Here is a 72,089-nt window from a genome sequence, read left to right as displayed (position 1 = left end):
AAGGGTACTTACAAAGCTGGCAGCGATGTCTATTTTTGTTGTAGCAAGCCGGGCTACAGATTCAGAGACTACCCTCAATCAGGTTATCAGAGTTATCTTCGCTCCTCATCTCAGTCCGATCGCCTAAATTAGAAGGGTTCCACCCCCAATGCTCCTAGTGGGCAATTTCCAAATAGAATATATGCTCTTTAGACCCAATAAGATCAAGAAAATTCTCCTGATATAGCTACCAGTACGTTACAGATCTTTCATATTCTTGTTTATGCTTTGCTAGATCCAGGAGCTTCTTTGTCTTTTGCTACTCCTTATATAGCAGTTGATTTAGGAATCAGTCTCAAAATTCTAGAAAATCCCTTCTCAGTCTCTACCCCAGTGGGCAAAACCATCATAGCCCGACGGGATATAGGAACTGCCCGATTATGATATTTCAGAAAGTCACTTTAGTAGACTTAGTTGAATTAGAGATAATTGAGTTTGATTTCATTCTCGATAGGATCAGATTCATTCCTACTACACCACCATTAACTGCAGAAACAAAATAGTCCAATTTCAGTTTCCAAATAAACCCATCCTTGAGTAGAAGAGTAGTGTATCTGCTTTCAGGGGTCAGCTTGTATCCTACCTTCGGTCAAGGAAAATGATATCTAAGGGATGTGTTTACCATTTTGTTCGTGTTAGACATTCTAGTTCTGAGACTCCTAGTCTTGAATCTATTCCAGTTGTAAATGAATATTCAGATGTCTTTCCTGAAGATCTTCTAGGAATTCTCCCAAAAAGGGAAATAGACTTTGGTATTGATTTTCGTCCATGCACTTAGCCTATATCCATTTCGCCATATAGAATGGCACCAGTAGAACTCAAAAAATTTAAAGAACAGTTAAAAGATCTCTTAGGTAAGGGATTTATCAGACCCAGCATTTCCCTATAGGGTGCACCAGTCTTATTCGTGCACAAGAAAGATGGTTCACTCAGAATATGCATTGATTATCGTTAACTCAATAAGGTCACAATCAAGAACAATTATCCTCTTCCCAAAATTGATGACTTATTTAAATAGCCTCAGGGTGCCAGCTATTTCTAAGATAGACCTCAGATTTGGCTATCATTAGCTCAGCGTTAGAGAAAGTGATGTTCCAAAAATAGATTTCTGTACTCGGTATGGTCACTTGAATTCTTAGTCATGTCATTTGGTCTTACCAATGCCCCAACAGCTTTCATACACTTAATGAACCGCGTGTTCAAGCAGTACTTGGATATGTTCATCATAGTCTTCGTAGATGATATTCTGGTCTATTCCTGCACTGAGCACGATCAGACAAACCATCTCAAAATAGTACTTCAGACTCTCAGAAATTATCTGTTATTCGCTAAATTCAGTAAGTGCAAATTTTGGCTATGGTTAGTAGCATTCCTTGGTCATATCATTTTCAGTGATGGCATTAGAGTAGATCCTCAAAAAACCAAAGCAGTAAAAAACTGGCCTCACCCTATTTTTCCATTAGCTATTAGGAGTTTCTTGGGTTTGGTAGGCTATTAGAGATGGTTTGTTGAGGTATTTTCTTCTATTGCATCCCCTATGTCCTGATTGACTTAGAATAAAGTCAAGTTTCAGTGGTCAAATCCTTACAAGAAGAGTTTTTAGGAGTTGAAGACTCGACTAACCTCAACTCTAGTTTTAGCTTTTCTAGATAGTCCAGACGGGATCATAGTGTATTATGTTGCATCCGAAGTAGGTTTGGTTTGTGTCCTCATGTAGCATGGTAAGTTCATAGCCTATGCCTCCAGACAGCTTAAGCCCCATGAGAAGAATTACCCTACTCATTATCTTGAGTTAGCAGCCATAGTATTTTCCTTATAAATTTGAGGCATTATTTATACGGTGTTTATGTAGATGTGTTTGCAGATCATAAGAGTCTTCAGTTTGTCTTTTCTCAAAAAGATCTCAATCTTCCTCAGAGAAGGTGGTTAAAGCTTTTGAATGATTATGACATGAGTATGTTCTATCATACAGGCAAGGCCAGCATACTGGCCAACACTCTCAGTAGGCTATCCATGGGTTGTGTTTCTCATGTGGAGAATAGTAAGAAGAAGTTAGCAGAAGAAGTCCATTAGCTTGCCAGACTAGGAGTTCACTTAGTTGATTCTTCAGAGGGTGGTGTATGTATTCAGAGTAGTTTAGAATCATCTCTAGTTTTTGAGGTGAAAGAAAAGCAAAATAGAGATCCCAACCTAGTCAAGTTAAAAAGAATCAGTTTAGGATCAAAAATAGAGGTTTTCTCCAAAGGGGGAGATGGTGTTCTATATTATCAGGGTCGTCTCTGTGTTCCAGGTGTAGATTACTTAAGGTAGTGAATTCTTGAGGAAGTTCATGGTGTGCACTACTCTATTCATCCAGGGGCTACAAAGATGTACCACAACTTTTGAGAAATTTATTGGTGGAGTGGGATAAAGAACTACATTGCAGAGTTTGTGGCTAAGTTCTCCATATGTCAGCAGGTTAAGATAGAGCATTAGAAGCCTAGTGGGTCCATGTAGGAGTTAAGAATTCCTACTTAGAAGTGGGAAGTTGTGAACATGGACTTCATGAGAGGTTTGCCTCGAACTCGTCATCAACATGATTCAGTCTTGGTCATTGTAGATAGAATGATCAAATAAGCTCATTTTCTTCTAGTTCATACCTCTTATTTAGATGAGGATTACACTAAACTCTACATCAAGGAGTTGGTTTAGACAAAGGTACCCAGTTCACCTTTTATTTCTGGAAAGTATTCCAAAAGGGTCTCGATATCCAATTTCATCTTAGTACAACCTTCCATCCTTAAACAAATGGTCAAGAAGAAAGGACCATTCAGACTTTAGAAGAAATGCTAAGGGCGTGGGTAAGAAGAAAAAGCTCAGTCACCGATATGTCTCTCCCTTCAAGATTCTCAGTCGTTTTGGCAAGGTAGCTTATGAGCTCAAATTGCCTTTAGATCAAGCCTCAATTTATCCAGTCTTCCAAGTATCTTTTCTCAAGAAGTGTATAGGTGAACCACCAGTCATAGTCCTTATTCAGAGCATTGATGTTTAGAACAATCTCTCTTATGAAGAGATTTTAGTCGAAATCTTAGATTATCAGACTCACAAATTGAGGAACAAAGAAGTCCCTCTAGTTAAAGTTCTTTGACAAAATCAGTCCATCGAGGGACCTGCTTTGGAACCAAGTATCCTCATCTCTTCTCCGCCAACTCAGATCAAGATCAAGGTAACAGTTCTCCTTAAGCTTACTTAGTTTAATGATTAGTGTTCATCACAAACTTGGTATTCTGTATCATGTTCATGTTCCCAGTATAAACTTGGTATCAAGTACCATTGCATATTCATTCATGCACACATGTATCAGTTCAGTTATTTAATTATGCATTATAAATGCATTCTCATTGTGATAAACTTAGTTCTTTGGAACATTGAGTCATGCATTCATGAATCAGTTACACATGCATCGGATATGCATGTTCAGTATGTTATGTTCAGCTTGTCAGTTGTGAGATCATGTTCCAGTTATTCATGTTCAATTCATGTTCAGCTTATTGTTTCCCCTCTCAGTCAGTCTCATTCGAGGGTGAATGTTCATAAGGGGGAGATATTGTAATACCCCGAAGTTTTCTAGCAAATTTCATCCTAAGAATGCCTAGTATTAGATTTTAAAGTGAATGATAATTATTCCATGATGAATAATTTTCAAGATTTTCACTTTTTGTCATATAGAAAACTCAATAAGCTTTCCATAGATATATGATTCGCTTAAATCTGATAATCGGGTAAAAAGTTATGACTATTTCAAGTTTCCATCATAAAATAGCACCGTATTAGTCTGTGATGTGCCGCACCACAAGAGAAAATGGCATTTGGCAATTTCCAGTAGGTGTCCGCGATTATGGCGCATTGCACCATCACTCAAATTCAGAATTGTCCTTTTTCCAGTGTCTCAATGCGATTTCCCCATGTTGTACCAAAGTTATAGGTCACAAAGGAAGGAGCAACGTGATGGATCAGTGTCGTGCCATCCCTTAATTTTCCAATTGTCAATTTCCAGTGGCACGACGTAATAATGTCACGTCGCACTAAGGGCCTAGTTTTAGAAAATTTAACTAAAATTAAATTACGAGTCCAGGGTTAAAAGGGTCAATTTTCTACCTATACTTAAACCCAATAACACATGATTTATTCATTATTCACCCAAAACATACTATTTTCTCTCAAGTTTCTCTCAAGAACAAGCTAGGTTTTCTATTGGGGATTCAAATTCAAGAAGGTTTCACCGTCTATCTTCACAAAATCGCAAATCAAGGTATGCATTGTGTTCATTCATGGATTCCTTCTATTCATGAATCTCAAGAACCTTGTTTTATCTATAAATCATGGTATTTATGTTGTGGGTTATTTGTAATCATGTTGTTGACGTTGATTGATTTCAAAGTTTGAATCTTTGTGTGTTTTTTCATGCTTTTATGTTAACATGCAAGATAAAGTCCATGAATTTAGTTGCTTATAATGTGTGACTTGATGATTTAACTTATTCCCTAAATTGTGCATGCAAGTGGTTGATGAAACACATGAAAAAGTAGAAATCATGCTTTATAGCTCAAAACATAAACTAAATGTGACATGCTCGTCATCCTCCTATGTTTAAATGGTTTCTAAACTATCATTGTGAAATGTGTATGTTGTTGGAATGCCCATGATATTAGAACATGAGATTATGATATGATTATCAGCATTCTCATCCCTGTTAGATATTATGATAACCATGTACTTCGTGAAACCCATAACTTATTAACTTATGTATTGTTGATGTGGGTCTTATACTCAATAAAGTCATGCTTCATTAGTTTCCTTCTATCGAGTCATAGGGGTACTTGTACCCAAAAAATATAGTTGTGTGCCTAGAATTAGTGCCATGTTTCAAGATATTATTAGTCAAGATATGTTCAGTAGATTTCAATCAATCAAAGGACTCATGAAAAACTCAGTTATATCAGTAATCTCAGTCTATTATCAGATCTCAGTAATATTCCGTCATTCAATGAAATTTAGCTAATTCAGTTAATTTAGTTCAGTTTAGTAATCCATGTTATGTGTCTATTCAGATGGGAGTAGGAATTAGCACCGAGCGAACCCAAGGATAGGAACACACCTGTCAGATGAGCACATGATTCTTAGAAGTCATCCTTGCATTCCAGAACTATGTAGCCAGCATAGGTTGAGATATCAACAAAGTTAGATGAGGATTGATGAGGTGGATAAATACTATGATATGGGGGGTCCTACCATTCTCTTTTAGGCGATACTATCGGATGAGAGTCACCCCTAGCTTGTCCTTACCGGTGGCGCGATAGTGACACCCTTCCAATTAGTGTTACAAATTGGATCCTAACTCAGCCAAAAGGGCGTATCAGGGGTCTATCGGTTAAATACTACCTCCCACAATTTCAGTACCAGTCTCAGTAAAAGAACTCCGATAGTTCTTTAGATTTTAGACTATCAGATATAGTCGACTCAGATACAGTAAGGAACTTAGATAGTTCCATTAGATTCAAGACTGTCAAATACAGTCACCCATTTTATCAGTTACATTCAGATACATCTATTTATGCTATTATTTATATCGGTTATTAGTATGTCATGTCATCAGTATTCAGATTCAGTAATCATGATATCAAAGTGTCAGTTACAGTTATGTATTTATGTATGCATTCTCACGTCTATGTTAGATAGTCCGCTAGCATTTTTCATGCATGTTAACCCTTGCATATAGCTTACCTCACATGTCTACTCAGTATATTCCATTGTACTAATGCATTTGCAATATGGTTCTTTCTTTTTATGTTACACCATAGATTAAGAGACACGAGTTTCAGATCAGCAGTAGATTCTAGTCCCAGCAGTCAGAATAGAAGTGAGTACTTATTCTTTGAGGACATGATTATTTCTCCACTATTTCATTGATTAGTTATTAGTTGGAGTTAGTTTGGGATATATCCCATCAACTTCTTATTCAGATTATCCAGACAGTAGAGGTTTTCAGACTAGATACAGACTATTATGTTTCAGACTTCAGTGTTTACATTTTTGTTTTGGGTATTGTATTACACCACAGATGTTATCTCATCCATGTTATGGTTTGTATTGAACCTTATGGTCTTTCATTGCATGTTTTTGCATTATTATGTTATATTATGAAGTATACAGGTATATATATCAGTCATGGGTTAGCTTGTGGTCCTACAGGGTTATGATCAACTATAGCATTCCCGTTCAGCAAATCGGGGTGTTACATCTATTTGTTTTGGTTTTGTTATCGTACTTATATTTGGTATATTTGTATATTTTAGTATTGTTAGTGGAGACAGTATGGGCTACCATTTAGGATATTTTCTGAGTACCGGTGATGTGCCCATAGTCTGTAGTTACATTCTTTTATTGTCTACTTTGCTCAGTCGACCAATGATAACTACTGCGTACAAGTAGACCGTACTCATCCCTACTACGCTATTATAGCGCAAATCCAGATATGAGTATGCTACATATTAGATGATTTCGGGTGGTACTTGGAGTATTTTCAAGGTAGTAATCGGTCTATGCTTCCAGAGAAGATCTACTGCCTCTTTTTTTAAATATATGTCTTATTTTAACTTTCATATAAAGATTATGTTCCATTTTGGACTATAAGTTGTATATTTTGTCTTTGAGATGTACTTAGTTGGTTGTTACACTAGTTCTTACACTATGACACTGTATTTTGAGGGATTTATGGTATCTTTGTTATGTATTTTTTCACTATTATTGTATATTTATGGTTTGACTTTGTTTTAGAAGTCTTACCTTAGGTTTTGGTGTTGTTTTTCTCATTTCATATCAGGTTGGCTATTTGGTTTACTTGTCAATACTTATGCTACAAGTGCATCATGACCATTAGTTTTGGGGTAGTGAAAAATGGTATTTGAACTGCCAGGTTCATTGGTTTCATCAATGTAAGAATAGGTATGGTAGAGTTTTGTGGATCGGTACGTCTACATTCATATCTATCTTCGAGAGGCTATAAGATATCTTTAGGAAACTTTCCTTGTTTTGTTCCTTATCGTGTAGATTCTTTCATACCTTGTATTCAAATATTGAGTTTCTCTCTTTTTCATAAATGGTGAGGATTAAATCCCATGAGGCTAGAGATATGGAGCTGTTATACAAGGAGAAATCCTAGACTAGGGGGCGAGTTGCGGGTCATGGATATATGTGAGGTAGAGAAAAGGCATGGGGATCTTCCTAGTCTAGAGGTAGTACGAGGGGACTCTCCCTTGATCCATAGGATGTGCTTGTTGGAAATATAGGGTCTACTTAGGTTCCACAAAGTTCTTCTACCCCTATCTTGGGCTGACTCATTTAGAGGGTGTTCTTTTAACTTTAGCAAGCGTTTCTCCAGCTATGAGTATTGTGGCAGAGTTAGACTTGATAAGTTAATCCCATGTAGAAATCAATATCATAAATATTGCAAACTTACTATAGTTAATGGAAATCTTACAATAATATAGAGGGTATACACCAACAAGGGTTGTAGTTGGATAGATAGGATGCTCAACCCCTTAACTTGCATCCATAGGTATGAAAAAAAATTGATAGTGTTTTCCATTAAATTATCCATGCATGATTCATATTAGATTTGCTCCAATGTGGATTCCTTCCATTTTGTTTGAAGACCCCCAAAAAAGAGAGAAAACTATATATGTATATCATAATCCAATAAATAAATGTAGGTCCACTCAAAAATCTCAAGTGCCCTTTAAGTTTTAGAATCTTTAGTTAGTATAGAGGCTATATATTATAAATATTTTTATTTAATTAGTATAAATATTTCACAGTAGTAGGGTAATATCAGTTTAAAAGTTGTTTTGATATGAACCACACCAGAACTACTTAATGTAATATTTAAAAGAAGTATTTCTTTTTATTTTTTTTCCCTATTTATCTCCAGTTATTGCATTCTGACAAAAATAAAATTCTTTTTTTTTGAAAAAATTACATAAATACACAACTTATCATATGTACACAAATCGCCACCCTCACAAAGTAATTACAGATATTCCAAAAAGTATTTCTCTCTCTAAGAATCTAATTTATAACACACACACAACCCTCTTTCATGAAAGTGACCTACAAATGCAATTGACAAAGCGGCATCTATTGGCGATTTCCCCAATTTTAGAAGATATTGAATCTAAGTCATCTTTTTCTCCATTTCATCTTCAATTTACAAGCTTCTACAATTTTTCAATAACATCTAAACTTATTATCCAAATAATTAAAGAGGTTAGTTTGTTTTTAAATTCTTTTAAGCTCAATACATCTTAATTTAATATTCTTAACCATGTTGTTGTCAGTTAATGAAATCAACACCATCATTTAGTCTTCGTAGAATGTAACTAGATGAGTAAGCTTCAATGGAGGAATTAGATGTAAAAAGATCAATGCCTCCTTTAGATGATAATAATCTACTGGCAAATTTTATTCTTGGCGATTATAATTCAAAAGAAAAACATTTTCTTAAAAATAGAACCAAGCATTGCAATGATCCTGCGATGATGAAGAATTTATGAGAGAAATTATCTATAAAATCAAAAAGTCAGCTGTGTCATCTTTAACAAGAAAAGCTAAAGAGGATACATCATGATGGCCTCTACCAATGGTATGCAAAAATGTATCATAAATGTTATCCTTCAGATGCTTTGGAAAAATAGAACTTCTTTAAAATCTCTAATTATTATGTATCAACATCTGATTTGTTCAATCTGATGTATAACATTTATGTATCAGGTCACATCATCATCTTAAAGATAGATAAATGATATATATCAGTGCGCGTTTTGTTTGAAAGCTATATGTGCTATGTTATGCGTGTTATACATTATGCGTTACAATTTTTTATATTATGAATATCTAGATAATAATTAAATATATATACTTTTATGGAATCAAACATGTTGTGCAAGATATTCCATCTCATCCTTTGAGGTTCAATATCTCATACAAGCGGTATATTCTAATTGATTTTATTGAGATTTTGAGAAGAAGGTCATTGGTTTTTTCTGAGAAAAGTGTTTTGGTAATTATCATAATATACCAAGTTGTAAGTTCTCAGGTCAGACAACCAAATACATGTTGATGCTCGAGTTAGAATAGGAAAACCCTGATGAAGTTCATGTATGGTTCAATAATAATGTCCTTTGATTTTTTTTATCTGAATTTGCTATTATTATCGATTTGAAATACACTGGAAAAATAGAAGATTTTGAGTACCCAGATTCGCCTTCCACCATATTGATGGAAAAGAATTTTACTGAAAAAGTTAATATGAGTAATCTAGATTTGGTTGAATGTATCAAGTTTGGTAATTTTGACAATGATTAGGATGCCCTCCAAATGCATATCTTATACTTCATTCATACTTTTATTCTCATGTAAATGCGTGATTCACCTGTGAGCGTTGCATATTTAAGATGGTCAATGATGGGAGATATATAGATTTTTCATGAGGAAAGATTATTTTTTTCAAATTGATGCATACTCTTAGACATGATATAGATGTTGTAAAGCAGTTTTATATTAGGAGGCATGTCACATTCACTAAATATATGGATGCACAAATATTATTCTATAGTTGAGAAAAAGGTTGTTGTCCGTCAGGATAGTATAATTCAAAGGATACTGAAATAGAAAGTTATTAGAGTCCATTCGCAATTTGAATATTTTCTTGGAGGATTTCTTAGCAAGGTATATCTTTTATTCAATTCTAGTTTCTAATGATTTAAAGTGAATTTTTTGTTATGTTTAATAGATTATGCAAACTTTGAAGAAGCATTTCATAATACATTTATACTTATCTATCTCAAGAAAAGTAACTATTATACATATAATATTAAACTAAGACTTAAGTATCTTTGATCAGAAAAAGATACATCCACTTTCATAAAGCGTAAAAAACATATAACTAATACATGTAATCAATTGAATTAATATTTAGTTGGAAATTTAGTTAATATATAGGTGTTCTTTTGTTATCAAAATAGATTTTTGATGATGCTTTTCTTAAAACATCCTTTTTATTCTATGCACGCCAAGCTAATTCCACAAAAGAGGAAATGGACAAACTTGAAATGCCAACCCCTATTGCTATTGAGTTATCGGATAAGGCGACATCGTTTATACCTACAATAAGGACGTTACTTTGGATGTTTGTCAGAATTATTATTTTTAAGGTTTCATTATTTGGAATGAGGCTCTGACATAGATAATCAATATTTACTTAGAATGGATTATGGATGGAGTGTTAAAGTATCACACAATCATGCATAAAATCAAAGAACTACTACTACATATTGAAATCCTCGAGTCTTGGATTTGGTATGGTTGAATTTATTATTCCACATATCAAAAAAAGCATCGGTTCTATTTGATGTCCTAGTCCAAAACTTATGGAATGATATGGTATAAATATCATGTTCTAAATGCATTATAAATAACTCTCATTTTAACTGACATATTTATGTGTAAATGTATCTGCTAAATATTTTTCTAACTTATTAATAATGGTTGATACTATGTCCAGTTCAAGTTGCAAACATAACAATAATATAGATACATAATCGTAAATTATTTGTTCAAAGTCTACATAGATATGACCTACAAAAGATATTATCCAATAAGGGGCTTATGTTTTTTCATCGCAGCAAGATTATCATTAATATATCTAAGTTGCACAAAATAAGGAATCTTTAAGTAATATTATCAAATATTTGAGCATCCCAGCTGGCCTACTTTGTCATTTGGTTGACGAAGTGTACATTCCAAAAAAATAGTGATGGTAAGCTCTGTTTGGTGTTGGCTATTGTTATTCAAAAATATAGACGCACCCGCATTTATGATTTGATGTTTGCAAAGAGACATACTGAGCCTTCATCTAAAATAAAAAGTTTACCATAATGTTTCCTACTTACCTTTAACTTAGTGATTTTTTGGATTAAGAAATTTGTACTAACTAGTCGATGATTGAAGCATACAAGTATAAGAAAGGTGATATCCAGTTCTTACAGGTTTGTCCATTTGATGTTGAATATGTGGAAGATATTCTCAGCAATCAAGTGGTAGCCTGTATGTATCATGATTAGTTTTCAAATACTTTGTAACTTTACACTACTTACATATATATATTAATGTTAGCTAATTTTTTATTGATACAGGGATTGTTGTATTTTTGTTGCCGCTTACTTGAGTATTTGAACGATGTACTACAAGTACCAAATGATGGACTTAATGTTAAATTACTCCATAACAGATATGCATCACTTTTGTGGAACTAAAAAAATTGTGAAGGCCAAAAATTATTATGTCTTTGACCATGAAAATCCACCAAGACAAAAGACAAATTTTATACCACCTGATGAATCACAATTGGTTAACATTAAGTAGATGTGTATCAGTTGGGTCTGTCCAATTAACCTGAGGAAAAAACTATATGTTTTTGTGAACAATATTTTGGATATGATGTTAGTAGCTACGGATCAAGGCATCTTTTATTTTTTATGTTTCATATAAATTCTTTTTGGAAATGATATTTATCGGGCATTAAGTAATTAGTTTTCATTATAGACCTGGTTATATATTTCTTGTTTATTTAGTGACAATGATTTTTCAGCATTTTATGCTTAGCACTGTATCATTTATAAAGTTTTTCGGGAATGTAACTTTGGAATTATCAGTAATACATTATTCTAAACTTTTGTCAGTAATGTGTCTTTATAGTTAGTTTATTTCTCCAACAACCAACTTATTTACCATTATACATTTTTTTGTTAGACAAAAGTTCTAAGGTGAGAATATGTCTTCAATCATATTTGGGTAAATGTATCTTCAACATCAATATTCAAAAATCATATTTATACATTTTTAGGCAATGTATCTTTACAAAACTGAATTATGTATCTTTCGACATTTTTACATTTGATTAATGTTATAAGGTAATTGAAACACCCCAAAATTTAGCCCTTGCAAAATTTCATGAGTTTTGAACATTCTGGACATCAGTCGACTTAAGGTTACAAGTCATATGCTTGGATACAGTTTAGGGTCTCCTACTTGTATGCTAGTCACTGATTTTTGGTTGGTTTCTATCTAAGGTATGAGTAGGCATCTTACTTCTCATATGTTAGGGTACGAGCTGTAGATGGCTAAGTCTATGATACCCTAAGCATAGCCTAGTAGATTCTATTTAGGTTTGGGTTAAGGGGTAATTCTCATATGCTAGGGTATGATTTAACCCTAGGTGGACTTATGTTGGTCAGTATAAAGGTCCAAGATGGAGCAAGGATATGATATAAGGGTACTACAATTTAGGGGGTGTGGTCGTACCCTCCTATAGTCAAGTTTTAACCTTTTAAGCTGAGGGTAGTCCAGACATTACCTACCCCAAAACCCTTAAGTCCCTACATTATATAAAACATTGTTGCCTCTCAAAACTTACTTGGACAAATCAAAACACTCCCAAAATCCTCTCTAAACTCTCTCTTGATGATTGGAATAGGGTTTCCTCAAGGTGTCCATCTAGAGGATTAAAGATTGAGATCTCTCCATGAATCTTTGTAAACAAGGCATGTTACTCCTCCCTCATTGTTAGTTCAACTAAAGGCAAGATTTAATGTATGGTTTTCATGGCATAATTTTGGTATGGTTTGGGGTTTTGAATTAAATGTTGAGGTTTTTTGTTAAAAATTGTTTGATTATTGTTTTCCAATGTTTTTACTTATGATTTTATGTTATAAAGGTGGTTTGAATATGTGTTTACATGAGAATGGTTAATTGGTACTTGGTTTGGTTTTGGAAGCAATATGTTCTCAACAAGTTTCATAAAATACCTATGAGAATGCTTTTGTTACATTGTTGAGCTTTTATTGAAAACTTTGCATGGTATAAAGTGGTAATGAAACCTGAATTTTGGATGGTTTTAAATGTTTAAATGGTAAGTTCTTAGTGGTCATGGTTATGGTTTATTGGAAAGCCTTGAGTGGTACATGGGAATCCCCCAAGCAAGCATAATAATGAACTACTTGTGGTATACTTGGGAATCCCCCAAGTAAACTTAATTATTATGCGATGTATGGGTATATGGGAATCCCTTCTTTAAAAAGATTGACTAAGGACATTGCTTGCAAGCTATAGTCATTAAGACGATACCACTTCTTATAGCCTTGGTTAATAATAAATTAAATTGGTGGTTTGGTTGTGTGACAATTGTTTTAATTGGGCAATAATGGTTGGTTTTGATAGCTTATCTAAAGGTGCGAGTCCAATGGACAGACATTGGAAAATTATGTTTTCCGATATGAGAATTGGTCATGGCGACCAAATACTTGTGGGGTACATGAGAATCACCTAAGTTATACTTGTATATTTGAATCATGGAGGGAGAAGGGTACACGAGAATCCCCTACCCCAATGGTATCTTTCGTTTATGCGACTATATACACGGGGACCCATCTAGGGGTTACATTGGAGATATATAGCCCATGGGTGGATTTAGGATTCTTAAGCTACATATACCCAGGTTAATGGTTTTAAAGGCAAGCTAAACATAGTTTTCTTTCCCGACATAAATTATATATATATGTATATATGGTTGTGTATGGATATGGTTGCTTACTTGGTTTTAACGGTTGGTATTATTCTATTCTTATCCTGAGTGCATGCTAGCATTCATCCTCTAACCCATCTTTGGGTCTGTATCACTAAGAGATATAGGAATTGGCCATATTACTCCTCCTACACATTGATAAGATTATAGGAGAACCAATGTTGGATTGAAGTTGTGAGATTCCATAGTTCAGAAGGCATTCATTTCATTTTATGGATTACTTTTCATACTTTTGGTATTTCATAGAGTTTGGGTTTTAGCTATGGTCGAGGGCATGTCACGGCTAAATATACTTTGATTTGATTTAGAGGCTATTTATGGAGTACTTTAGACTTGGGTATGGAATGATTATGATATCGAATTGGATTACTATTTTGGTCTGACTGTTTATTGGATGGATTGACTAGATTAGGTTGGTCTAGGAAGTAGACCTATCATAAAGTCATTATATCTTCAAATACTCTATCTAGTTATATTTTCGAAATTCATCCAATTTAGGGTACATATTGGTTAGTTAGGTTAGGTATCGAGGATGGTGTCTAATTCTTATAGGACTTGAGATGCCTATTACGACAATGCCCTAGTTTGGGCCACGTGAAGTTGGTATCATAGACTAGGTTTCAATAACATGGTGTATCCACAAAGCTATGTCAAGTAGAGTCTTTCTCATGGGTGTGTTGTGCACTCCACTTATAATTAAAAGGCTATGAGATATGTAGGAATATTTCACTTTCTTGTTGTTCTATATTGGGGCTTAGAGTCTAAGGTCTTGGATTTTTCCCTAAATATTCTTTTGTTCACCTTTTAGATCATGCCGTCCCAATGATCTAAAGTTTTTGAAAACTTACTTGTCCCACTCAAGGACGACATGGATGGATCTCATCCAATTCATGGGCGCAGACCCGATCAAGGGTCACAGTTGCCGATTTTACCAGTGGAGTTCCACTAATTTCCACTGACCCCACTATGCTAGGTGACACTCATGATCGGTTACCTCAAGGGGATGATACTAATACTGATTTTTGACATTTTATTCATCTATTGACCGAAATAGTGGCATCTTTGTCACACTAGTCCGGTCCTATTGGTTTGGAAAGGAATAAGGTAAATTTAGAAAATAGGTAGAGTAGGAAGTCCCGTTATCTAGACTAGGGGAGATGTTAGAGAAACAGTGGTAATGATGGTGGATAGTAGTATGGGCAGAGAAATTTAGGAAGTCCTCATATAGTTGTCAATATTCCTTATCCTCAGAATTCTGGTGAATGTCATTATATGGCTAGTGGAGATCGGTCAACCCCACTCTATTCTCCTTGCTAGTTTTATGGTCGGTTGTACAGCGGTTATTACCATGACGGGAGGAATCAGTATTTTAATTATGGATCATTGGGTCATATGTAGTGGGAGTGTCCCATAAGGATTGCCACTAGGGAGAATATGATACTGGTCTCCACTTCTCTATCTCTCACATTGAGGTATTCTTCTTTTGAATTCAGCACTGGTCGGGACTATCTCAATGCCCTCACTATCCTTCGAGAGTTTGAGGCATCTTCTTATGGTGACACTAGTAAGATGAAACTCTATGCCTGTTATCTGTACTATTTACTTAATCTAGGGTCCACTCTCACTTATGTGACCTCATTAGTGGTTGCCTATTTTGGTTTTGTCCTGAGGTTATTTTGGACCCTTTTTCTATTTCCACCCTAGCAGGTAACTCGCTGATTACCGAAAGAGCCTTTAGGGGGGTGTGGTATCTATTTGTAGTAAAAAAAACTCTGGTGGATTTGTTTGAATTAAATATGGTGGATTTTGATGTTATCATAGGGATGGGTTGATTTCACTTGTACTATGCTTTCTTACATTTTCGAACCCATAAGGTTGTCCTTAAGTTCCCTAGTGAGCCAGTTATTTAATGGACGGATGGTTCCCTATCTCTTGAGGTGAAGTTTATATCATATCTTAGATCTTGAAGATTAATCTCCATGGAGTGTCTCTATCATTTGCTCTGGGTTATAGATCCGATCTCAGAAGGTGCTTCTTTATATTCAGTTTTGATGGAGAATGAATTTCCTAAGGTTTTCCCTAATTTCCTTCCTAGTGTCCTCCTAATACGGAGATTTTTGGGATTTATCTTGTCTAAACTTATGTCCAATTTCTATTCCTTCTTTATAGAACGACTCTAGTTGAGTTAAAGAAGTTTAAGGATTAAAGGATTTATTAGATAAAGGTTTCATTTGTCGTAGTATTTCTCTATAGAATGCTTCCATTTTTGTAAGCATAAGAGGAATGGTTTTAATTCAGAATGAATGGGTTGTGGGTGGGTGAATAAGGGATTTATAGTCCCATCCTTGTGGGGTACTTTGTTAGTAGTGTGTGATGGATGATAGACACTAAGTATGAACCTTAGATATTGACATGGATAAAAGAAGTATGTTAGTTTGAGGATAGTAATATGAATTTGTGGAGGTAGATTGGTAGTTTGGATTAAGAGTGCGAAAAAGGTAAGGTTGATGAATTGGGGAATACAAAAGTGGGAAAGTTGTGACATATAGGCCAGTGGTTCAGGTTGAACTGGTAGATTGGGGGTTAAATCATTGGATGGGTTAGAGAATAGAGTTTGCATAGCTATGCTGGACTCTAGGTAGAATTTGGTCAGATAAGGTTTTAGATATAGGAGAACCAAATGTCCCTAGTGTACGCCCTTGGTATTACCCATTAGAGCAGAATGTTGTGAATATAGGTGTAATAAGATAAAGGTCAAGGATTAATCTTAAATTTTCTTCTAGCGGTTGACTTCAAGGGATGGTTGGGGTGAATTTACTCCTATTCTAGTGATTCCCTCCTATCTTGGTTAAGAGGGCACTTTTCTAGTGTTGCATGCATTCTAATTGCGCTTATGCCTATGGTTCACACTCTGCATTTGCCTTATTCCGTGGATATTAATCCTGACCTTACAGTATATTACCCATGATGTATGCAGTTGTGTTTCTTTTGGTGTCTAATCCTAAGGACTCCTACTATGGTGTTTTAAGTCAGGATAATTCTTCATTTATGACCTAGGTAGTGTCTATAAGGTACCTCATGCTAATTTTGTCATGCCTCATTTTGCATGTCTCACCTTGGGTAGTACAACAAATAGGAGTTGTGATTGGAAAGTTACCTCTCATTCTTAATGCTTGTTCTCTAGTTCCTTCAGTGACCCTTTCATGTTAAGGCGATTGTGACATGGGAGCATAGTGATGTTTTGGAGTGGGAGAAGTAGAAGTCCCTTATGGGGAAGGTTTCGGGGTGACTACTAGAACTAAGGTTATGTAGAAGGAATGGAGGGTGAGGTAAGGTTGTTTTCATAGGGGATATCTAGGAGTGGAGTAGGTGGTGAAGATACTTGTGAAAATGATAAGGGTTACAAAATCCTTGGAAGAATTGGCAGTACTGTAGGTATAAAAGAGGTAAATTCGAATGTTATGATTGATGGATATGCCAAATCGTTGTGTTAAGTGGTTGAGAATCTTTATGGATTCTTGACTATAATGATGAAAGCGAAATAGTATTTCGGGATGGATGTAAGGAATAGAAACCCGTTCTGTAAGTTAACTTCTTTTACCTTTGAATAGGATTAAACATGGAAGTACTGTGTAGATAAACTCAAGCTCTCGCAATGGTGTGTCTCTGGGAAATTGAAAGTTGAATTGGACTTGTCCTCTAGCATGTGTTCTATTCATTTGGTATTACATATGTCTGCATTGCAGAAAGGTGTGGTAGTCCTTTATTGGTTATTTCTCTTGAAGGGTATTGGTATCTCAGACTCTTTGTCCTTTAAGCAGGTCCCGGTGAAGACGAAGACCTTGGGTCGACAAGTTCGCCCATTGTGAAAAAACGGTGTGGCATTGGTGAGGGTTCTATGGTAAAACCAAAAATCAAGGAAGCCATTCGGACGGCCGAGTGTTACGACCCAAATTGGGGCCCTGTCCGTGACAAGCATTCCCGAACCCGAAGGCCCGAAATGCCCTCTGTTTATCTGGTAATCATGCACACAATTCATATGATCAAAGTAATACGGAATAGACACAATAATACGGAAACATGGTCAACAATTTAAAATAATTAAAGGCCTGAAAACATGCCCAATAATATTTAATAAACATCTGCAACAGTCTGCGAAATCTCCAATGACATACTATCTAAATAACTGGGACAAGGCCCCCAGCAGACCAAAAACCATACTGAAATAAATACCTAAATGACTAGGCCTTCTGAAGTAAAGAAGGCTCACCAACTGAACTCTGAGACAACCCTTTCTGTAGATTCTACTGAGGATATGGACCCCTAGACTGCGCCTCAGTACCTGGGAAGAAGGGGGTTAGCACAATTGTACTGCCACGTGAAGCAATCCAAATAGAGTAATTGAACATATATATAATACGTGAGAGCAAATGTTCATCAAACATTATGCATAAAATAGTTTCTGAAAAACACATGGGCACCTTCTGAAAACATGTAACCTGTTGTAAATCTCAAACTCCGATTTGTGTACTACTTCTGAGTTAGGTGGTATACCCTACAAGTCAGATATTCGACGGGCTATATGGAATCCATCATTGACTCGGCGTTGAACCCTCCAACCCGAGTATGCCGCAAGGGTTGGAGTTCCTGAACCTGATATGTCATACGACACTTAAGTAAGCGTATAATAATATACCCGTGTCGTCAAACCACGATTTTAGGCAATGAGTTGCTTGAACTCAAGCCCTCTTCAGTGAACCACCTAACATCTCTGTATGCCCATTTTTAACCTTTTCTGTACATGCAATATTTTGAATATATAAAATCATGATAGTCTGAAATGTCTATTAGTCTGAGTTTGATATGGCATTGGTCTGAATTGGTATCGTCATACCAAGACTTGCAAGTCATGATTTCTAAGACATAATACTTTAAGCTAAATCTTTCATTCAAACCATAATTTAGACCACCAAAAACATGCAACTGATATACAAGATTTCGTGTTCCAAAACTCAAGTCAAAATCATACAAAAACTTCATCTACATATGGTGGTCTAGTGCCTTTAGCAAATCCATGCACTCTTTCATTACATGCATTATGAACAATAAACATTCATGCTAGATTCCCTCTTTAGTGATTTAAAAACACCTTTAAATCATAACAAGAGTTCAATCATTTCATATAGTGCTTTTCAAGGATGCATTGCAAAACAATTCATATGCTATGAGAAATCTAAAAAATTCATAATAGGAGGGAATTCACCGAAAATCATGCCCTCAACAAGAATTCATTCTTAAATACATGGTTACATACATTCATATTCTCAAATTACTTTGGGAAAGGTCAAAAGACCAAAACAATGATGTTAAAACATTTAATACATGAATATATACATAGATTCAAAACCCCCATTCTAAAACATGATTTTTCTATGCCCATGAGAATTTAGAAAAACCCCGCATACCTCTATTTCGGAAAATAATGGGTGCTTCTTGAAGCCTGTGGATTGGGGATTCTGAGTCTCTAATCAATTTTGAAAACCCACGGTTAAATCTTGATTTATTTGAGTTTTTAGTTTGAAACCCTTGGGAGTGTTCTTGAGAATTTTTAGATAAATGTGGATGTATTTTGGAGAATTGGGGACTGAATTTCATGTTTATGGATGAATAATGGTGGGAAACATGACTATATTATTGGAACTACTAATGTTTTAAATGCTTATGCCAGACATGCATATCTGAGGCATAGAATACACAACTGAAGCTACTCATAGGCTGAATTCTCATAATGAATCATGCATATCTAATGCATGGATCTGTGACCGAGTTGTTCTCATGAATGCAGGACTGAATACACTGATAAGCTGAACTTTTCTATTGAACATGCATTTCTAATGCATACATATTTGACTGAACTGACGTATGAACATATGGCTATATACGCAATAATAGCTGATGCGAAGTTTGTAATAAGAATCTATGCATGCAACTGAATGGGCTATCTTCCCCTTGGTACCATATGTCCATCTATGAATGCTTAATTTACTAAGATACTCAAAAAACAAAAGCGATGCACAGGGCACCTACGAATTGAATCATAACTGAACATCTGGAATCTGAATTTAATGCATGATGCATGAAATGGGATATACTCATAACTGCTGGTATACTCTATCTTGGAATAGTAGCATTCCTGAGATTTCAAGTAGCATGAATAAGTGCAAAGACGAGAAAACCAGCCATGCGAATCTTACTACTAAACTGACTTATTGGCCATATAAACTGAATTATACTACACCCTCATACTTAACTTGAGTATCTCTTCATCACAATTCTCTAAAGAAATTCTAGCAGTAATAGGGAGCCATGAATCTTGGGTATGGATTACACAAGACATCCAACTGAGGAATCACCACATTGACACTACTCTGCAGTCTGGAACATAGGCATATAACTCCTGAATTAGGATAGAATTACTAGGCCTTTGGCATTAAAACTTCTTACTTCTTAACTCATGCCATCATCTTAAGTTTTTGGGAGATACCTTACTAGACTTTAAACTTAACTGCACTTACTGCACTCCGGGTTCTGAAATATGACAATACACAAAATTAATAAAACTTAACCCAAAAGACCACATATGAGAGTGGAATGCCCGCTACTAGTACTACCTCCTGAGGTACACTCTATCATTCTGTAACCCCAATAGTCATCATCTATTACTCGAACACTTACTAACTTTAAATCTTCATGAGTATCCCCAAAGTTGAAGTGCACACCCTCTAGTTCCTCTACTCTTATTTCTATTGGCACAACTTTCAAGGACTCCAGCTTAGATTATAACACCTAACATGGGTATCACAAGTCTTCAATGAACCACTCTATTTCTATCATAGTCTACCAACACAGCAACTTCACACTTATTTTCCTCTACCATGAGAATCAAGCACATATCAAAAGGTTCAATGTTATCAATCAAAGGTCCTTAACTTGGCTATTTAGAACACCATATACCATCTAGCTAGTCTTTTTCCACCTAACAACTCAACGGTACCAGTAGCCACACACAACACGTAATAACCTTAGAAAAAATACTACAGCTTCATACTACCTTGGGCATACTTCTACATCACATATACAACATCACACTTCATTACGAATCAAATAAACTTAGGTACTTGCATACACTGTTCAAGCCTATAGATCACTTCCATATAACTACTATCATTAACCAAAGAATCATCACTTCGACCTCCATGTCCATCAATTGTTTCAAACTTAATGTCTAGTGATAAATATGATTTACAACCAACCTTACTCATAATCCTCACTTAGAAACTATGAAATAAACATCAAGAAACACTAGTACACTAGAACTTCATAACCACAATAATTGATCATGACCTTACGGTTTTCCTTGTCATAATCCATTAGCACGTACTATTTCAACACATCACGCTTACAAATCTAATCTCACAAAACATGAATAATCAATCTCTTGCTGCTATTCACCACCACACCATTTAAATTCAAGCCTATAGTCTAGTATCAATCGTTTACAACCAATGAAGAGTGAAACATAATATAAATATACTAATCCTTCAAATTAGGATATTCTACCCAAATACTTCAAAAATTTACTACATACTTTCTCACAGGTAGTATTAGTTTACAACTACCAATTAGAAGAAGGTTAAGGGGTAAGGTCACATAATAGACATGATCAACCTTAAGCTTATATTATAACCATACAATCTTATCTACTTATACGGATTTCTCACATCACACGTACTTACTCCAATGGGCATTTAGATTACCTTCAAATACCCCATATGATAATAAATTTATACTTACAACCTACTGGCTAATCTATCCATTTTCATTCATAGCCTATAAGGGGTTTCTATAACTACCTTAAGTATCCACTCTGGGCTCTTTCTCTATTTTGAAAGGAAGAAAACAAATAATATTCTGAGTCAACACTTCCTCCATGGACTACCATACAATCCATAAATGGTACCACCACATTAGTCTACCACCATGAAAGAGTAAATCATTCTCAATCAACGGTTATTCAACTATAAATATTTAATCACAAAAGTCACCCTCACTCTGACCTCTAACCTTATGACTTCATATCACAAACTTCTTTGTCTAATTTCACTACCAATAGGTCATGACATTGACACTTTAACTTACACTACTACTCGAGTGGAAATACAGTTCTAACAAACATAAGAACAACAAGATGAACAGCAAGTTGCTAGTGAATCAAAATAGGCCTCACACGGCTTTACTAGACTTTTGTTTTCAACAACACAATGATATCAAGATTACAAGAGATAGAAGCTTGATACACAATATTCAATGACTAAAGAATACACATCTTACTCTTGTCTTAACTGAATGCCTCATAAGAACGAGGACACAATTTTACACTAGGGAACTCCTCTCCCGTCCTTTGTGGTACTTCTGAAATTTATACTAGATACTCAGAGTATATCTGAAAACACCATAGTGAGTAAGAAATTAGGATAACTTTTTCTCTTATATGGGTGACACCATAGCACGAATTACAGTATAAAGGAGGAACATTCTAACTTTATAGCATGAACTAGAACATGAAGAAAGAGAGACATTCCTAAATGCCTAGTAGCCTCCCGCTTATAAGTGTGGTGCACTACACACCCATAAACAAGACTCTACCTAATGCGATTTTGCAGATACCCTGGGACCATGAACCGTGCTTTGATACCAATTTTGTCATGACCCAAATTAGGGCCTTGGCCGTGATGAGAATTCCCAAACTCAAAGGCCCAGAATGCCCTCTGTCTATCTGGTAATCATGCACATAATTCATATGATCAAAGTAATAAGGAATAGACATAATAATGCAGAAACATGGTCAATAATTTCAAATAGTTAAAGGCCTAAAAACAAGCCCAACAATATTTAATAAACATCTGCAATAGTTTGTGAAATCTCTGCTGACATACTATCTGAATAACTGGGACAAGGCCCCCAGTAGACCAAAAACCATACTAAAATAAATACCTAAATAACTAGGCCTTCCAAAACAAAGAAGGCTCACCAACTAAACTCTGAGACAACCCTGCCTATAGACTCTACTGAGGATCTGGACCCTTAGACTGCACCTCAGTACCTAGGAGGAAAGAGGGGCAGCTCAATAATACTGGCATGCAAAGAAATCCAAAATAGAGTAATTGAACATATATATATATATATAATACGTGAGAGTAAATGTTCACCAAAATTTATGCATAAAACTATTTCTGAAAAACATATGGGCACCTTCTGAAAATATGTAACCTGTCTTAAATCTCAAACTCTGATCTGTGTGTTATTTCTAAGTTAGGTGGTATCTCCTACAAGTCTTATATTCCATGATCGATATGGAATCCTTCATTGACTCGGTGGGGAAGCCTTTAACCCAAGTATGCTGCAAGGGTTGGAGTCCCTAAATCTGATACGCCACACGAGACTTAAGTCAGCATATAATAATATACTCGGGTCAGCAAACCACGATTTTAGGCAATGAGTTGCTTGAACTCAAGCCATCTTCAGGGAACCACCTAACATCTCTGTATGCCAATTTTTAACCTTTTCTATACATGCAACATTTTGAATGTCTAAAATTATGATAGTCTAAAATATCTATTAGTTTGAGTCTGATATGGCATTGGTCTGAATTGGTATCGTCATATCAAGACTTGTAAGTCATGATTTCTGAGCTATAATACATTAAGCTAAATCTTTAATTTAAATCATAATTTAGACCACCAAAAACATGCAACTAATATAGATGATTTCGTGTTTCAAAACTCAAGTCAAAATCAAGCAAAGAATTTTATCAAAATATGGTGGTCTAGTGCCTTTAACAAATCCTTCTACTCTTTCATTACATGCATTATGAACATTAAACATTCATGCTAGATTCCCTCTTTAGTGATTTAAAACCACCTTTAAATCATAACACGAGATCAATCATTTCATATAGTGCTTTCCAAGGATGCATTAAAAAATAATTCATATGCTTTGAGAAATCTAAAAAATTCATAATAGGAGGGAATTCACCAAAAATCATGCTCTCAATAAGAATTCATTCTTAAATACATGGTTTCATACATTTATACTCTCAAATCACTTTGGGAAAGGTCAAAAGACCAAAGCAATGATGTCAAAACATTTAATACATGAATATATACATAGATTCAAAATCCCCATTCTAAAATATATTTTTTCTATGCCCATAAGAATTTAGGAAAACCCTGCGTACCTCTATTTTTGAAAATAATGAGTTCTTCTTGAAGCCTATGGATTGGGAATTCCGAATCTCTAATCAATTTTGAAAACCCAAGGTTAAATCTTGATTTATTTGGGTTTTTAGTTTGAAGACCTTAGGAGTGTTATTGAGAATTTTTAGATGAATGTGGATGTATTTTGGAGAATTGGGGACTGAATTTCATATTTATGGCTGAATAAGGGTGGAAAAAGGACCATTTTGCCCCAAAAATGGAGTGTTTAAGTCACTTGAAACCATAAGATATGCGCCGCATATGATATCGCATATATTTACATAGGCGCCGCATATGATATTGCCTATATTTACATAGTTGCTGCATATGATATTGCCTATATTTACGTAGGCGCCGCATATGCTTTCCAGTGGCCATGTTCGATTGGTTCGGCGACACATACTACTTTGAAAGGCCATAACTTATTGCTCGGGTATTGAATTATAGTAAATATGTATCGTTGGAAAGTTAAGTTGAAGACCTATCATTTGACACACAGTAGGCTCTTTAATTTGACATATATAGAGAGTTATTTTTTTATGAAATATGACACAAATTACAACGTCTACTAAAACTTAATCGATCAAAATAGTTTTAACTCTTCCTTGAGTTGAAGGACCTCTATGGTCTAAATTCATACTCAAATGGATTCACATACTACATAATTGATTAACATGCCAAATTGGCATAGGATTTAAGGCTCTAGAATTATCAATGCATCAGTGTCATGTTTTTTATTCTATCATGAAATGCGGGGTGTTACATCGAGGAGGATATGAAATCCAAAGTACTCATTCCTAATTTTGATTTTGAAAAAAAATCAAGCTTGGGGTATGTTTTGATCTTCTCATCTTTGTTGTATGTCATTGTTTCATAATTTAGTTGAAGGAAAGTTTGAGATGTATTAATACATTGACTTCGTGCTTGCCTTTACCCATCATTATAGATTGAATGATTTTATAGGGGGAGACTTAAACACGCCAAACTTTGGCCCTCAAAAAATTTCCTAAGTTTAGAATATTCTAGACATCATACGACTTTAGGGCACAAGCTTTATGCTTGGACACGATTTAGGGTATCCTACTAAATGTTATTCATTGAGTTTTGGTTAGTTTCTGTCCATGGTACGAGTAGGAATCTTACTTCTTGTATGTTAGGGTATGAGGTCTACATAGACAAGTCGTATGATGCCCTAAACTTATCCTAGTAGATTCTATCTAGGTTATGGGTTAAGGGGTACTTCTCATATGTTAAGATACGAGTAAGCCATAGATGGTCATATGTTAGTCAGTATGGAATTCTAAGATGATGCTAGGGTACAAAATAAGGGTACCACTTGTACCCTAGGGTACAGTTTAGGGGGTGTGGTCGTACCCTCCTACGGTCAAGTTTTCATCTTTTAAGTTGAGGGTAGTTCGTACATTTCCCATGCCAAAACCCTTAAGTCCCCACATTATAATACACTTGGTGGCCTCCCATAACTCACTTGGATAGATTAAAACACTCTTGAAATCCTTTTAAACTCTCTCTTTAATATTGGGCTAGGGTTTCCTCATTGTGTCTATCTAGAGGCTTAATGATTGAGATCTCTCCATGAATCTTCGTAAATAAGGCATGTTAATCCTCCCTCATTGTAAGTTAAACTAAAGGCATGATTTAATGTATGGTTTTAATGGAATAATTGTGGTATGGTTCTGGGTTTTGAAATATATGTTAGGGTTTTGGTTATAAATGGATTGGTTATGGTTTTCCCATGTTTTTACCTAGGGTTTTATATTATAATGGTGGTTTTAATATGTGGTTGCATGGGAATGGTTAATTGGTACTTTTTTTTGGTATTGGAAACTATATGCCCTCAATATATTTGATAAAATTCCTATGAGAATGCTTTAGTTACACTATTGAACTTTTATTGAAAACTTTGCATGGTATAAAGTGGTAATGGAGCCTTAATTAGTTTGAATAGTTTTAAATGGTTAATTGATGAGGTTTTAGTGGCCATGGTCATGGTTTAATTAAAAGTTGTGCTAGGTACATAGGAACCCCCCACATGTATAATAATGAACTACTTATGTGGTACATGGGAATCCCCCAATAATCTTAATGATAATTGGATCTACGGGTACATGGAAATCCCTTCTTTAAAAAGGTTGGCTAAGGAGATTGCTTGCAAGCTATAGTAGTTATGACGAACCACTTATTATAGACTTCGTTTATAATAAATGGAATTGGTTGCTTGGTTGTGTGACAATGGTTTAACTTGGACAATAATGGTGGGTTGTGATAGCTAAACATGAAGGTGCCAGTCCAATGGATGAATAGTGGAAACTCATGTTTGCGAACATGAGGATTGGTCATGGCGACCATATACTTGCGAGGTACATGAGAATCCCCCAAGTTATACTTGTATATATGTATCATGGAGTGTGAATTGTACATGGGAATCCTATAATACCCCATATTTCTTGGTCTTAACTTAACACTCAGTTCATGAGTCATTCGATATAAAAATTTTGAAATACTTAGTGTTTTTCAGTTTAGATCCTGCCATAGTGTAGGAAATTGAATTAGCTTTCCAACAATATAAAATTCACCTAAATTCGATAACCGGGTAGGAAGTTATGGGTATTTTAAGTTTCAACCATTAAACGTCATTATTCAGACTAGTAACGCATCGTGGCGTATATCAAAATAGTAATTATCAGTTTCCAGTGAGGTACCACAATACTGGTGTGTCATGGCACTAGAGAATTTCCCAATTGTGAAAATCCAGTGTTGCTTTGCGATATTGTCACATCACGCCAAGGAACCAATCAACAATTGTCAAATTCCAGTATTGCAATGAGATTCCACCACATCGCACTACCATCTACCTTTCCAGTTGTTAATTTCCAGTGGTTTGGCACGGTAGTAGCGCATCGTGCCAAGTGCCCAAATCGGGAATTTTTTAATAAATATTTTAAATCATTCCCAAGTGTAATTGAGTATTTTTTTTATGAACCAAGTCAGCCTTTAACACATAAATTAACCTAAACTAACCTAGTTACATCATTATTATTTAATTTTTCCCAAATCAAAGGCTTTCTCTCTTAAGAAAACAAACTCTAACATCAAGAATCAAGATCAAAACTCAAGAATTTCATCAAGCACCTTTAAGAATTAACTTTCCAAGGTATATTGGGTGTTTATCTATGGGTCCCTTTCACCCATAGAGTCCAAGAATCCATTTTTAAAACTTCAAGAGTTATGATTTATGATTTCCATGCTTGGAATTGAATGTATTCGTGATTATGATAGTAATTGGGATCCAATGCATGTTTAATTATGAGTTTCCATGAAATTAGGATAGTTATGTTGTGAATTATATGAGTTGCATGCTTAGCCTTTGAATTTGAAATTGAATGTTGCATTCATTATTACATGTGTTGACCATCATCATGTTAAATACTCCATGCTCCCCAAGTATTTGCTAAAATGCCAATAGGAAGTAGATAGTGGAATCTTGACATGTAATTATGTGGTCCCAATCATGTACAAGCTTATACCCTACAAGTTTTTGATGAAATGCCTTTATGAATGAATTATGGACAAGTGTACATTGTTGTGTATCTCAAGATAATGCTATGCTTTATTTTTTATGCTATCGAGTCCAGGGGGTATTTAATACCCAACAATTTAGCTGTTTAACTAGAGCTAGTGCCAGTTACAGAATAGACTCAGTTATGTCATGATCAGTAGTACTCTTAGTCAATTGAAGAACTCAGTCAGTTACAGAACTAAGGAAAACTTCATAAAATCAGTATCAGTTTAGTCCAGTTCAATGTCTTTCAGTTGGGAGTAGGATTCAACACCGAGTGAAACTAAGGATGGGGGCTCACCTTCCAAAAAAGTGTGTGATCTTTAGAAGTAATCCTTACATTCTAGAACTACGTAGCTAGCATAGGTTGAGACATCAAACCTGTCAGTTAAGGGTTAATGAGGTTTTTCAACCTATCAGATGAGGGTTTCACCATTCTCATTAGAGTACCAGCCAGATGAGGGTAACTCTTCAATGTCTTTACCCATGGCACGGTACTAACACCCTTCCAACTGGGGTCACAGGTTAGACCCCAACTCAGTCATCTTATTTGGGGCATGACTGTTAGATGATTACCTCCCACAGTCTCAGTTTTAGTCTTCAAAATAGAACTCAATTCAGTTCTATAGAATCAGGACTATCAGATACAGTCAACCACTATAAATAACTTCAGATATCAATTACTCAGTATCAGAACTCAGGACTTAGCTTCAGATAAGCTTAGTCACAGTATTTATTTATATGCACAGTAGAGAATACTCAGTGTTTATAGTAGTATCAATTATCCATGTACTCTCATGTTCAGTTACTCTTTATCATGCAGTCAGTTATTGTTTAGGCATATAAACCCTTGCATTCAACCTTAACCCATCTAGTATACCAGTACATTCCATGTACTGACACATACTCTTTCTTTGTGCTATGTGTCTTATATCATACGTTCAGAAACTCAAGTTCCTGACCATACATAGATAAATACAGATTTAGCCAGCGGTAGATTTTGCAGTGAGCTCTCATCATTCGAGGATATTCTATTATTTCATTATTATAGTAGACTCAGTATTTAAGTAGATGGAGTTAGTTGGAGGATTGTCTAATCAACTCCACTTTTAGATAAATTCAGATTAGAGGCTTTTCATACTAGTTTTTAATTTTAAAGATTGTTATTTTAGTTGATACACTTTATTAGTATTTATAGATTTTGAACCTTATGGCATTTCAGCCTATTTTTCCATATTTATTACAGTATCATATTTCACTGCTCATAATAGATATCAGTCATAGGTTAGCTTGTGGTCCTTTAGGGTCGTAAGCACCATGTAGCATTTGGGGTACAGACTCAGGGCATTAGAAACCTTGTATCAGAGCTTACGTTTTAATAGAGTCCTAGAAAGTTTGAATGTTCCATCTAGTAGAGTCTTGTGCATGGGTGTGTAGCACTCCACACTTTTGGACAGGAGGCTATGAGATGTTTAAGGAGAATTTTCACTTATTTTAGTGTTCATGTCGTGTGAGTGAGTATAATCTCAAGTTAAACTCTCAGTTGAATCTGTTTCTTCCTTTTATTTCAAGAACATGCATCCCAAAAGACTAACCAAAGGAGAACCAGTAATTAGTTAGCATCTCAGATCGTTCAGGAAGATCTCCTGAACGAGCATGTATCCCATGTAGAATTCAGAGTTGCATTCACCACTCTATCTAATTCTGTAACATCCTTGAGTGAACGGCCAACTGTTGTTTAGGCTAACCCAGTGGCCACTACTGCTGCAGCCATAATTTAGGACTTCACCCAAATAAATCCTCCTCTATTCTCAGGATCAAGTCGAGTCTTTCTTATGGGTATGTTGTGCACCATACTTATAATCAAAAGGCTATGAGACATTTAAGAATATTTCACTTTCTTGTTGTTTTATTTTTGGGCTATAGAATCTAAGGTATTGAATTCTTCCCTAAATATTCTTTTATTCACCTTCTAGATCATGTCTTCCCGATGATCTAATGTTTTTTTAAACTCACTTGTCGCACTTAAGGACGACATGGATGGATCTCGTCTAATTCATGGGTGTAGACCCGATTAAGGGTCAAAGTTGGTGATTTTCCCTATGGAGTTCTACTAATTTCCACTGACACTACTATTCTAGGTTACACCCATGCTCAGTTACCTCATGGGGATGTTACTAATGCCGAGTTTTGATGTTTTATTCATCTATTGACCCAAATAGTGGCATCTTTGTCACGCCAGTCCACTCCTATTTTTTATGGGAAGAAATAAGGTAAATTTAGGAAATAGGTAGAGTAGGAAGTCCCAATATTCAAACTTTGGGACATGTCTAAGAAATGCTGGTAGTGATGGTGAATAGTAGTATGGGCAGAGAAATTTGAGAAGTCCTCTTATAATTGTCAAAGTTCCTTATCCTTAGAATTCTGGTAAATGCAATTATAGGGCGGGTGGAGATCAATCAACCCCTCTCTATCCTCCCTGCTAGTTTTATGGTCGGTTGCACAGCGGTTATTACCATGAAAAGAGGAATCAGTATTTTAACTATGGATCATTGGGTCACATGTAGTGGGAGTGTCCTCTAAGGATTGCTACTAGGGAAAATATGAAACTGGTCTCCACTTCTCTAGCTCTCACATTATGGTGTTCTTCTTCTGATTCCGGCACTGGTCGGGACTATTTTAATGCCCTCACTATCCTCCAAGAGTCTGAGGCATCTCCTGATAGTGACACTAGTAAGATGAAACTCTATGCAAGTTATATGTACTATTTACTTGATCTGGGGTCCACTCTCACTTATGTGACCTCATTAGTGGTTGCATATTTTGGTTTGGTCCTAAGGTTATTTTGGACCTTTTTTCTATTTCTACCCTAGTAGGTAACTCGCTGATTACTGAAAGAGCCTATAGGGGGTGTGTGGTATCGATTGGTTGTAAAGAGACTTTGGTGGATTTATTTGAATTAAATATGGTGGATTTTGATGATATCCTGGGGATGGGTTGGTTTCACTCGTACTATGCTTTCTTAGATTTTTGGACCCATAAGGTTATCCTTAAGTTCCCTGGTGAGCCAGTTATTAAATGGAATGATGGTTCTCTATCTCTTGAGGAGAATTCTATATCATATCTTAGAGATTGAAGATTAATCTCCATGGGGTGTCCCTACCATAGACTCGGGACAAACTACAAGTAACAACATAGTCTTTCAATCTCTAGAATATCTGAAGATCGGTCCTCGAACAAAGAGGACTTACCACTGTAGAAAATGTACGCGAGGTACTTAGAGATCACAGGCGAAGCTGGGACTGAGCACTTGAACCTATATTATGAGACAATGTAGCACATAGACATATATGTGGATCAGTACTTGGGAATGTACTGAGTGTGCGGGGGTGAATGCATGTATATAAAACAGTACCAATTTTCTTCATTCAAATCATGTATACAATATGAGATGACTCACATGGATTGAATAAGTATGAAATATAAAGTTCATATGTCATATAAGATAAGGCATATTACACAAATCTCGTGAGTCATCATTCTACAACGTCAAAGTCGGAAAACTTCTCTTATTCTCAATACTCAAGGCAAAAAGGGCTTTAGACAGTACCATCAACTCATGCATATGGGATGGTGGGTAAAAAAACTGTTAATGTTCAAGATTTTATATCTCTTCAAACTCAAATACTAGAAATACGACCTCATGAGATTTTAGAATATACGTAAAGGCATATCATGAAATTTAGGAAAATATCTCATTTCAAGCTTTAGGAGAAATCATCTATCTCAAGGAAAAATACTATAGTTTACTGAAAATAGTTCATAGGAGGGAAAATACCTTAGTTTGCAAAAGAGTAGCTGATTTCAAGTTTAAAAGGGCAAGGGAGGTTCTCGTAACAGACATAAACCATGCAAGCTACATGGAGTCCAACATTTTTTCATCCTAAGGAAGAGACCCCACGTTGTGGAGGTGTGTCATACTCTTTCCAGGGAGTATAAACTGGATCTAGTGATCACTAAATGAAACTCGGCCTTGGGACCAATCATAATCATCATAAACTCAGCCTCAGGCCCAACCTAATATTTCACGTAGTTTTGGGGGAAGAAACCGTAGTGACTCCCCGCTCAGTGCTATATACTACTCCCTTTAAACTATCTACGCTCATCTCATAAAAATCCAGTTTTAAAATAATCTCATGGTTCACCACGAACCCAATGATCAAATCGATAATCTCATATAGTGAAGTGGGTTTCAAAGCTCAAGGACCATTAGGTCAATTCATTTCTCAATCATCTAAAAATACTCAAATAATGGGGGCTTATAGCACAAGAGTTCATAAATTCAAGTTAAAGATAATCAAAAGCATAATATATAGCATATAGATTCATAAATCATATGGAAATCTAGGAATTTCAGAAATTTATCTCAAGTCTCAATTTAGTCATATGCTTCAATATCTCAAACATTGCAAATATTAACTTCTCATGTAGTAAAATCATGAGGTTTATACCCAGCTGTAATTTCTCAAGAAAACATGCAAAAAATCATGCCATTTGTCTCTTAATTCATGGGGAATATCTAGATAATGGATTTAATAATAATGGCTGAAAAACCCCAATTCAATTTCATGTAAAACCTCAAAGATTTCAGGAAAATCATGATGTAAATAAGCCTTTTGCGAACAAGGGTGAAAGAGTTACCCTTGTTCAACATCCTACATACCTTAGATTAGGAGATTGGATGAACAAGTTTTCTCTAAAATATATCTTCTTACTCTTGGGAGAGTGTTCTTGATGTCTTTGAACTTGGGAGATTCAATTCTCAACTCACTAGCACAATCTTTGGTGAGTTCTTGGATTTCTTGTTGAAGAATTCTTGCTTTGATATGATTTGGAGGAGAAAACCCTAGACCTTAAGTGCTAGAGATGAGGAAATAAGGCCAGTTGGTTCATCAAAAAAATATATAAGGGTTTAAAGGAGTAGAAAGGACCGAAATACCCTTTTAAAAATGAGTTAAAAATTGTTGATCAGGGTCTGTGACGGTCGAAATGACGGTCCGTCGGAAGTTTGATGGTCCGCCAGATCGTCCGTCGCTCGAGGGCAAAAAATGGAACACACTTCCTTTATGCAATGGTCGGAATGATGGTTCATCAAAAGTTTGATGGTCCACCAGATCGTCCGTTGCTCGAGGCCCAGGATGAGGCCATACTACCTCCGCTTGATGGTCACCGCGACAGTCCATCGAATTTTTGGCGGTTCACCATTTTGGCCGCCGCACCATGGCTAGAAAAAGGAGTCACTACCTTGATTTGATGGGAAGATCGATGATCCATCGAAGACTTGACAGTCCGTTGGATAGACCATCAAACCTCGGTGATTCTGACAACGCTTAGGAAAACGACCATAAATTCTCACCCCAATACCGGATTTTGACAAAATTGGTATCATTTGAAAGCTAACTCGATTTCCCACACCATATGAAGTCATTTTTAGGAAAATTACATAATATTAAAATACTAATCAATTAGGGACTCCTTTCTCAATCTCTTAGGGCCAAAATTACACTTCATTCGACACGCATCCAAGGTTCAAACTATGAGGGAACTTTGCGGGGTCTTACAATATCTCACCCTTGGGAACATTTGTCCTTGAATGTTGCTAGTTAGGCTAGGGGTATAGGAAAAATAGAGTACACATAGCTGAAACAATTACTAAACGATTCCAGATCTTTCTAAACTCCTAACCACTCCGGATATTGCAAGAACTCATACAAGGATGGATGCATAGCTAAACTTTAGATAAGAAGGGCTGAATTAAAAAAGAATAGTACCTTCGAATTGATTTAACTTGCAAAAAAAGGTCTAGGTATTTGGCTCGCATGTCTGCTTCTACCTCCCAAGTAGCACCCTCAACAGATTGGTTCCTCTGCAACACCATGACCAAGGGAACTTGTTTGTTCCTAAGTCTACGGATCTAAAAATCTAGGATCTCCACGGGAATCTCATCAACGGAAAGACTATCCTGAATATTGACACTCTCTAAAGGATTAGCCATAATAGAATCACCAATATGCTTCTTGAGCATGGAGACATGAAATATAGGGTGAACGGCGGAAAACTCTGAGGGCAACTCAACCTCATATGCTACCTTGCCAACATGGCTCAAGACTCTATACGGGCCAACATAACGAGGATTCAGCTTCCCCTTTTTAGCAAATCTTTTTACCCCTTTCATGGGTGAAATCTTCAAGTACACCAAATCACCTACCTCAAACTCAAGATCTCTCCTCCTCACATCAGCATAAGACTTTTGACTACTTTGAGTCATCTTCAACTTTTTTTTAATTAACTTAACTTTCTCCATAGGTTCAAACACTCCATCAGGTCTAATTGCGGCTGCCTCACCCACTTCGAACCAAACCATGGGCGATCTACACCTCCTACCATACAAGGCCTCAAACGGTGTCATCTCAATGCTAGCATGGAAACTATTATTATACATAAACTCAATCAATGAAAAATGCTCATCCCAACTACCTTTCAAATCAAGAGCACACACTCTCAACATATCCTCTAGGATCTGAATGGTCCTCTCAGCTTGACCATCTATCTACGGGTGAAATGCAAAACTCAAGAGAAATTGCGTACCACGACCCTGCTGAAATGCCTTCCAAAATTAAGAAGTAAACTGAGTACCCCTATCCGAAATGATAGACAAGGAAACTCAATGTAGCCTGACTAACTCCTGGATTTACAATCTAGCATAATCCTCGATCGTATAAGAAGTATGCACGGGCAACAAATGTGTGGACTTTGTCAACCTATCCACAACAACCCAAATATAGTCATGATGACGACGCGAAAGAGGTAATCCGGTCACAAATTCCATATTCACCGCTTCCCACTTCTAAGTGGGTATACTAAACTCTTTCATCACGCCACCAGGTCTTTGGTACTCTACCTTAACCAGTTGACACGTTGCACACCTCGATAAAAACTCGGCTATATCCTTCTTCATACCGTTTTACTAATAGATTTCTTGCAAGTTGTGGTACATCTTGGTAATGCTGGGATGAATGGAATAACGTGCGCCATGTGCTTCAGCCAAAACCCTCTACCTCAAATCATCAACACACGGGACACACAACCTACCATGCAATCTCAAAACACCATCTGCCCCTTGGGAGAAAACCTCGACCCACTGGTCCTTAACTGACTCCTTCAGTTTGACCAAACTAGGATCCCTATTCTGCTTCTCCTTTACTTCTAAGACTAAAGAAGATTGGGAACTACTCTGTACCAACATACTCACCTCCGCTAAAATAAGCAACCTAATACCCAACCAAGCCAAAAAATAAACATCATGAGCCAACTCTCTTACCTTTCCCTATATGCACAACACTACCCATGGACAATCTGCTAAGGGCGTCCGCCACTACAGTGGCCTTTCTCGGCTGATACAACACACTCATATCATAATCTTTCAACAACTCCAACCACCTTCTTTGCCTAAGATTCAGCTCCTTCTAGGTGAACACATACTGCAGGATCTTATGATCAGTAAACATATCCACATGGATACCATAAAGATAATGTCTCTAAATTTTCAAAGCAAAGACCACAGCAGCTAGCTCAAGGTCATGGTTCGGGTAATTCTTTTCATGTGGTTTCAACTGTCTAGAGGCATAGGCTATAACCTTACCTATCTGCATCAACACACATCCTAAACCAACTCCATAGGCATCAAAATATACCACAAAACCATCAGAACCATCAAGCAAAGTCAACATAGGGGCTGAAGTAAGCCGAGTCTTCAGCTCCTAAAAACTCTTCTCATAGGACTTGGACCACTAGTATTTAACATTATTTTGGGTTAATCGGGTCGTAGGAGATTTAAAAGAATAAAAACCCTCAACAAAATGATGGTAATATCTATCTAGGCCCAAGAAATTCCTAATGTCGTATGGGGAGATAGGTCTAGGCCAATTTCTAACAACTTTGGTCTTTTGGGATCAACTCTAATACCCTCACCTGAAACAACATGGCCTAGAAAGGCTACAGACCTTATCCAAAATTCACACTTACTAAATTTGGTAAACAATTGATGGTCTCTAAGAGTTTGAAAAACAATTCTAAGGTGTGGTGCATGGTCATTCTCATCACGGGAGTACATAAAGATGTCATCTCTGAAAACAATGATGAATATATCAAGATATTGCTTGAACACTTGATTCATAAGGTCCATGAAAGTAGCTAGGGCATTGGTTAGCCCGAAGGATACGACTAGGAACTCAAAGTAACCATAGCGGGTTCGGAAGGCTGTCTTTTGAATATCACACTTCCTGACCTTAAGTTGATGATAGCCGGATCTAAGGTCTATCTTGGAAAAATAACTTGTACCTTGCAACTGATCAAACAGGTTATCAATTCTTGGAAGAGGATACCTATTTTTTATTGTGACCTTGTTCAGTTGACGGTAGTCAATATACATACGTAAGGATCCATCCTTCTTTCGTATGAATAAAACAGGTGCGCCCCAAGGAGAAATTTTGGACCTAATGAAACCTTTATCTTGAAGTTCTTTTAGTTTCTCTTTCAGCTCCTTGATATCGGGAGGTGCCATATGGTATGGGGGGATAGAAATAGGCCGAGTGTTAGGAAGAAAATTAACTCCAAACCCTATCTCTCTATTGGGAGGTACCCTGGGAGATCTTCCAAAATGACATCTGGGAAATCATTAACAACATCGACTGAATGAATAGTTAGAGTTTTGGACTGAGTGTCTTTGACTCTAACTAGGTGATAGATGCAACATTTGGATATTATCTTGATGGATTTGATGCAGGAGACGAAATGACTTTAGGGAGATACAGAACTCTCAGACCACTCAAACACCAGTTTGCCAGGAAACTAAAATTTGTCCACATAGGTACGACAATCTATAGACATATAGCAAGAATAAAGCCAATCCATTCCCAGAATAAGGTCAAAATTTACCATGTCTAACTCTATCAAGTCCGTAAGTATGACTCTATGAAGCACAGTGATAGGGCAATCTCTATGCACTTGTTTAGCAACAACTGACTCTCCAACTATTATAGAAACTAAGAAAAGTTCGGGAATCCTTTCGGGACCCCTTTTGAAATTCACAGCCATAAGTGGGATCATATAAGAGAGACTTAACCCGGTGTACAATAACAAATAAACATCAAGACAAAAAACTCGAAGCATACCAGTAACAACATAAAGGGAGTCATCCTACTCCCGATGGGATGGTAAAGCGTAAAATCCATTCTGGCGCTGAACGCCAGCAGTGCTAGAAGAAGCACCCTAAACAGGGGCGAGATAAGGTACATGAGCTGGTGCACTAGTAGCCTGTGCTAGAGGTCGAGCATCTCTATTCCCTAGTCTGGCATGGGGGCAATATCTAGGTTTTTAGCCCTTCTTTCCATAACCAAAACAACCCCCCGCATCACTAAAACACTCCCTGAGATGATTCCTACCATATTTAGCACAAGGAGGATGACGGGGCCAGTTACCAACACTATTCTATGATCCAGACATGAAAGGCCTACCCCCTTGCTTCAGCCTATCTCTAGGAGTAGGAGCGCTAGCTGATGAAGTAACTAGAGTAGATGGACGTCTCTAAAATTAAGAGCAGTTCCCTTCATGGAACCTAGGCCAGCTAAACCCATGTTGATCAGATCTTGCCCTCTTGCTACCACTCATCCTTTCTCTCTCCCTAAGATTATCTATCTTTATCTGTTAGGCATAAATAATCAACCTAGATAGATCCATATCTCTATTTAACATTGTTATCCTACACTCCTTTAACACCAACCCAGAAACACCGGTCATAAACTTACTCATACAAGCTCGGGTGTTGGAGATCAAATCAGGAGCGTACTTGACCAACTAACTGAACTTCAAGCAGTACTTCTTAACAGTCATAGATCCCTGCCTCAAGTTTAAGAACTCCTCTATCTTGGCCTCCCTCATCTCAAGCAGAAAGAATCAGTCTAAGAATGCATTTTGGAATACTTGCCAAGTCACAAGAGCAGTATCTTCATCTCTACCCTTCCTCTACGATGCAACCCAATCATAAGCAATGTCCTTTATTCTGTAAGATTCCAACTCAATACTTTTTTCTTCTGAGACATGCATCACATCAGTGATCTTCCTTACCTCCTCCAAGTACAGTTGTGGGTCCTCATCAGCTCCTCACCCATAGAACTCAGGTGGGTTCATTCATAAAAAGTCATGAATTCTAGCCATGGCTATATCACCTACCTGCTGATTAGTAGCTGGGGCACGGTTATTGGCCCAAACATTAGCAGTGACCGCTTGGGCCAGTGCCTGAAAGGCCACAATAAATTCAATGTGGGACACCGTCTCATTTAGAGAATCAACGGGTAGGGGCTACTCAACATTATTCTCGTGAACATTTTCCCTTTGAAGAGGCATTTTCAGAAAATAAAAAAGCACAGATCATTAGATAAGAAGGACACAACCAGAGGCACGATAGAATCTAAAATAAAAGATACAACTTTTCCTAAAATGTCTCGTAGTATCCTTCCTACAGATGTGATGCGCTGCACACCGATAAGCAAGACTCTACTCAATGCGGCTTGTCAGACTCCCAAGGACTCCTTAGAAACCAAGTGCTGATACCAATTTGTAATGATCTAAAATTGCCTCCCAGGACGTTATATGGTGCCTAGGGCTATAAGTAGGCACAGGCTAACCCATAGAGCCGGTTCCTGCTAATAACCCTTAATTTAAGGATAGAAACTAAATTCAAACGGTAGCACATCCATGTTCATAGAAGGGAATAAACGAGAGAAGGGGTACTCAGTCCAAATTGTCATGATAAAGAAATCCCAACAAAACCATAATCTACCAAATATTCTAACAAAGCCTCTACAAATACATAATCTAGAGAGCCGATGGGACAGTCCCCAAACTTAATTGGGATGAACTATAATTAACAACATAGTATTTTAGTCCCTGGAATATCTGAAGATCGGTCCTTGAACCAAGAGGACTCACCGCTATAGTAAATGTATGCGAGGTACTCAGAGATCACGAGCCAAGCAAGGACTGAGCACCTGAACCTACATTATAAGTCAATGAAGCACATAGACATATAAGTGGATCAGTACTTGGGAATGTACTTAGTATGTGGGGGTGAATGCATTTATATAAAACAGTACCAATTTTCTTTATTCAAATCATGTATGCAATATGAGATAACTCACATGGCTTGAATAAGTATGAAATATAAAGTCCATAAATCATATAAGATGAGGTATATTACACAAATCTCATTAGTCATTGTTCTACAACCTCAACGCTGGAAATCTTCTCTTATTTTCAATACTCAAGGTGAAAAGGGCTTTAGACAGTACCATCAACTCATGCATATGGGATGGTGGGTAAAACAACTTTTAATGTTCAAGACTTTATATCTCTTCAAACTCTAATACTAGAAATACGACCTCAAAGATTTTAGAACATACATAGAGGCATATCATGCAAGTTAGAAAAATATCTTATTTCAAGCTTTAGGAGAAATCATCTATCTCAAGGAAAAATACTCTAGTTGAGTGAAAATAGTTCATAGGAGGGAAAATATCTTAGTTTGCAAAGGATAGTAGCTTTCAAGTTTAAAAAGGAAAAGGAGGTTCTCGTAACTGTCATAAACCATGTGAGCTACATGGATTCCAAGGTTTTCTCCTCCTAAGGAAGAGACCCCACGTTGGGGGGGAGAGTCATACTCTTTCTAGGGAGTATAACCTAGGTGTTGTGATCACTAAATAAAATGCAGCCTCAAGCCCAATTATAATCTTCATAAACTTGTCCTCATGCACAACCTATGGTGGCATGTTGTTTTGGGGTAAGAAACTATAGTGGCTTACCCAAAACTGTAGTGACTTACCCGCTCGGTGCTAAATACTACTCCTTTTAGATTATCAGCACTTATCTCCTAAAAATCCACTTTTAGAATAATCTCATGATTCACCACGAACCCAATGATCAAATCGATAATCTCATATAGTGAAGTGGGTTTCAAAGCTTAAGGACCATTAGGTCAATTCATTTCTCAATCATCTAAAAATACTCAAATAATGGGGACTTCTAGCACAAGAGTTCATAAATTCACAAATCTCAAATGGAGCTTTCTAACCCATAGTTCAATATCAAGTTAAAGCTCATCACAAGCATAATATATAGCATATAGATTCATAAATCATATCAAAATCTAGGAATTTCAGCAATTTATCTCAAGCCTCTATTTAGTCATATGCTTCAATATCTCAAACATTGCAAATATTAACTTCTCATGGAGTAAAATCATCAGGTTTATACCCAGCTATAATTTCTCAAGAAAAAATATAAAAAATCATGTCATTTAACTCTTAATTCATAGGAAATATCAATATAATGCATTCAATAATAATGGGTGAAAACCCCCAATTCAATTTCATGTAAAACCTCATAGATTACAGGAAAATTATGATGTAAATAAGCCTTCTGGGCACAAGGGTGATAAGGTTATTATTGTTCAAAACCCCACATACCTTAGATTAGAAGATTGGATGAACAAATTTCCTCTAAACTTCCTCTTCTTACTCTTGCGAGAGGGTTCTTCAATTCTTTGAACTTGGGAGGTTCAATTGTTAACTCACTAGAACAATCTTTGGTGAGTTCTTAGATTTCTTGGGGAAGAATTCTTGCTTTGATATGATTTGGAGGAGAAAACCTTAGCCCTTAAAGTGTTAGATATGAGCAAATAAGACTAGCTGGTTCATCTAGAATATATATAAGGGTTTAAAGGAGTAGAAAGGATTGGAATACCCTTTTAAAAATAAGTTAAAATTGTTGATCGGGGTTTGCGACAGTCGAAATGACGGTCCGTTGGAAGTTTGATGGTTTCCTGGATCATCTGTCGCTTGAGGGACAAAAATGAAAAACACTGCCTCAATGTGATGGTCAGAACAATGGTCATAATGATGGTCCATTGAAATTTTGATGGTCCGCCAGATCGTCCATCGTACGAGGGATAGGATGTGGCCATATTGCCTCCGCTTGATGGCCACTGCAATGGTTCATTGAATTTTTTTGCTATTCACCATTTTGTCCATCGCATGATGGCTAGAAAAATGATTCACTTCCTTGGTTTTATGGGATGATCGACATTCCATCAGATCGATCATCAAACCTGGGCGATTCCGATAATGCTTAGGAAAACGTCCATAACTTCTCACCCTGATATCAGATTTTGATGAAATTGGTATTGTTTGAAAGATAACTCAATTTTACAAACCATATAAAGTCATTTTAAGGAAAATTCCACAATGTTAAAATACTAATCAATTAGGGAGTGCTTTTGTAATCTCTTAGGGCCGAAATTACACTTCTTTCAACATGAATCCAAGGTTAAAACTACAAGAGAACTTTATGGGGTCTTACAGGTACTTTGTTAGTAGTGTATGATGTTTATAGATAATAAGTATGAATATTAGACATTGATATGGATAAAAGGAGTATGTTAATTTGAGAATAGTAATGTGAATTTATAGAGGTAGATTGGTAGGTTGGATTAGGTATGCAAAATGGTGAGGTTGATGACTTGGAGAATAACATTGTGGGAAACTTATGACATATAGGGTGGGGTTCAGGTTGAAAAGGTGGATTAAGGGTTAAATCATTGGATGGGTTAGAGAATGGAGTTTGTATGACTATGCTAGACTCTAGGTAGCATTTAGAGGGATGAGTTTTAAGGTACAGGAGAACCAATTGTCCCTAGTGTACGCCCTTAGTATTACCCATAGAGTGGAGTGTTGTGATTATAGGTGTTATAAGATAAAAGTCGAGGCTTAATCTTAAATTTTCTTCTAGCGGTTGATTTTAAGGGAAGGTTGGGGTGAATTTACTCTTATTCTTGTGATTCCCTACTATCTCAATTAAGAGGGCACTCTTTTAGTGTTGCATGCATTCTAATAGCTCTTATTCCTAAGGTTCGCATTCTGCATTCGCCTTATTCCATGGATATTAATCCTGACCTTATAGTATATTACCCATGATGTATGCAGTTGTGTTTCTATCAGTGTCCACACCTAAGGACTCCTACTATGCTATTTTATGTTATGAAAATTCTTTATTTATGACCTAGGTGGTGTCTATAAAGTACCTCATACCTATTGTGTCATCCCTCATTTTGCATGTCTCGCCTAGGATAGTACAATAAATAGGAGTTATGATTGGGATGTTAGCCCCTCATTCTTAATGCTTATGCTCGAGTTCCTTCAGTGCCCCTTTTATGTTAAGGAGGTAGTGACATAAGAGCATAGGTATATTTTAGAACTAGATAAGAAGAAATCCCTTGCGGGAAGGTTCTGGGGTGATTACTAAGGTTCTGGGGTGATTACTAGAACTAAGGTTATGTAAAAAGAGTAGAGGGTGAGGAAAGGTTATGGTCATATGGGATATCTACGAGTGAAGTAGGTGGTGAAGATCCTTGTGAAAATAATAGAGATTACCAAATCCTTGGAAGGATATCCTTGGAAGGATAGGCAGTACTGTGGGTATAGAAGAGGTAAGTTCAAATGTTATGATTGATGGATATACCAAATCGTTGAGTTGAATACTGGAGAATCTTTATAAGGAATGATGCTTGACTGTAGTGATGAAATCAGAGTAGTGTTTGGGGATAGATGTAAGGAATAGAAACTCATTCAGTAAGTTAAATTCTTTTTACTTTGAATAGGCTTAAACATGGAAGTGTTGTGTAGCTAAACCCAGTCTCTCGTAGTGTTGTGTCTCGTGAAATTGTAAGTTGAATTGGACTTTCCCTCTAGCTTGAGTTCCAATCATTCGGTATTACATGTGTCTACATTGAAAAAAGTATGGCAGTCCTTTATTGGTTGTTTCCCTTGAAGGGTATTGGTATCACAGACTCTTTGTCCTTTAAGCAGGTCTCAGTGAAGATGAGGACCTTGGGTCAACAAGTTCACCAATTGTGAATAAAGGGCATGGCTTCGGTGAGGGTTCTATGGCAAAACAAAAAATCTGAGGAAGCCATTCAGGAGGTCGAGGAGGACACAAAATCCAAAGTACTCATTCCTAATTTTGATTTCGAAAAAAAATCATGCTTGGGGTATGTTTTGATCTTCTAATCTTTGTTTTATGTCCTTGTTTCCTAATTTAGTTGAAGAGAAGTTTGAGGTGTATTAATACATTAACTCATTCTTTGTGCTTGCCTTTACCCATCATTCGAGGATGAATGACACTAGTGAGGGAGACTAAAACAGCTTAAACTTTGGCCCTTGCAAAATTTCCTAAGTTTAGAATATTCTAGACATTATACGACTTAAGGGTAAAAGTTGTATCCTTAGGCACAGTTTAGGGTGTCCCACTCAAATGTTATTCAGTGAGTTTTGGTTGGTTTCTATCTAAGGTACGGTAGGTAACTTACTTTTTTATGTTAGGGTACGAGGTGCACATGGCTAAGTTATATGATGCCCTAAATTTAGCCTAGTAGATTCTGTCTAGGGTACGGGTTAAGGGGTACTTCTTGTATGTTAGGGTACGACTTAACCATAGGTGGTCATATGCTAATCAGTATGGAAGTCTAAAATGGTGATAGGGAATGAGATAAAGGCCACTCGTACCCTAGGGCACAGTTTAGGAGGTGTGGTTGTACCCTCCTACGATTAAGTTTTCATTTTTAAAGTTGAGGGTAGTCCATAGATTTCCCACGCAAAAACCCTCAAGTCCCCACATTATATAACACTTGGTGTCCTCACATAACTCACTTGGACAGGTCAAAACACACTCGAAATCCTCTTTAAACTATCTCTTTAGTATAAGGCTAGGGTTTCCTCAAGGGGTCCGTCAAGAGGCTTAAAGATCAAGACCTCTCCATGAATCTTCATAAATAAGGCATATTACTCCTCCCTCGTTGTAACTTAAACTAAAGGCATGATTTAATGTGTGGTTTTCATGGAATAATTGTGGTATGGTTTTGGGTTTGGAATTATATGTTGGGGTTTTAGTTAAAAATGGATTGGTTATGGTTGTCCCATGTTTTTACTTATGGTTTTATGTTATAAAGTTGGTTTGAATATGTGGTTGCATGGAAATAGTTAATTGGTACTTGGTTTTAGTATTGGAAACTATATGCCCTCAACATGTTTGATAAAATTCCTATAAGAATGCTTTAATTACATTGTTGAACTTTTATTGAAAACTTTGCATAGTATAAAGTGGTAATGGAACCCTAATTAGTTTGGACGGTATTAAATAGTTAAATAGTGAAGTTTTAGTGGTCATGGTTATGATTTAATTGAAAGTCGTGCTAGGTGCATTGGAATCCCCCAAGTAAGCATAATAATGAACTACTTGTGGGGTACATGGGAATCCCCCAAGTAAACTTAATGATAATAGGATCTATGGGTATATGGGAATCCCTTCTTTAAAAAGGATGCTAAGGAAATTTCTTGCAAGCTATAGTAGGTATGACGAAACCATTTCTTATAGCCTTCATTTATAATAAATGGAATTGGTTGTTTGGTTGTATGAAAATGGTTTTAATTGTACAATAATGGCGAGTTGTGATAGCTAACCATGAAGGTACGAGTCCAATGGAAGGACAGTGGAAACTCATGTTTGCCAACATGAGGATTGTTCATGGCTACCATATACTTGCGAGGTAAACAAGAATGCCCCAAGTTATACTTGTATATATGTATCATGGAGGGTGAAGTGTACACGGTAATCCTGTAATACCCAGTATTTCTCAAGTTTAACTTAACTCTTAGTTCATGAGATATCCGAATAAATTTTTTTTAAAATACTTAGTGTTTTTGAGTTTTGACCCTTCCATTGCGTAGGAAATTGAATTATCTTTCCAACAATATAAAACTTTCCTAAATCTGATAATCGGCTAAGAAGTTATGGCTATTTTAAGTTTTTATTGTTAAACACCATTATTCAGGCTAGTAGAACATCGCGGAGTATGAAAAAATGGTAATTTTCAATTTCCAGTGAGGTACCGCGATACCGGCATATCGTTCCACCAGGAATTTCCCAATTGTCAAAATCTAGTGTTGCTCCGCGATATTGGCACGTAAAGACAAGGACCCAACCCACAATTGTCAATTTCCAGTATTGCAATGTGATTCCACTACGTCGCGCCACCAGTGACATTCTCAGTTGTTATTTTCTAGTGGCTTGGTGAAACAGTGGTGCGTCATGCTAGGTGCCTAAATCGAGAATTTTCAGTAATGATTTTAAATCATTCCCAGGGGTAATTGAGTATTTTTTCATGTCTCAAGTCATCCTTTAATATGTAAATTATCCTAAATTAACCTAGTTACATCAATATTATTCTATTTTTCCCAAATCAAAGGCATTCTCTGTCAAGAAAACAAACCCTAACTTCATGAATGAAGATCAAAACTCAAGAATTTCTTCAAGCACCTTCAAGAATTAACCTTCCAAGGTATGTTAGGTATTTATCTATGGGTCTCTTTCACCAATAGAGTCCAATAATCCACTTTTAAAACATCAAGAGTTATGATTAATGATTTATAATTTCCATGCTTGGAATTGAATGTATTCTTGATTATGATAGTAATTGGGATCCAATGCATATTTAATTATAGGTTTCCTTCAAATTAAGATAGTTGTGTGGTGAATTATATGAATTTCATGCTTAACCCTTGAATTTGAAATTGAATGTTGCATTCATGATTACATATGTTGACCATAATCAGATGAAATACTCCATGCTCCCCAAGTGTAGGGTAAAATGCCTATGTGAAGTAGATAGTGGAATCTTGATATGTCATTATGTGGTGTTTAAGCTTATGCCCTACAAGTGTTTGATGAAATGCCTTTATGATTGAATTTTGGACAAGTGTACATTATTGTGTATCTCAACATCATGCTATGCTTTATTTTCATACTATCAATCCTTAGGGGTATTTAATACCCGATAATTTAGTTGTTTGCCTAGAGCTAGTGTCAGTTATAGAATAGTGTCATTCCTATCACGGTCAGTAGTACTCTCAATCAGTTATAGAATTCAGTAGAACTCAGTCAGTTATAGAACTCAAGAAAATCAGTAAACTCAGTATTTGTTCAGTCTAGTTTAGTGTCTTTTAGTTGGGAGTAGGATTTAGCACTGAGTAAACCCAAGGATGGGGGCTCACCTGCCAGAAGAGGGTGTGATCCTTAGAAGCAATCCTTGAATTCTAGAACTACGTAGCCAGCGTAGGTTGAGACATAAAACCTACCAGTTGAGGGTTGATGAGGAGTTTTAACCTGTCAGATAAGGGTTACTCCATTCTAATTAGAGTACCTGCTAGATGAGGGTGAATCTTTAGTGTCTTTACCCATGGTATGGTAATCACACCCTTTCAACTGTGGTCACAGGTTGGACCCCAACTCGGTTATCTTATTTGGGGCATATCGGTTAGATGATTACCTCTCATAGTTTTAGTTTCAGTCTTCAGAATAGAACTCAGTTTAGTTGTATAGAATCAGGATAGTCAGATACCGTCAACCAGTAGTAATAACTTCGGATATCAATTACTCAATATCAGAACTCAGGACTTGGATTAAGATAAGCTTAGTCACAGTATTTATTTACATGCAATGTAGCGTATACTCAGTATTTATAGTAGTATCAGTTATCTATATACTCTCATGTTCAGTTACTTTATATGATGCAGTCCATTATTGTTCACGCATATGAACCCTTTCATTCAGCCTTACCACATATAGCATACCTTTACATTCCATGTACTGACACATACTCTTTCTTTTGGCTATGATGTCTTATATCATAGGTTCGGACACTCAGGTTCCTGATCGTGCATAGATATATCTAGATTCACTTAGCAATAGATTTAGTGGTGAGTCCTTATCATTTGAGGATATTCTTTTATTTCATTATTATAGTAGACTCAGTATTTCAGTAGATGGAGTTAGTTGGGGGATTTTCCCATCAACTCTACTTACAAACATTTTAAGATTAGAGGCTTTTCAGACTAGTTTTCAAATAGTGTTCAATTTTATAGATTGTTATTTCGGTTGATACGCTTTATCATTATTTACAGATTTTAAACCTTATGGCATTTCAGCCTATTTTTCCACATTTATTATAGTATCTTGTTTTAGTGCTCACAGAAGATACCAGACATGGGTAGCTTATGATCCTTCGATGTCGTAAGCACCATGTAGCATCTGGGGTACAGACTTGGGACGTTACAAACTTAGTATCAGAGCCTAAGTTTCCATAGAGTCCTAGAAAGTATGAAAGCCGCATCTAGTAGAGTCTTGTACATTGGTGTGTAACGCGCTACACTTATGGACAGGAGGCTATGAGATGTTTTAGGAACATTTTCCCTGCTTTTAGTATTCATGAAGTGCGAGTGAGCATGACCTCAAGTTAAACTCTCAATCTAATCCATTTCTACCTTTCATTTACAGAAAATACCTCCCAAAAACACTAACAAAAGGTGAACCAGAAATCAATTATCTCCTCAGCCTGTTCAGGCAGATACTCTAGACGAGCATGTCTCTCATGCAGAGTTTAGAGCTGTATTCACTTTTCTAGCCAATTCCATAGCAGCTCAGAATGAACGGATATCTACTGTTTAGGCTAACCCAATGGTCAATATTGCTGCAGCTAGGATTCGAGACTTAACCCGAAGGAATCCTCTCTTATTCTTAGGATCTAAGTCAGAAGAGGATCCACAGGAGTTCTTCGATCAGTTTCATAGAGTCACAGATATCATGGAATTGACTTCCAATGAGAGTGCTAAGTTAGCCGCCTATCATCTACAAGATGTACCTCATATATGGTTTAAGTAGTAAAGGGTAGACAGGGGCACATATGCCGAGCCCTTAGAGTGGGAAGAGTTTTCTACTGCCTTTCTAGATAGATTCTTTCTCTTAGATATGAAAGAATCCAAGGTGTTAGGGTTCATCAACCTCAAGCAAGGTAGTATGAGCGTGAAAGAGTATTCCCTTAAGTTTACTCAATTAGCCAGGTATGTTCCCTATGTAGTAGCAAATAGTAGGTTCAGAATGAGCAAGTTCGTATCTGGGTGTCAAATAGTGTGGTTAAGAAGTGTAGAACAGCGGTGTTGATCAAGAAGATGGACATATCAAGGTTCATGGTCCATGTTCAGTAGATAGAAGAGGCTAACATTAGAGAGAAAGAGGTAGAACAAAAGAGCTACAATAGGTAGCTTTAATTTTAATCATCCTAAGTCAGAGGGCGGTAACCATTCCTAGTTTCTCCCAAAATCTTTAGTTCCAGCTTTGTCCTCATCTAGTTCTCCAGTTCCTAAGTTCAAAAATCATAATAAAGATAGGGCACCAGGCTCTAAATCTCAGGGTAGTGTCAACAGTGCTCGAACAAATCCTCTATATCAGTAATGCGACAAGAACCACCAGGGTGACTGCAGATATAGTAGTTATGTTTGTTTTTGGTATGGCAAGCTAGGCCACAGAGTTAGATCTTATCCTTAGTAAGGTTCTCAGGGTTAGCATAACCATCCCCCAGCTCAGTTCGGTCACCCGAATCAATAGGGTGCCGCTTCCTGTGCCACCAGTGGGTAATGACCAAATAGGCTTTATTCACTTTAGCCTAGACGAGATTAATAAAATTCTCCTTATGTAGTCACTGGTACATTACAGATCTTCCATTTACATATTTATTCCTTGATAGATCTAGGGCCTTTTTTATCTTTCATAACTCCTTATATAGCCATTAATTTCAGAGTCAGTCCATAAATTCTAGAAGAGCCTTTCTCAGTTTCTACCTAGTGGATAAATCTATCATAGCCCGATGGGTATACAGGAACTGTCCAATTATGATATCTCAGAAAGTTACTTCAGAAGACTTTGTAGAGTTAGAGATGGGATATTTTGATGTCATTCTTAGCATAGATTGGCTCCACTCATGTTATACCTCGGTTAATTCTAGAAACAAAATAGTTTATTTTCAGTTTCCAAATGAACCAGTCCTTGAATGGAAGGGTAGTACCACAATGCTTAAGGGTTAGTTGATTTTATACCTTAGAGTGAGAAAAATGATATCCAGGGGATGTATCTACCATCTTGTGTTAGTCAAAGACTCTAACTCAGAAACTCCAACTCTTGAGTCAGTTATAGTAGTAAATGAATTCTCAGATATATTTCCCGAAGATCTTCATGGAGTTTCTCCCGTTAGGGAAATAGACTCTGGAATAGACCTTTTTCAAGATACTCAGTCTATATCTATTCTTCTATACATAATGGCACCAGCATAACTCAGAGAGTTAAAAGAACAGTTAAAGTATCTCCTAGATAAGGGATTCATCAGACCCAACATTTCCTTATGTGTTTCACTAGTTGTATTCGTACATAAGAAAGATGGTTCTCTCAGAATGAGTATAGACTACCATTAGTTGAACAAAGTCACAGTCAACAATAAGTACCCACTTCCCAAAATCAATGACTTGTTTGACCAACTTTAGGGTGCTAGTTACTTTTCTATGATAAACCTCAGATTAGGCCATCATCAGCTCAGAGTCAGAGAATGTGGCTATTTTAGGTTTCAGTCATTAAACACTATTATTCAAGCCAGTAGCACATCACGAAGTATGTAAAATTGGAAATTGTCAGTTTTCAGTGAGGTACCACGATACCGATGAGTCACGCCACCATCTAATTTCTTAATTGTCAAAATCCAGTGGTGCTCCGTAATATTGGAGCGTAGCACCAAGGACCCAATCAATAATTATCAATTTCTAGTGTTGCAACGCCATTCCACCGCATCACGCCACCAATCACATTTCCAGTTGTCATTTTCCAGTGGCTTGGCATGATAGTGGCGTGTCGCGCCAGGTCCCAAAATTGAGAATTTTTTAGTAACAATTTTAAATTGAATCCATTTTTAAAACTTCAAGAGTTATGATTTATGTTTTCCATGCTCAGAATTGAATGTATTCTTGATTATGATAGTAATTGGGATCCAATGTATGTTTAATTATAAGTTTTCAGGAAATTAAGATAGTTATGGGGTGAATTATATGAATTGCATGCTTAACCCTTGAATTTGAAATTAAATGTTGAATTCATGATTACATGTGTTGACCATAACATTGTGAAATACGTCATGCTTCCTAAGTGTTTGCTAAAATGCCTATGTGAAGTAGATAGTGGAATCTTGACATATCATTATATGGTCCCAATCATGTACAAGCTTATGCCCTACAAATGTTTGATGAAATGCCTTTATGAATTAATTGTGGACAAATGTACATTGTTGTGTATCTCTAGATCATGTTATGCTTTATTTTTTATGTTATCGAGTCCTAGGGGAATTTAATACCCGACAATTTAGCTGTTTACCTAGATCCAGTGTTAGTTACAGAATAGTCTCAATCCTATCACGTTTAATAGTACTCTCAGTTAATTACAGAACTTAGTAGAACTCAATCAGTTATACAACTCAGGAAAATTCAATAAACTCAGTATCATTTAGTCTAGTTCAGTATACTTAGTTCAGTGTCCTTCAGTTGGGAGTAGGATTCAGCATCGAGTGAATCTAAGAATAGGGTCTTACCTACCAAAAGAGGGTGTGATCCTTAGAAGCAATCCTTGCATTCCAGAACTACATAGCCATCATAGGTTGAGACACCAAACCTTCGAGTTAAGGGTTGATGAGGTGTTTAAACCTATCAAATGAGGATTCCACCGTTCTCATTAGAGTACCTGCCAGAAGAGGTTAACTCTTCAATGTCTTTACCCATGGCACGGTACTAACACCTTTCCAACTAGGGTCATAGGTTGGACCCCAACTCAGTTATCTTATTTGGGGTATGTCGGTTAGATGATTACCTCCCACAGTCTTAGTTTTAATCTTTAGAATAGAACTTAGTTCAGTTCTATAGAATAAGGATAGTTAGATACCGTCAACTAGTAGTAATAACTTCAGATATCAGTTACTCAGTATCAGAAATCAGGACTTATCTTAAGATAATCCTAGTCACAGTATTTATTTATATGCACAGTAGCGCATACTCAGTATTTATAGTAGTATCTGTTATCTATGTACTCTCATGTTCAGTTACCCTATATCATGGAGTCCATTATTATTAATGCATATGAACCCTTGCATTCAGCCTTACTCTATCTAACATACCAGTACATTCCACATACGGACACATACTCTTTCTTTCTGTGCTATGATGACTTATATCATAAGGTCGGATGCTAAGGTTCCTGACTGCGCATAGATAGATCCAGATTCGGCCAACAGTAGATTTAGCAGTGAGTCCTCATCATTCGAGGATATTCTTTTATTTCATTATTATCGTAGGCTCAGTATTTAAGTAGATGGAGTTAGTTAGGGATTTTCCCATCAACTCCACTTTCAGACAGTTTTAGATTAGAGGCTTTTTAGAAAAGTTTTCATACAGTGCTTAATTTTATAAATTGTTATTTCAGTTGTTATACTTTATAAGTATTTACAGATTTTGAACCTTATGGTGTTTCATCCTATTTTTCCATATTTATTATAGTATCATATTTTAGTAATCACAACAGATATCAATCATAGGTTAGCTTGTAGTCCTTTAGGTTTGTAGGCATCATGTAGCATTCGAGGTGCAGACTCAACGCGTTAAAAATACCCTACCCCTATGGTATCTTTGGTTCGTGCTGCTACATGCACTTGGTCCCGTCCAAGAGGTTATAATGGGTCCATATACATCATGGGTTGTTCTACTTAGGTTACACTAGACATACCCAGGTTTATGGTTTTAAAGATATGCTAAATCTGATTCCCTTTCTCCGTATGGATTATATATATGTGTGAATGGTTTTGTGTGAATATAATTATTTAATTAGTTTTAAAGGTTGGCATTATTTTATTCTTATCCTGAGTGTATACTAGCATTCAACTACTAACTCAACTTTGGGTGTTATATCCACACGCAATGCAGCAATTGGCCATTCTACTTCTTCAGCTCATTGATCAGATTCTGGGATAGAAGGTGTTGGATTGAAGTGGTGAGCTTCCATATTTTATATGTAATACTCCATATTTTCCTAGTTCAGTTCCGCTTATAGTGCATGAATAAGAGGCTTAGAACCTAAAAATTTAGCTAAGTGTTGAGGACTTAGTTTTATATTGGGCCTCTTAACTTAGCTGATTTTCAATGTCACTTTCCTGCCTTTGAGATGTAAGTTTTTGAGTTTATTCATATTCAGGGGTGTAAGGAGTATGTCTTGGGTATGTTTTGGATTGTTTGGATGAGGATTGAGGCACGTTTGGATTTTATTTCCAACAGCTCAACATTATTACACCATGTCGCATTGGGAATAGAGATGAAAGGTTCATCGCATCCTGGAAAGGCTTCAATCAGCGTTCCAGTTATGAATTTAAATCCTAGAGGAGTAGTCTTAGCTTTTACCAACACTTTAATTCGTAAAAAACATGGGATTAAACTGCTGTTAAGGCATAATATGTCCAAATTTAATAATTTATCTCTTAATTAAACCCTAACCTTTTTCCAAATTCATCAATTTAAATCATCTTCCATTCAAGAAAACCAAGAACTCAAGTGTTCAAATTCAAGAAAGTTGTTCTCTTTCAAGATTAGAGTATTAAAGGTATGTGTGATGTTCATTCATGGGCCTCTTTCACCCATGGAGTCTAAGAATCTATTTTCAAGTTTAAAGTTATGATTTTTATGTGTTGTTATGAATTATATACATGAAGCTATTATGAACTTTGATTTCAAATCATATTTACCATGTGTTTTCATTAGAATTGGTCTGCGACATGTTTCAATGGTGATTTTTGTATATTGCATCCTTAAACCATGATTTTAGTATTCCAATTATGTTAGTAGCACATGTTTTAACTATTCCCATGCTCAAGTCTATGAATTCCAAGTGTTTAATGAAATGCCAAGAGAATGATTTTGTAGAATGATGTCCCAATTATGGTTTTAAAGCATTTACATGCCTTTATTATTATTTTCATTCAGTTTTTGGGTTATGAATACTCAAAACTTAGCTATTTACCTAGCTTTTAGAATCTTCAAAATGGTTTCAAATGAACCATGAGACTTTTAATTCAGTTAGTACCATTGTTTAGTTATTGGCTGAGATAAGCTCAGTTTGGTTTAGCAATCAGTGTCTTTATATTAGGAGTAGGATTTAGTACTGAGCGAATGCAGGATGGCGGTTTCCCTATTAGTTAGGTAAATTTATAAGTGGCAGTCCCTATATTCTAGAACCACGTAGCCAGTGTTGGTTTTTAGGAATCACCCATCAGTTTATACTTGACTACCTCCCAGGGGTCACCCTTCAATTTAGGCTTGACTCTGCCCAGAGATCACACATCATTTTAGGCTTCATACCTTAGTTTGTCAGTATCGTAGTGGATCCACATAGTCGTTGTTGGTAACCGTAGCATGATACTGACATAATTCTAACAAGGGTTACGAGTTAGACCCCAATGAGCTTACAATCGGGTATGTAAGTTATATGATACCTCCCACAGTCTCAGTTTAGTACTCAGTACAAAATTTAGTTTAGGATACTTAACCTAGGCATATAGATTATCAGTTACTCTGTCATCAGATTTTTGTATTTCAGTACTTTAGTCTTATAGATTATTTCAGAAATGTTATATGCCTAGTCTTGAACTTGCAGCATTTTAGTTTTCATGCATGCTTATACAGTTATCTCATAATATTCATCCAGTTATTGTTTTATGTTCAATTAGCCCATGGATTACAGCATAACCTCTTCTTATATACTAGTACAATAAATGTACTTATCATATACTCATTTTTTTCACTATGATGTCTTATATTATAGGTTCAGATGCTTAGTTTCCCGACCAAACCTATACAAGATTAGTTAGCCAGCATCAGCAGCAGTGGTGAGTCCTCATACTTTGAGGGCGAGTTTATCTTTATTTAGTTGATTTAGCAGTTCTATTATATGGTCAGTCAGAGTTAGTTGGGGGGTCCCATCAATTCCCATGTTAGTTATTCTTAGAGGCTTTTCAGACATTTCTGATAGTTAGTTAGTTTATCAATTTTATCTATCATGTTGCACTTTTTCATAGATATTTTATCAGACTTGTGACTTCAGACATAATTTTTAGTACTTTAAAATGTATGGAATTTTTATATATTTTTTGCAAATGTTTTTATTATCAGTATATTATCCAGTGCTTGGAGCAGGTACCAGCGCATGGGTTAGATTGGGTCACTTGTGACCATAAGCACTGTGTGGTGTCCAGGGTGTATTTTTGGGGCATTACATTGGAAGGCATCCATTTCAGATTATGTATTTCTTTTCATACTTTTCATATTTCATAGACTTTAGGTTTTCGCAATGGTCGGGGGCATGTCTCGACTAAATATTCTTTTGTTTGGTTTAGAGGCTTTGTATGGACAACTGTTGACTTGTGTATGGAATGATTATGATATGAAATTGGGTTATTGATTTGTTTGGTTGGTTATTGCGAGTATTGAATTAATTGGGTTGGTCTAGGATATAGACCTATGCCAAAGTCATTATATTTTCAAATACTCTTTGTTATATATTCAAAATTTATCTGACTCAGGGTACATGTTGGTTGTTTGGGTTAGGTTTCGGAGGTGGTCTTTGATCCTGGTTGGGCTTGAGATGCCCATTATAATAAGACCCTGGTTCATTCCGTGTCATTAATAATGCATCTTCACTCATTTCTGGGGAAATGTTTTCTCTAATTTATTAGCAATGCATCTTCGTACATTTTTATCATCAATAAATCTTTATTATTGGCTGATTTTTACACTACTAAGTTATGTATCTTAATACATTTTTTCATTTTAATAATGTGTCAATAATATGAACCTAAATTTCCAAGTAACATGTATCTCCCACATAGAAAAATTATATACAAAATGAACATTCAATAAGAATATTCAATGCCAATACATCTAATAAACACTACATTCTTAAGAGAAAACAAGCTTCATATAAAAACTTGATTTTTGTAAATTATTTATTTTTATGAGATTTAATCATTTTATCCATCTTTGTGGTTGCTTTATGGTATTATTATGGTGTGTGGATGATTCACATAACTCCCAATGCATTTCGATGCATTTTGTGCGAGTTTGTGGTTGTTGGAGGTTATAAAGGCTTTATAATTGACATTGATCAACATTTATTATTCTATGCATCAGATGAAAAAATGGATTGTGCCAATAGATGTGAAATATTAATTTTAGGTTAATAACATTGCTGGGGTGATTTTATAGCTTTGGTATCTCATTTCAACCCTCGGTTCAAAAAGTTGTAAAATTAGGTCTCGGAGGCTAATTTTTTTGAAAATAGTCTCTTTTCAAAAATCTAAATCATCGTTTAGGTTGGAGTATTGAATTTTGTAGGGTGGCATAGTATATTTCCGATCTCAAGTTGTTGTGACAACTAAAATGGCCCTTTGGATGCTTTAGGGGAGGGCGCTTTAGCAGCCATTTAGCACTTTAGTGACCCTGCAAGTTCGGCGTGTGCTACTTTAGTGGCAAGTGGATCACTAATTTGCAAGAAACTTTAGAGGCTTGCTCATTTTAGTGTTCTACCACCTAAGCGAAGGTACCGCCTTAGCAGTCACTAGGCCGTTTTAGTGGCACCTAGCACCTAATTAATATAAATACCCTTTTCTTGATTTTTTTTCACTATTTTTTAGACTTGGAGCTTTGAGCTTTAGAGTTTTGGGTGATTTATTTTATTTTAAATCTTGGGCAGGCTCTGAGTCCCTATTTGAAAAAAATTTCTTCGATTATTGTTATCTAAAGCTTGTTAAAACTCAATTTTAAACATTGAATTTAGGAATTTTAGCTTGAAAAACCTTAATTAGTATTTCTTAAACATTGAATTCATGGGTTCCTTTAATCATGAATAATATATTGTTAAACTAAAATTTTGGTTTTACCTTTCTTTTTTGAAAATCCATTTTAGGGGTCTGTTTTGATCCCGACTTAAAAAAGTGCAATATGGGCATCGTTGTCTTTCTTTTGACCCGTACATTCTATATTTATATGTTTTAGTTAACTTTTGTGTCTGCTCGAAAGGGCAAGGGTCCGTTTTGAAGGCTTTTGGACTTAGTTTTCATTATTTAAGGTAGGTTATGACTTAACTTTTTTTATATTGGGCTGGTTAGATAATGATATAAAACCATGTTATGGGTATTGGAACGAATCATGAAAATGTCTTTATTAAAGTTTTGTTCCCATAAAGGGGCCTGCTTTGTTGTTATTTGGTGGTTTTGAGAGATTACTAGTTATGTGTGACCATGTGGGGTCTTTTATGATGTTGTTGGCCTGTTATTTATGTAATTATTTTTTTCTTCTTGGTGGAAATTTTCTAAGTTGGGATTTATGTGGTTTTCAAATGGAATATTACTGAATATCTTACTCTATTAGTATATGAATTATATAAGATCATGGATGGTTGGCTTATTGAGTGTAATTTTGGCTCACGTACTTGGTATACTGGTTTAATTTGAAAATTCTCATTTGTTTAGTCATGAACATTACATTTTCATATCGTATACATTCATGAATCATTGGTACTACGCCAATCAGGATTTCCTTGTTCAATTCAATTAGCAAGGTATACAATTCTTCATATGTTTTCTCTAAATCTTGACCCCCTACTGCTGAATCCAAGAGAATCTTTGTATTAGACTCAAGTCCTTCTATAAATGTCTGCACCAAAACATCATTCAATTGATGGTGATGAGGACAACTTCTGAGCATGCCCTTGAATCTCTCCTAAGCTTGGTAGAGATTTTCTCCATCTTTCTATCTGAATCTCAATAACAAACTCCTTAATCGTGCAGTTTTCTGAGATGGAAAAAATCAAATGAGAAACCTTCGAGCACAATCTTCCAATTTAGTGATAGATTGGTGTGGTTCATCAAGTAGCCATCTCTTTGCTTCCCCAAGTAAAGGAAAGGGAAAGAGTGCTAATTGACATGATAAGCATTCACATCTTAAGGAATATATGTGTCGTTTATCTCCAGGAAGGTTTGAAAGTACTGCTGCAGATCCTCGTGTGAAAGTTCTTGAAATTCTCCAACAGATCTCAACAATTGCATCATGTTTTGTTTCAATTCCCACCGACCTCCTGGTTCAGGCTTCAGAATACTGTTAGACACAAGGTGCGTAAGTGGGATTGCCACTTCCCAAACTGGTTTTGTGACTGGTTGAACTGGAACAGCTGGAACAGCAGGAGCTGGAACATTTCCAACATTTAAATCAGCAACTATAGGATCGTGTATTTTCGCCATCGATCCCTGTTGAGTATAGTATTGAGCTCTTCGTCTCTGATAAAAAATCACTTCGTGTTCTACAAAGGGCTCTACTAACTCTTTATCCCTAGCTAGTCCAATGTTCAGCTAAACCTGCAAAAATTCAGCCGCTAAGATCAATTTGTTAACACTTAAACTTATGATCAAAAACCCAAAAATTATAGCAATTTACAAATTCTATTTGATCCCCAACAACGGCGCCAAAAACTTATTGCGTATCTATACACAAGCAAGTGTACGTGATCGTACAAGTACTATAATGACTTGGACCGTCAGATATCGTTCCCTCGAAGATCAATAAACTAGAAATTTATTCAATCTTTAGTTCAACACAATTGAGTATTAAGTGTTTGATTGTATCAAGATTAAGATTAATCTATAAATAAAATGTAAATTACTAAATAAGAAATAATTAACAATGACTAAAGCAAAGTAAGCAACGTTTATAATCAATAATGAGAACGATTCCAGGGTTGAGGTATTTTGAACAATCATACAATTCTTTATTCTTTTAACAGTCTTATTGGTTATCGGGTTGATAATTCGCAAGGGTTATGCCACGATCTTCGTCTCCCGACCTCAAATCTTCTATCTATTGTATGTTATAACTACAACTCCTGCAGAGTTACAACAAATCTTCTAGATTCATGAAATAGTCTTCTTGTAAGTGAACCAACCAAGGCTTCTAGGTATATCCCTATCCTAGATGCTAATTCAAATCCCTTATTTTATAAATGAATAAGAACCTTGCTCTCTAATTTCTTCTCTCTATCCTATGATTCTCCTCCTGGATTCACATAGAAATATAAATTTATTCTAAAGTTGGTCAATCATTAAAATAGTAAGTTCAAGAAATCAAGAACAACCCATATGATAATCCAAAAAGAAACTATGAATAAGAATATTTAAGAGTACTCATGTTCTTAGCCTCAACCCCAAAAATAGGGTGTTTAGCTACTCATGTTTGAATTCATCATCCAAAATAAGTAAAAAATCATACCCAAATAAATCCTTTCAATAAAGAAATTTAGAAGAATAATTAAGAACCCTAAAAGATAGAAATTTCCGCTTTTCCGCCGATGCTCTGCTTCCAAAAAGTCCCTCACATTATCTTGAATTTTCCTTTTATATCTGGGACAAAACACTTAAAATATTTCCGATTTGTCCACCCTGCACATCACGCCAAGACTTCGATTGGTATTTTCCATTAAAATCTAGGAAATCACGGAGCTCAAGTAGTCCTTGATAATTGTAAAATGCACCTTCACCATGACGCGCCACTATCATGGTGAGCCACTGGATTGGGACAATTGCGAAATAATTATCCTCCATGACGCGCTAAACCTTCAGGTTGCCAAATCTGATAAATGAAACTTCTCCACACCGCGGTTGTTTTGTGAACCTTCACTGGAATTTGACCATTACTATTTTGTTGATCCTCACGATGCAGAGTGTCTTCAAATGAGGATTCCTACTTTCCAGCTTCCCTTTTCAGCTTAATTTCAGTCACTTGCATTCCTTCGCTACTTCTATATCCTTGTTGTATCCAATTATGCACTATTCTTCATGATTTTGAACTTGAAAGTGCTAATCATATCCATTAGGCACAAAACAGAATAAAAGATGAAGTATACTTAGGAATTCATACAAAAGTTCTTGAACTAAGCTCAAATCTAGGTGCATATTGGTGCTTTGAGCATATAAATATGCCCAAGATCACCATCCCACCCTTAAAATCTTGTTCTTCCTCGAACACATGAATTTAAAAACATAATACTTCCTCTTTTCATCACAATCTCAAAGTTATGTGGCTATGGGAACTTACACTTTGCAATAATGAATTCTTACATCATCTCTACAAAACAGTTTTTAGCACATGATACAATTTAGTACAAATTTTTCTATCTCAAAAATGAATTTCTAACATATTGGCATACTCAATCAAAGAAACACAATAAGTAATTTGTCTTTTATCCACCTGCATCCTCACTCAAAAAAATTTCCTCATATTAAGTTACAACGATATCTACACAAAAATAGGGCAGTATCAAAATCAAATCGCTCTCTCTCAACAAAGAATTCATACATGCAAGTGAATGAGCCATAAGCTTTCCCTTAGTATCCTACTCCACTAATAGTTAGATGTTTGGTTGATGGATCAACTAGGTCTTTTTCGGGTTGTAATAAAGGTTTATGAACGGGTAGGTACTAGTTACAGGAATAGTGACTATTCCTCCTAAGCTTTTTAATACAAGAACGGTCAATTAACTCTGTTTTCCAATACCAATTTATCCTTCTATTTCTCCCCATACTTTCATTTGTCAACACCTTTTTCAACTAGCTCATTTCCTCAAACTAGGTTGGGAGTATTAGTTATTCCTTCCATATTCATGTTATGCACCCCTACTATAGCCACCCTTAACTTAAGCGAAAAGGCCTTCATTAAGGTGCACATTATCCAACTGGACCAGGTCAAAATAGGTTCATTGTAACATTTCTATTTACTCACTCCTAATTAACCCAGCATCATCAAACATCAATAATAACTACTTTGGGGGCATCAGATGATTACCTTCTTTCCTTACTTTTGCTCTTTATATTCTCTTAGTCTTATATTAAAAACACTTAGGAGCTTATTTGGATCAAATTACGATTCAGCAAAGAAAGGATAAGGTTTCATAATAGGCTACCAAAGAAAGAGGCTAAAGGCTCAATGGGGATGACTAACACTATGTACCAAGGGAGTTCTATTAAAGTTAGAAACAAGGCTGCCAAAGAAATGCCTACATCACTTCCTGCACTCAACACCCTTTATTCGCCTTGTAGATACACCGGGAAAGTTCTAGTCATTTCTATTCACGTAGAATATATACTAATCCTCACACTTACAGTGCATGTACGGAATCAGCCAAAGGTTCCCAATCATGTTCTTTATTGAATTCAAAATTAAACCAACATATCAAATTTCATTTATTGGGATTAAATCCTCAGTACTTAAAATAAAAAAACTCTTATGCTTATTGATACTAGAATTAGTTTCAATTACTGCAAAGATGGCCCATTTCACCTACTCCTATAAGATAGTCATTAGGTTCTCCTAAATTTCTTTACTTCGCACGACCACTCCCCTTAATATGGTCGTCATCCATATATCATATGGGATGGCAACTAACTATGATTGTTTATTCCTAATTACCAAAGTGGGAAAAAGCAAACGTAACTACTTGAAAATGAACTTGCCAATGAGGGAAAAAATAACAATAACATAATACGACCCCACATTCTGAGCGTAGGGGAAAGAAGAATACAAACCTGTGACTCGATGCCTCATCCAATGGGCTGAAGATCGTTGGCCATACAACAAATTTTGGATGCGTGCATAAGAAGGACAAACAATAATCTATCATAAGAAATTTGGGTTTGTTTCTAGGATACCCAACAACTCATTAACATCAGCAGCTGTGAACCGAATCACCTTCCCACAAACCTTTAACAAATGTTTAGGATGGCTGGGTCCCAATTGGCATAAAATTCTCTAACAAGATGCAAATTGCACTTAGTTGGCTAATGGAAAATGATATTCATATTCAGTGCCTCGATTCTTCGTACCATAGACGGACACTCTCTCATCAAGTTAGCCCGATTGATATAGACCTCTGGAATATACTTAGCATCAGTATGCTTAGTATACCACTGCTTCCCATTCTTTCGTATAGCCTTAAATCCAAATTTTCAAACCTACCCCCGCTGAAGTGGGGGGCTCTAGGCACTCTAGTTAATTACCCTTCAGAAGGTCTACTTCTCTAACTAGCAGGAGTAGAAGGTCCTACCTGTGCCTTTTCCTTGCTTAATTATGATTCCATTATACCTGCGATTAAGAAAATACAACAAATATGCAAGAATATTAAATTGAGGATTAGCTAAACTGAGTGTACATCACGGGTGCCTTTGCACCCCATACTTAGTTATTAGCCAAAAATCTACGTTAACAACCAAGGTGCTCAGACTTCCCTTTGTGTAGTCCTTACTATCATATTCAAAGGCATCATATTACTCTTCAGGACACATCATACCTTATCATTTCCTCAACACAAAACATCATGTCATCGACTCCCAGCTAATCACACAATACGAGACTATAAATAAAATCCTGTTACAATAGCATCTCTCATTCTATAATTCTAATAACTCAACTAATATCATACAATAAGGGTATATTCACAGTGGAACGAAGTTACACCCTAACTTCCTAAATAGTCTAGCTTTACACCTCCAGCTAAAATACCCTTACACTCCCCATCCGCTCAACTAACATGTGAAAAACATTTACCCCCTAATACCAACTGTAGATACCCATTCAATTTTACTCTTATCAATTTAAAATAATGACAAGTAGTTTAAGATGTCACAAATTTGATAAAATAGCATAGGCAATGCTAAAATTTACAACTATTATGAGAGGGAAAAAATATTATGCCTAAAAACACTATCAATAACCACAAGATATAACAAGAAAGGTAATAAACAAATAAGTCCTAAAGAACATACCTCAACAATCAAGAGAAGGATGAAAAAAGTGAAAAAGTTTAGAAGTTTATCAGAGAGAGAGTGAGATAACTGCGCTGAGGTTGAAATAAAAGGGTTTAGGGTTTGTGAGGTTATATTTATCGAGAGGCAGGTCGGGTTAGGGTTAATGAAATATTTAAGTCCGATTTTAGGCCACTCCGCGATGTGGTAGGATCGCGTAGACCTACTAGATAAGGCCAATTGCCATTTAAATGCCCACCATGACGCACTAAGCTTTGCTTCCACTTACTATAAATTAATAATTGTCAATTGTCCAAGTTTCATGTCACGCTGAAAATCGCGACAATCCACTGGAACTTGACAATTCTCAATTTACACTTCTTCGTGTCGCAGTGGAAATCGCGTATCCTTACTGGAATTTGACAATTGTCAAACTACCTAGTTTCGTGTTATGCCATTCTCCGAATGCAGATTCCTTATGTAATTCTCACTTTTTTCTTGCATGAGTAAATCCCCACTTACATAAATCATTTTGCAAACCTGATTGTTTTCCTCAAATATGGTAATCTCCTTATTTCACTTTGAAATTCCCTGCAATCTCAAACGAAAACAACAAAAATTATAAGTAAAAATGGGTTGCCTCCCACTCAGCGCCTTAGTTTTGGTCATGGCACGACGTATTTTTTTGTATTTTTCTTTTCTTTTTGATTTTACAAGCCAAAAATTAAACTACCTATTACAATACATGTCTGGGTAGCCTCCCATATAGTGCCTTATTTTCCGTCATGGTATGACTCAGCTCATCATCACTTATTAGCGAAAGTGATAGATTCTTTGTGTTTGTCCAGATGATCCACCCAATAATGCTTTACATGTTGTCCATTCACAAGGAACTTCTCTGTCTTATCTTTATTGCACAACTCCACAGCTCTATGGGGTGTAATGCCCACCACCTCAAAAGGTCCAGACCATTTCAATCATAATTTACCCGAAAACAACTTAAGCCGGGAATTAAATAACAACACAAGTTGTCCGAGTTCAAATTCCCTAACTTGAATGTGCTTGTCATGCCATTGTTTGGTCTTCTCCTTGTAAAGCTTGGCATTTTCATAGGCATGTAGTCTAAACTCATCAAGCTCATTCAATTGCAGTAACCTTCTTTATCCCAAGATAGTTATCTCAAAATTTAGCTTCTTCACAGCCCAATATGCTTGGTGTTCTATCTCTATAGGAAGATGCACAACTTACCATACCCTAAGTAATATAGAGATGTCCCAATGGGCGTTTTGTATGTTGTTCGATATGCCCAAAGTGCATCATCCAGCTTCTTCGTCCAATCTTTTCTCTGCCCATTCACCATCTTCTAAAGTATTTACTGAATCTCCCAATTGGATACCTCTACTTGTCCACTCGTTTGAGGATGGTATGTAGTGGCAACCTTGTGCCGAACGCCATATTTAGAAAGAAGATTCTTGAACCAATTGTTGATAAAGTGCATACCTCCACAACTAATTATTGTTCTTGGTGTACCAAATCTGGAAAATATGTTCTTCTTCATGAACTTAAGCACCACTCTTGCATCATTAGTTGTACTCGCCATAGCTTCCACCCATTTAGAGACATAGTCAACTGCAACAAGTATTTACAAATTACCTTTCGAAGGTGGGAAGGGCCCCATGAAATCAATCCCCCAAACATCAAAGACTTCTACTTATAAAATATTATTCAGAGGCTTCTCATGACGCCTGGTTAGAGTACCCAACCTTTGGCATTGATCACAACTCTTTACAAACACCACTATATCTCTAAACAGAGTCGGCTAGAAAAAACCTGATTGCAACACTTTCCTCGTAGTCCTCTCACCCCCATTATGTCCACCATATGAAGATGAGTGGGAATCTTATAACAGCTTTAAAAATTCAACCTCTATGATAAACCTATGAATCACTCCATCTGGACCCTGCATGAAAAGGTATGGTTCATCCTAAATGTAAGCACGAGAATTATAGAGTAATTTTTCCCTCTATTGTGAGGTGGTTTCAGAAGGATACACCCCACAAACTATCAATTTTACAATGTCAGCATACCATGGGAACTCAACTGCTTCTAATAACATCAACTTCTCATTAGGAAGGTCTTCCTTCATACTCTGAAAGTCATCTATAATATGGTATAGATTTTCCAGCCGTGATATGTGATCAGCAACTTGATTTTTATCTTCCTTTCTATCACGCACCTCAAGATCAAATTCTTGAAGTAGAAAAATCCACCTAATTAGTCATGGCTTTGCATCCTTTTTCTTCATAAGATACTTAATGGCAGCATGGTTTGTATGGACAATGACCTTGGTGCCAATTAAGTAGGATCGAAACTTATCGAATGCATATACCACAGCCAACATCTCTTTCTCTATAACTGTGTAGTTAACTTGAGCATCATTCATTACCTTGCTAGCATAGTAGATCGATCGAAATACCTTATCTTTTCTATGACCCAACACTGCTCCTACTGCAATATCACTAGCATCACACATTAGCTCAAAAGGTCACTCCCAATCTGGTGCGATAAAAATGGGTTCTTATTATTTTCAAAAGATTTATGGAAATCAGCTCCAAACTCGAACTTAGCTTCTTTCTCTAATAATTTGTATATGGGACTTGCAATCTTTGATAAATCTTGAATGAATCATCTATAGAACCCCACATGCCCCAAAAAACTTTGCACGCCTTTGACTATAACTAGATGAGAAAACTTTTCAATTGCTTCAACCTTTGCTTTGTAAACTTCCAGCCCTTTGCATGACTCTTTATTGCCTAAGACAATTCCTTCCTTAACCATAAATGGTACTTTTCCTAATTCAACACCAAGTTTGTTTCTTCACACCGAGCTAGAACTTTGTCAAGATTTTGTAAACATTTTTCAAATGAATTCTTATACAGAAAGAAATCATCCATGAATACCTCCACAAATTCCTCCACCATGTCCGAGAATATCGCCATCATACACCTTTCAAATGTAGCAGGTGCATTGCATAAGCTGAAGGTCATGTGTCTGAAAGCATACATACCGTATGGATAAGTGAATATGGTTTTTTCTTGGTCTTCCGGTGCTATGCTTATCTGATTATAGCCAGAGTACCCATCCAAAAATAATAATTATCTTGCCCTACTAATCTATCTAGTATTTGGTCAATGAAGAGAATTAGATAGTTATCTTTACAAGTTGTTTCATTCAACATTCGATAATCTATACATATTCTCTATTTGGTAATTGTACGAATGGGAACCAACTTGTTATCATCATTCTTTGCTACTGTTATTCCTCTCTTCTTTGGTACACAGTGCACTAGACTCACCTATTTGCTATCAGAAATTGGGTAAACAATAGCACTATCTAACCACTTGATCACCTCTTTCTGGACCACCTCCTTCATCACAGGATTCAACCTCCTTTGTTGCTGCACTCTAGGCCCGTACCCTTCTTCTATGTAAATATTATGCATTCAAAATGATGGATTAATTCCTAAAATGTCAGATATCTACCATCCAATCACTTTCCTTCTCCTTTTGAGATCTGCTATATCTTTTTTTTACCTATACATCAAATAATCCTTTAGAAAAAATAGCAGGCAAGGTATCTTGATCACCAAGAAAAACATATTATAAGTGAGGAGGGAGAACCTTAAGCTCCAAGTTAGGAGCTTGTTCAACTGAAGGCCTGGGTGGTGGACCAATTGATCTATTTAAAGGCTCGATCATAACTTTATTTGTCTTAATTAAAGCCATATTCATAACCTGGACCAATTCCAATGCTTCTAAATCCCCATGAAGATCATAATTCATCAAATTTCTCTCTAATGGAACATCAGACAAAAGAAAATGCCAATTCAAAGTAAGATCAATAATCGATATTGAGGACAACTCATCATACATGGCTGGAAATTTTAATGCTCTGTACACATCAAAAACCTCTACTTTAATGTGTGCTTGCATTATTATTTTTCCAGCTACTACATCAATGAGTAACTGCCCTATTGCTAAAAAGAGTCGTCCCAAAATAAATGGAACAACTGGATCGGCCTCAGAGTTAAGAATCATAAAATCTATAGGAAAGATTAAAGGTCCCACTTGCACCAGTACATCTTCAATAATACCATCTGGGCTAGCAAGTGACCTATCTTCCAACTGCAACACAATAGTCATTTTTTAGGCTTCCAAGACCCATCTTCCGGTACCATGACATGGGAATGAGATTTATGCTAGCCCTCAAGTCACATAATCCACGTGCACAAATAGTTTGACAAATGGTAATCTACAAGGTAAAACTCCAAGGATCCTTCAATTTCGTAGGTAGTTTATTCTGAATTTTAGACGTTCAACTATAGAATATTTAGTAAACCGATTCTTATTGGTAACAATATCCTTTAAGTATTTAGCATATTTTGGCACACTCTATAGAATGAAAAAAAGAGGAAGATTTACTTGGACTTATTTCAGAAGATCTAGAAACTTCTTAAAAGAGGCTTCCTCTTGATGCTTTCTTGCCCTTTGAGAAAAGGGTAAGGGGATAGTCTTTATCTCTACACGAATCACTTCACTAGCCTCTTTTTCTTTTACTTCTACTTCTGCATTCTCTTGCAAACTATCATTAGTTACCATAGGATTATTCTACTCCTGAACCATCTCCTTTATTTCTAACCCACTCCTTATTGTAACCCCATTTACTTATTTAGGATTAGACTCAGTATCTCTAGGCAATGCTCCTTGTGGCCTTGTATTCTTCGATCCTGCAATTTGACCTAACTGCAACTCTAGGTTTCTGGTGAGTAATTGTTGACTCTGTAACTTAGCTACAAATTGTGCCTGTTGAGCCTTCACGTCCACCGCAAACTGTGCTTGTTGAGCCAAAAATTTCTTAAGCATCTTCTCTCCATTACTATTTATAGTCGCCTAATTTTTCTGAATCGGCTATGGATTTGGTTGCACAGACCCCTTATACTGATTTGTATTTTGTACCTGATTTCTAACCCATGAAAAATTAGGGTAGTTCCTCCAATTTGGATTATACATATTGCCAAAATTCTGTTGACCCTGACCATTTGCATTCCCCACGTAGTTGACTGAATCTGGATTAATAGAACATCCATCTAATTTATACTCAGCACTTACGCAAACTTCACACCATGAATATACCTGTTACACTACATTCATTGTGGTTTCTAGTTGTGTTTTACCCAACTTTAAGTTGTTAAGTTTAGTAGTCATATGGTTCTGCATTGCTACAATCTGTGCTTGTAATGCAGTAAACTGATCAACCTCTAAAACCCCTGCAACCTTCTTTGTATCATTCCTTGAGTCTGCATGCCAATCCGTATTTCTTTGTGCAATTCAATTCAACAAGGTATACAATTCTTTATATATTTTGTCTAAATCTTGACCCCTGCTGCTGAATCCAAGAGAATCTTTGTATTAGACTCAAGGCCTTCTATAAATGTATGTACCAAAACATCATTCGATTGATGGTGATGAGGACAACTTCTGAGCATGCCCTTGAATCTCTCCCAAGCTTGGTAGAGATATTCTCCATCTTTCTGTCTGAAACTCAATATCTCACTCCTTAATCATGCAATTTTTTTAGAAGGAAAAAATCGAATAAGAAACCTTCGAGCACAATCTTCCCATGTAGTGATAGATTGGTGTGGTTCATCAAGTAGCCATCTCTTTGCTTCCCCCAGTAGAGAAAATGGAAAGAGTGCTAATTTGACATAATTAGCATTCATATCTTCAAGAATATATGTGTTGCTTATCTCCAAGAAGGTTTGTAAGTGTTGTTTTGGATCCTCGTGTAAAAGACCCTAAAATTCTCCCGATAATCTTAACAATTACACCATATTTTGTTTTAATTCCCATCGACCTACTGATTCAGGCATAAGAATACTGTTAGTCATAAGGTGCATAACTGGGATTGCCACTGCCAGAACAGTTCTTGTGACTGGTTGAATAGGAACAGCTGGAACAGCAGGAGCTGGAACATTTCCAACATTTAGATTAGCAACTATAGGATCATGTATTTCCACCATCAATCCCTGTTGAGTGTAGTATTGAGCTCTTTGTCTCTGATGAAAAATCATTTCTGGTTCTGTAAAGGGCTCTACTTACTCTTTATCCCTAGCCTATCCAATGTTCAGCTAAACCTGCAAAAATTCAGCCGCTAAGATCAAGTTGTTAACACTTAAACTTATAATCAAAAAAACCAAAAATTAAAGCACTTTACTAATTCTATTTGATCCTCGGCAACAGTGACAAAAACTTATTGCGTCTCTATGCACACGCAAGTGTATGTGATATTGCAAGTACTATAATGACTTGGACGGTGAGATATCGTTCCTTCATAGATCAATAAACTAGAAATTTATTCAATCTTTAGTTCAAGACAATTGAGTATTAAGTGTTTGATTGTATCAAGATTAAGATTAATCTATAAATAAAATGTAAATTACTAAATAAGTAATAATTAATAATGACTAAAGCAAAGTAAGCAACGGTTGTAATCAATAATGAGAACGATTCTAGGGTTGAGTTATTTTGAACAATCATATAATTCTCTATTCTTTTCACAGTCTAATTGGTTATCGTGTTGATGGTTCACAAGGGTTATGCCACGATTTTGGTCTCCCAGCCTCAAATATTCTATCTATTGAACGTTATAACTACAACTCCCGTAGAGTAACAACAAATCTTCTAGATTTATGAAGTTGTCTTCTTGCAAGTGAGCCAAGCAAGGCTTCTAGGTATATCCCTATACTAGATTCTAATTCAAATCCCTTATTTTATAAAAGAATAATAACCTTGCTCCCTAATTTCTTCGTTCTATCCTATGATTCTTCTTCTGAATTCACATAGAAATATAAATTTATTCCAATAGTGGCCAATCATTAAAATAGTAAGCTCAAGAAATCCAGAACAACCCATAGGATAATCCAAAAAGAAACTATGAATAAGAATATTAAAGAGTACTCATGTTCTTAGCCTCAACCCCAGAAATAGGGTGTTTAGTTACTCATGTCTGAACTCATCATCCAAAATAAGTAACAAATCATTCCCAAATCAATCCTTTGAATAAAGAAATTTAGAAGAATGTTTAAGAACCCTAAAAGAGAGAAATTTTTTCTTTTCCATAATTGCTCTTCTTCCAAAAAGTCCCTCACATTATCTTGGATTTTTCCTTTTATAGCTGGGACTAAACACTTAAAATATTCCTAATTTGTCCACCTGACGCATCGCGCCATGACTTCGATTGCTATTTTTTATTAAATCTAGAAAATCACAGAGCTCAAGTAGTCCCTGATAATTTTAAAATGTGCATTCACCGCGACGCGCCACTATGGGACAATTACCAAATAATCATCCTAAGTGATGCGCTAAACCTTCAGTTCACCAAATCTAATAAGCAATACTTCTCCGTCATGTGGTGTTTCTATGAACCTTCACTGGAATTTGACCATTGCTATTTTTTTGATCCTCGCAATGCGGAGTATCTTCAAATGAGGATTCCTACTTTCTAGCTTCCCTTTTTCAGCTTAATTTTTGTCCCTTGCATTCCTTCACTACTTCCATATCCTCGTTGTATCCAATTATGCAGAATTCTTCATGATTTTGAACCTGAAAGTACTAATCATATCCATTAGGCACAAAACAAAATAAAATCTGAATTATACTTAAGAATTCATACAAAAGTTCATGAACTAAGCCCAAATCTGGGTGCATATTAGTGCTTTGACCATATAAATATGCCCAAGATCATATTTATTGATGACATTCTAGTTTATTTAAAGAGTGAGGTGGATCATGCGAATTATCTTCATGTGGTGTTGTAGACCTTAAAAGAACAATAGTTGTATGCCAAGTTCTCTAGGTGTGAGTTTTGGTTGAACATTATGACTTTCTCAGTCTATGTTATTTTTAGTAAAGGGATCATGGTGGATCCACAGAAGGTTTTTGTGGTGAAGAGGTGGTCTTAGCCCACGATTCCATTTGATATCCAGAGCTTCTTGGGTTTTGCTGGGTATTATAGGTGGTTTGTGCAAGTTTTTTCCTCGATAGTTGCTCCTTTAACTAAGTTGACTTAGAAGAAGGTTACGTTTTCTTGGTCGGATGCTTGTGAAGGGAGTTTTGAGAAGTTGAAGGATAAGTTGACCTTGGCTCTAATCCTGACTTTACTGGAGGCAATGATGGGTTCATGGTCTATTATGATGCATCTAGGGTAGGGCTTGGTTGTGTTTTAATGCAGTATAGGAGGGTGATTGCCTATGCTTCCAGGTAGTTGATGGTATATGAGAGGAATTATCCTACTCACAATTTGGAGTTTTTGGCGGTTGTGTTTGCTTTGAAAATATGGCAGTATTATTTGTATGGTCTTTACGTGGATATCTTTTTTTATCACAAGAGTCTTCAACATGTATTTACTCAAAAAGAGCTTAATCTTAGAAAGAGAAGGTGGCTTGAGCTTCTCAAGGATTATGATATGATTCTTCACTACCACCCAAGTAAGGGTAATATGGTTGGTGATACTCTTAGCAGGTTATTCATGGGGAGTTTGGCTCATGTGAAGGAAGGCAAATGAGAATCGATTAAGGATATTCACTGCTTGGCTAATCTTGGAGTTTTTATTTTTAAATCTAAGGATGGTGGTATGATGGTGTAAGAAGTGGTTTAATTATCTCTTGGTTCAGAGATTAAAAAGAAGCAAGTGATAAACCCTATCTTGCTGACAATCAAGGGTAATGTTATTGGATAAAAGGTTGTGGTGTTTGAGATCAGTGGTGATGGTACTTTATGGTACCAAGGGAGGTTTTATGTTCCTGATATCCATGGGCTGTGACAAAGGGTTTTGGATAAGGCGCAAGAGTCACGCTATATTGTCCATCCCGGCTCGACTAAGATGTATCATGGTCTCAAGGAGATCTACTGGTGGAATGGCATGAAGAGAGATATGGTTAGTTTTTTGGCCAAGTGTACGGTATGCCAACAGGTTAAGGTTGAGCGCATGAGGCCAAAAAGTTGTATCAAGAAATTGATCAACCCTAATGAAAGTGGGACGTGACCAAAATAAAATTTGTTATCGGTCTTTCTCGGTCTCAGAATTAGTATGATTAAATTTGGGTCATCGTTGATAGGATAACAAAGTTTTCACATTTCTTGCCAGTGTGGAATACCTTTTCGACAGAGTATTATGTGCGATTATATCTTCAGGAGATTTTAAAACCGCAAGGGATGCTTGTTTCTATTATCTTTGATCGTGGTACTCATTTTACATCTCATTTATGGCAGTCTTTCCAGAAAGGGTTAGGGACTAAGGTTTGTCTGAGTACTGCTTTTCATCCACAGTCGGATGGGCAAGTTGAGAGAACTATTCAGACATTGGAGGATATTCTTTGGGCCTGCGTGATTGATTATGGTGACAATTGGTTTTAGCATTTACCTTTGGTATAGTTTTCTTACAATATTAGCTATCATTTGAGTATTGGTATGGCTTTTTTTGAGGCATTATATGGTAAGAGGTTTAGATCTCCTATTGGTTGGTTTGAGCTTGGGAAGGCATACTTGTTTGGTCCGAATTTGTTTTATCAAGCAATGGAGAAGGTCAAGGTGATTCGAGATAGGCTAAAAGATGTCCAAAGTTGCCAAAAGTCCTATGTGGATGTTAGGCGTAGAGACTTGGAGTTTGAGATCAAGATAAGGTGTTCTAGGTGTCTCTCATGAAAGAAGTGGTGCGTATGGAAAAAAGGGGAAACTCAGTCCTTGGTTCATTGGTCCTTATGTGATTTTGTGGAGAGTTGGCAATGTTGCTTATGAGTTGGAGTCGCCACCTAGATTAAGTTTGGTTAATCCAGTTTTTCATGTTTCTATGTTGAGAAAGTTTCTTGGTGATTCTTATTCGGTTGTTCCTTTGGAAGGATTGGTCATGATTTTTTTCTCTCATTGTAATTTCAACTAAAGGCATGGTTTGTATGATTGATTTCATGGTTTTACTATTTTATGATTATGGTTTTCAACAATTATTTGGGGGTTTTGATATTGAATGCTTGATTATGGTTTCCTATGGTTTTACTTATTCTTTTATATGCCTCAGTGGTGGATTTGTACAATTGGATTGCATGGGAATGGTTTAATGGTCTTTAGAATTGCTTTTGGTTATATTATGCCCCCAAGGTATTTGATAAAATGCTTATAAAGATATGTTTATTGCATTGACTTCTTTTAATGGAACTCTTGCATGTTTTAAACTTAATAAAGGATTTATACATGGTTTAAATGGTTTTAAAAGGCTAAAGGCTAAATTGTTATGCTTGTGACGAACATGGAAGTCTCCCAAGTAGATTTAATATGGTAATTGGAAAGGCGCCTAAGGTCCCCTTAACCTAAATGGTTTGTCTATGGATATTACTTTCAAGTAAGGAGTGGTATAACGATTCCGCTTATATTGGCCTTGGTTAATAAATGGTAAATGGATTGTTTGGAAATGGTTTAAATCGGGAATTAATGGTAGGGTTGTAGCAAAGTC

At 36.2% G+C, this 72,089-nt stretch overlaps 2 non-coding genes across 2 annotated transcripts; both read left to right on the top strand.

Moving 5' to 3' along the window:
- Positions 1-56,416: 56,416 nt before the first annotated feature.
- On the top strand, positions 56,417-56,523 carry LOC124888243. The gene has a single exon (XR_007046374.1). It is a non-coding gene; the product is annotated as a small nucleolar RNA R71 (small nucleolar RNA).
- A 10,519-nt stretch (positions 56,524-67,042) lies between these two features.
- Positions 67,043-67,149, top strand: LOC124888212. Its single transcript, XR_007046344.1, has one exon. It is a non-coding gene; the product is annotated as a small nucleolar RNA R71 (small nucleolar RNA).
- The last annotated feature ends 4,940 nt before the right edge of the window (positions 67,150-72,089 follow it).

This window comes from Capsicum annuum, chromosome 10 (genome assembly GCF_002878395.1).
Source record: "Capsicum annuum cultivar UCD-10X-F1 chromosome 10, UCD10Xv1.1, whole genome shotgun sequence".
Lineage (NCBI taxonomy): Eukaryota > Viridiplantae > Streptophyta > Magnoliopsida > Solanales > Solanaceae > Capsicum > Capsicum annuum.
This window is presented reverse-complemented; position numbering and strand designations above follow the sequence as displayed.